This window comes from Triticum dicoccoides, chromosome 1A (genome assembly GCF_002162155.2).
Source record: "Triticum dicoccoides isolate Atlit2015 ecotype Zavitan chromosome 1A, WEW_v2.0, whole genome shotgun sequence".
Lineage (NCBI taxonomy): Eukaryota > Viridiplantae > Streptophyta > Magnoliopsida > Poales > Poaceae > Triticum > Triticum dicoccoides.
Window position 1 is genome coordinate 356,930,055 of NC_041380.1, and position 71,974 is coordinate 357,002,028.

The window sequence follows — 71,974 nt, forward strand, 5'->3', positions numbered from 1 at the left end:
TATTGCGAGCATTAGTAAGGTACACATCAATAACATGTATATCAAATATACCTTTCATTTTGCCAACCTTCTTATCCGTCAAATACTTGGGGCAGTTCTGCTTCTAGTGACCAGTCCCTTTGCAGTAGAAGCACTCAGTCTCAGACTTAGGTCTGGGCTTGGGTTTCTTCACTTGAGCAGCAACTTGCTTGCCGTTCTTCTTGAAGTTCCCTTTTTTCCCTTTGCCCTTCTTCTTGAAACTGGTGGTCTTGTTGACCATCAACACTTGATGCTCCTTCTTGATTTCTACCTCTGCAGCCTTTAGCATTGCGAAGAGCTCGAGAATTGGCTTATCCATCCCTTGCACATTATAGTTCACCACGGAGCTTTTGTAGCTTGGTGACAGTGATTGAAGAACTTTGTCAATGACAATATCAATTGGAAGATTAACTCCCAGTTGAGTCAAGTGATTGTGGTACCCAGACATTCTGAGTATGAGTTCATCGACAGAACTATTCTCCTCCATTTTGCAGCTGTAGAACTTATTGGAGACTTCATATCTCTCAATCTGTGCATTTGCTTGAAATATTAACTTCAACTCCTGGAACATCTCATATGCTCCATGACGTTCAAAACATCATTGAAGTCCCGGTTCTAAGCCGTAAAGCATGGCACACTGAACTATCGAGTAGTCATCAGCTTTGCTCTGCCAGGTGTTCATAACATCTGGAGTTGCTCCTGCAGGAGGTTTGGCACCTAGCGGTGCTTCCAGGATGTAATTCTTCTGTGCAACAATGAGGATAATCCTCAAGTTACGGACCCAGTCCATGTAGTTTCTACCAACATCTTTCAACTTAGCTTTCTCTAGGAACGTATTAAAATTCAATGGAACAACATCACGAGTCATTTATCTACAACAACATAGACATGCAAAACACTATCAGGTACTAAGTTCATGATAAATTAAAGTTCAATTAATCATATTACTTAAGAACTCCCACTTAGATAGACATCCCTCTAATCATCTAAGTGATCACGTGATCCATATCAACTAACCATGTCCGATCATCACGTGAGATGTAGTAGTTTTCTATGGTGAATATTTTGATCATATCTACTATATGGTTCACGCTCGAGCTTTCGGTCTCTAGTGTTCCGAGGCCATATCTGCATATGCTAGGCTCGTCAAGTTTAACCCGAGTATTCTGCATGTGCAAAACTGGCTTGCACCAGTTGTATGTGAACGTAGAGCTTATCACACCCGATCATCACGTGGTGTCTCGGCACGACGAACTGTAGCAACGGTGCATACTCAGGGAGAGCACTTGTACCTTGAAATTTAGTGAGAGATCATCTTATAATGCTACCGCCAAACTAAGCAAAATAAGATACATAAAGGATAAACATCACATGCAATCAAATAAGTGATATGATATGGTCATCATCATCTTGTGCCTTTGATCTCCATCTCCAAAGCACCATCATGATCACCATAGTCACCGGCTTAACACCTTGATCTCCATCGAAGCATCGTTGTTGTCTCCCCAACTATTGCTTCTACGACTATCGCTACCGCTTAGTGATAAAGTAAATCAATTACATGGCGATTGCATTTCATACAATAAAGCGACAACCATATGGCTCCTGCTAGTTGCTGATAACTGTTTACAAAACATGATCATCTCATACAACAAATTATATATAATCACGTCTTGACCATATCACATCACAACATTGAAGTAAATATGCCCTAGAGGCAATATAAAGTTATTATTTATTTCCTTATATCATGATAAATGTTTATTATTCATGCTAGAATTGTATTAACCGGAAACATAATACATGTGTGAATACATAGACAAACAGAGTGTCACTAGTATGCCTCTACTTGACTAGCTCGTTGATCAAAGATGGTTATGTTTCCTAACCATAGACATGAGTTGTCATTTGATTAACGGGATCACATCATTAGAAGAATGATGTGATTGACTTGACCCATTCTGTTAGCATAGCACTTGATCGTTTAGTTTGTTGCTATTGCTTTCTTCATGACTTATACATGTTCCTATGACTATGAGATTATGCAACTCCCGTTTACCGGAGGAACACTTTGTGTGCTACCAAACGTCACAACGTAACTGGGTGATTATAAAGGTGCTCTACAGGTGTCTCCGAAGGTACTTGTTGGGTTGGCGTATTTCGAGATTAGGATTTGTCACTCCGATTGTCGGAGAGGTATCTGTGGGCCCTCTCGGTAATGCACATCACTTAAGCCTTGCAAGCATTGGAACAAATGAGTTACTTGCAGGATGATGTATTACGGAACGAGTAAAGAGACTTGCCGGTAACGAGATTGAACTAGGTATTGAGATACCGACGATCGAATCTCGGGCAAGTAACATACCGATGACAAAGGGAACAATGTATGTTGTTATGCGGTCTGACCGATAAAGATCTTTGTAGAATATGTGGGAGCCAATATGAGCATCCAGGTTCCGCTATTGGTTATTGACCGGAGACGTGTCTCGGTCATGTCTACATTGTTCTCGAACCTGTAGGGTCCGCACGCTTAAGGTTTCGATGACAGTTATATTATGAGTTTATGAGTTTTGATGTACCGAAGGAGTTCGGAGTCCTGGATGAGATCGGGGACATGACGAGGAGTCTCGAAATGGTCGAGACGTAAATATCGATATATTGGACGACTATATTCGGACATCGGAAAGGTTCCGAGTGATTCGGGTATTTTTCGGAGTACCGGAGAGTTACGGGAATTCGCCGGGGAGTATATGGGCCTTATTGGGCCATATGGGAATAGAGGAGAGAGGCCAAAAGGAAGGAGGCGCGCGCCCCCCCTCTGGTACGAATTGGACAAGGGGTGCAGCCCACTTTTCCTTGTTCCTCTCCCCCTCTTTCTTTCTCTCCTACTCCAACAAGGGAAGGAGGAGTCCTACTCCCGGTGGGAGTAGGACTCCCCCCTTGGCGCGCCCTCCTCCTAGGCCGGCCGCCTCCCTCCCTTGCTCCTTTATATACGGGGGCAGGGGGCACCCCATAGACACAACAATTGATCATTGATCTCTTAGCCGTGTGCGGTGCCCCCCTCCATCATAATCCTCGATAATATTGTAGTGGTGCTTAGGCGAAGCCCTGCGACGGTAGAACATCAAGATCGTCACCACGTCGTTGTGCTAATGGAACTCTTCCCCGACATTCTGCTGGATCGGAGTCCGGGGATCGTCATCGAGCTGAACGTGTGCTAGAACTCGGAGGTGCCGTAGTTTCGGTGCTTGATCGGTCGGGCCGTGAAGACGTATGACTACATCAACCGCGTTGTTATAACGCTTCCGCTTCCGGTCTACGAGGTACGTAGACAACACTCTCCCCTCTCATTGCTATGCATCACCATGATCTTGCGTGTGCGTAGGAATTTTTTTGAAATTACTACGTTCCCCAACAGTGGCATCCAAGCCAGGTTTTATGCGTTGATGTTATATGCATGAGTAGAACACAAGTGAGTTGTGGGTGATATAAGTCATACTGCTTACTAGCATGTCATACTTTGGTTCGGCGGTATTGTTGGATGAAGCGGCCCGGATCGATATTACGCGTATGCTTACGCGAGACTGGTTCTACCGACGTGCTTTGCACATAGGTGGCTGGCGGGTGTCAGTTTCTCCAACTTTAGTTGAACCGAGTGTGGCTACGCCCGGTCCTTGCGAAGGTTAAAACAGCACCAACTTGATAAACTATCGTTGTGGTTTTGATGCGTAGGTAAGAACGGTTCTTACTAAGCCTGTAGCAGCCACGTAAAACTTGTAACAACAAAGTAGAGGACGTCTAACTTGTTTTTGCAGGGCATGTTGTGATGTGATATGGTCAAGACATGATGCTAAATTTTATTGTATGAGATGATCATGTTTTATAACCGAGTTATCGGCAACTGGCAGGAGCCATATGGTTGTCGCTTTATTGTATGCAATGCAATCGCCCTGTAATGCTTTACTTTATCACTAAGCGGTAGCGATAGTCGTGGAAGCATAAGATTGGCGAGACGACAACGATGCTACGATGGAGATCAAGGTGTCGCGCCGGTGATGATGATGATCACGAAGGTGCTTCGGAGATGGAGATCACAAGCACAAGATGATGATGGCCATATCATATCACTTATATTGATTGCATGTGATGTTTATCTTTTATGCATCTTATCTTGCTTTGATTGACGGTAGCATTATAAGATGACCTCTCACTAAATTTCAAGATAAAAGTGTTCTCTCTGAGTATGCACCATTGCCAAAGTTCGTCGTGCCCAGACACCACGTGATGATCGGGTGTGATAAGCTCTACGTCCATCTACAACGGGTGCAAGCCAGTTTTTGCACACGCAGAATACTCAGGTTAAACTTGACGAGCCTAGCATATGCAGATATGGCCTCGGAACACTGAGAGCGAAAGGTCGAGCGTGAATCATATAGTAGATATGATCAACATATTGATGTTCACCATTGAAAGCTACTCCATTTCACGTGATGATCGGTTATGGTTTAGTTGATTTGGATCACGTGATCACTTAGAAGATTAAAGGGATGTCTTTCTAAGTGGGATTTCTTAAGTAATATGATTAATTGAACTTTAATTTATCATGAACTTAGTCCTGATAGTATTAGCATATCTATGTTGTAGATCAATAGCTCGCGTTTAGCTCCCTATTTTATTTTTGATATGTTCCTAGAGAAAATTAAGTTGAAAGATGTTAGTAGCAATGATGCGGATTGGATCCGTGATCTGAGGATTATCCTCATTGCTGCATAGAAGAATTATGTACTTAATGCACCACTAGGTGACAGACCTATTGCAGGAGCAGATGCAGACATTATGAACGTTTGGCTAGCTCAATATGATGACTACTTGATAGTTTAGTGCACCATGCTTAAACGGCTTAGAATCGGGACTTCAAAGATGTTTTGAACGTCATGGATCATATGGATGTTCCAGGAGTTGAAGTTAATATTTCAAGCAAATACCCGAGTTGAGAGTTATGAAGTCTCCAACAAGTTCTATAGCTAAAAGATGGAGGAGAATAGCTCAAGCAGTGAGCATGTGTTCAGATTGTCTGGGTACTACAATCGCTTGAATCAAGTGGGAGTTAATCTTCCAGATAAAATAGTGAATGACAGAATTCTCTAGTCACCATCACCAAGTTAATAGAACTTCGTGATGAACTATAGTATGCAAGGGATGATGAAAACGATTCCCGAGCTTTTCATGATGATGAAATCGATGAAGGTAGAAATCAATGAAGAGCATCAAGTGTTGATGATTAACAAGACCACTAGTTTTAAAAAAAAGGCAAAGGGAAAGAAAGGGAACTTCAAGAAGAACGGCAAGCAAGTTGTTGCTCAAGTGAAGAAGCCCAAGTCTGGTCCTAATCCTGAGACTAGGTGCTTCTACTGCAAATGGACTGGTCACTGGAAGCGGAACTGCCCCAAGTATTTGGCGGATAAGAAGGATGGCAAAGTGAACAAAGGTATATTTGATATACAGATTATTGATGTGTATTTTATTAGTGTTCGTAGCAACCCCTCGGTATTTGATACTGGTTCAGTTGCTAAGAGTAGTAACTCGAAATGGGAGTTGCAGAATGAACAAAGACTAGTTAAGGGTGAAGTGACGATGTGTGTTGGAAGTGGTTCCAAGATTGATATGATCATCATCACACACTCCCTATACTTTCGGGATTAGTGTTGAACCTAAATAAGTGTTATTTGGTGTTTGCGTTGAGCATGAATATGATTTGATCATGTTTATTGCAATACGGTTATTCATTTAAGTAAGAGAATAAATTGTTGTTCTGTTTACATGAATAAAACTTTCTATGGTCATACACCCAATGAAAATGGTTTGTTGGATCTCGATTGTGGTGATACACATTCTCATAATATTGAAGCCAAAAGATGCAAAGTTAATAATGACTAGTCGTCAACCCGTGCAAAATGCACGGTCTAGTTTTGTAACATTTTTGTCAATTTCTCACCTTTTATTTCACTTCATATTTTATGCATATGTAATGTAAGCAAATTATCAATGGTGTAGCACACATATTAATCTTTTCTACAGAAGCCATGAAAGTAACTTGGATCATTTGAAAACGCAAATACATTTGAGTGTCTTAGTGAGTCAATGTAATTTCAACCATAAATATGTTCTGTTATCAAAAACTCGACAACTAATTAGGCTTTCATAGAAATGACTCAATGGATAGATAGCTAAATATTTATTTGGAATATCACTAAAAATCAACATTATTAAATATTTAGAGACAAAATGCCATCACATGAGGGAGTAATCCAATTAATATTGAGTCAACTTGCGTCTGCAAAAAAGTAGTACTGTTAGCATAAAAAGAAGTCTAACGTGAGCTTACGTATAAGTTTAGTATCCATAAGCACTGCATTGAATTTGCTAGATGGCAGCAGGAAATACATGCTTAAGGTTTTTACTATATGCATCCAAAAGAAGCACCTCCCAACACATTATATTTAGCGTTGAAGTTTAGAAGTCTGGTACTGCATAACTTACTTGTTGATGAGAAAAAGAAGGTAAAAACATACTATAGGTAATTTAAATGTATAAGCGTTATAGAAATAATAGGTATGAAAGGAAAGAGATGGACAATGTAGTGAGAGGAAAACATGAATAAAACCGAGATTTGTAGTAGTGACATGACTATCTTGCATTAACTTTTCTGCCAGATTATCCATTAGAACGAAATACATAGTACATGTGCGTAGTTGATCCAACATCCACTAAAGACATGAACAAAAAAACTATATAAATCAGACATGAAGGTAGTGTCTTCGAATAGTCATTATGCAATGCAACTTGGTCAGAAACATTATTGCTAAAATTTTCTCCTAGAATCTAAATTTCTCTTAAGATCACCAGAGGATGGTAAACGCTCCACACATCTTGGCATTTCCAAGAAGCTTCAAATCAGAAAATCTCTCTACCGTGTCACTGTGCAAACATAAGAAAAAAATTTCATTGTTTTTTTTCTTGTTGAAACAACCAAACTCGGGTACATAACATTACCTAAATACATGGCCACATTCAGATTTTTGGTTGGCTTAGTAAAAGCAATAAAATGTATTTCTCTCATCATGAAAAGATATCATTCTCACAAAAAGAGAATGCCATCATTATAGAGACCTCTTACCCTGGCCATAGCAACAAAATTAGTACATTATATTGAGAAGTAGACTGATTTATATTAATCACCTGAAGACATCACAACACCATTATTAATGTTCAAGCGGTCTTCAATTCGGAAGATATAAAGAATTTGAAACTATCTTATTCAGGAATTACGTAGTCGTAAAAAGTGTATATGAATAGAAAATATATGAGTTCTTCTGTGTTGATGATAACATCAACAGAGTATAACTTCCCTTACCCTAGCAATGCTATTACTCCTAGTTGATAGCACCGAGTATTTCACGCACAATCTATTTAACATAAAATTGAGTATTTGTCACACGCAATTGACAGAAAACCAAAAGTGTAGCAGCAACAACGCTCAACTCATTAGTAGTTCTCACATGCCTTTGCTTTTGCAAACCAATTGCCTGCAAAAAAAATAGTTATCCAGAATTAGAACAGAACCCTCAATGTTTCAGTAGTTGACAGAGAACTTCATCGTCAGTGTTCCAGTCTAACTATCTGCACTATCCGCTGACTAAAAAGGGGTTAGAAGAAAATTCATGCGAAGTCAATTCTCTAAGTCAGGACATGACAGCTTGGCAAGGAACTTCCTTGAACAGGAGGTTGTGGCGGACCAGTAAATCAAGCAACACCATGAGCTGTAAATAGACTGGGGCAGGCCATTGACGATGTTAACTCTCCCATTGAGGGTCTTGGACATTCTTTTTCGATACAAAAAATTATTACTAACTTGACCAGTGACGACGTTGACACTGACATTAGGCTCCTTCATGCTCTTGTCTTCTGTTTAGATAGCAGATATAATTTATAAGCTCGCCTGATGAGCATAGTTATACTCCGATCGATGTCCATTATGTCCATAGGTTGTACATGAGAGGATTATGCTTCCCAACCAATCTCCATGAGTCATCCATAGGTTGTACGTGAGAAGAGCCGAGATTGCATCCCTGGAGAGCACAACACTATCCAAGCACACATACAAAACAGACTGAACCCAAAACCAATGTTAATGTTGATTCAGAGTATAAACCTGCAAGAAAAGGATTAGAACAAAATATTGTGTGAAATGAACCTGATAAAGATGAGGACAACGGTTTTGAGTCAATAAGCTCCTTTAGCATAGCGGATCCATGCCCCAACTTGGTCTTGAGAGAGACATGGGTTAGCTCTCCATGGGGTTGGAAGTAGCAGGAGGGAGAGACATGCCGCAAGATTGTTTGAGGTTGTATTTTAACAGGAAGAGGAATAGACAGTGGAGAAGCAGTGATCTCTTTCGGGTCTCGAAGAAGTACAGGGCGTCAAGGCAATCAACAATAGTGTGCAATCTTTCCGATAATACTGCCGCTTAATGATGTTGTATCTTTTTCCTAGCCTACTTTTGTTTTTACTCTTATTGTCTAATTCTGCACATACCATTTATTAGTTCTGTTCTGTGAGCATGATAATAATTGGCAAAAGGGCAGCAGGTCCTGGACCACATATATAACAATTAAGTGAGTCAATTACCATAACTTAGACAAAACTGTACGTTTGATATGCAGCACTCCCAGCTACACTTTGATAGAAAAATATATGTGAAAATGATTTAGCGGATCTGGCAGACAAACTGAAGCAATGTACAACACATAGTTTCAGAACATGTGACCCTCCCAATAATAGTACACTGGATTTTGTCGAGCATAATAGATCGCTAGTTCACTACCTCTTGAGGAAAGGAGCGTATACACAATATTATTAGTTGAGGGTCTCTCCCACGTAATAATTTAATAAATCTGTTACCATGATTTTTTAAAACAAATTTATTTCAAGATAAAAGAAAACTATTTGACAGCTTGCATGGAAGTTATATTTACCTCAGACTATGAGTATCTTCAATCAAACATTTATGTATATACTGACTAAAAAAGTAGTATATTGATTCCATATATTGCCTTACAAAAAATGTTGTATATGCTACATCACAAAAACGGTATACTTACTTCAATACAAATATATGTTATATACCCTTTTGATTTGATTTCGTAGGCTACATACTGCCATGCACAAAGATCAGTGTGCATACTACATGGTTATAGATGTAAAGGGCAGCCCGGTGCATGTAGCTCCTGCTTGCGCAAGGTCCGTGGAAGGGTCCGACCACTTTGGGTCTTCTGTATATACTTGAAATTAGTACCTTATATACTACTTTTGATGGTAGCACATACCACAATGAAGATAAAAAATGACTTCGGCTATTCAAATCAGTTAAAAAATGTGGTATCAAGTCCATGGGCAAAATGTGGTATATATTCCATTATCACAAAGTCAGTATATGTAATATCACAAATATATTGTTCTGGTATATACTGATTATTGACACCATACTCCGTTCAAGGCTCCCCATGTTCACGGCAATAAGAAGTAAAAGGGCCGTATATTTTAAGAGTCGGCCAGATAAGCTAACATTTTAGGTACCTTTCTATATACTAAATAGATACATTCTCTTGAAACGTGCATGCATATGAGCATATCTGAAAAGGCGCAAATGTCATGTTTGGTTTAGCACACACAGTTTAGTAGTGCACCATAAGGAAAATCACAAACGTGTCTAGAACTGAAAGTAAATATAAGAAGCAGCATGACGATATTGTTGGAGTCTTGAAGATTATTAATCCAAGTACTATAGAAAACAAATCTCACTGAAGTTATGTGGTAGTCTTAGCTGTAGTTGAAGGCATAAAACTGATTGAGCAAACTATCAAATACATGCAGATCCATATGGCTGATGGCATGAGTTCCACAGGAGCCTGAAACCCTGACTGGCGTTGATGATGAACATCCAGCCCATCCAGCACAGGGTCTGCATCAACAGTTAAAATCATTAGCCTGATTGGTAAGAAGAAAAAGTTCTTCAAACAACACTAATCCTATGGCGCACACACCAGATTATCTAATTTCCTTATTGGAAACTCCATCAAGTCTATTCAACATTGCTTAGGCTCAAATTTCAGATTAGTAAACATCAAATGTTATGTAATGTCAAGCAGCTTTGAAGCTGCACTAATGATGACATCCTAAAGTGGTCCTCAAAAATCAGGAGTGGACATCTACACTCATAGTCATAGGTGCGGTAGTATTTCTCCAGTGAGTTAACCCGCCTTTGCCAAAAGATGCTAATTATCCATGTGACCATGTCTCTGCAGAATAAACACATGAAGCATCAATGTTGAGTGATAAATACTTGGGACAGGGAATGAATTGCTCCTTCTTGTGGGAATTAACACATACATTTTCTTGGCAAACAAAGCTCAAGTTCTGCATATTAAACTGTAGTACACTGGGCAAAAAACAACAACAATGCATTTGGTATTAGGTAATTTAAAATATGGTAAGGTTCAATAGGTAAAAGCAGAACTCTAGTACTTCACACCAAGCTTCACCATTCATCACCGAAAATCCACAGAACTATATCGTAGTAAGCTAAACAGCAATTGAGCCCATGAACCATTTTTTAAAACTAACTAAACCACCAATTACAACAAAATTGTATTGTACTCTGCCAAATTCAATCCAATCGAGCACTCTCAACTATTAGTCCTAACTGAAGCACCTGTTAATAAAGTAACTAAACCATCATGATTGGAAAAAACAAAAGTATCTAAATCACCATTGCAGAGCCAAAGGATAGTAGTATTGAGCCAGTTCCTCGGCAACCCAAGTTCGTGTGTGAGAGGAGATTGTACCTACTAACATGGCAATCAAGTGGCACTCCACCTAGCACACCCACGAATCCATTCCACCCAAGTTCCATGAGAGAACTTCAGAGAAGAAATTTATCTTGCCGGGCAGCCACTTAGAACACGGCAGAATTTGCTATGCGGAGCGCGATCTTCTCCTGCTACTTCGGCGCCTCGGCGGTCCATCGTTTGAAGGGGCACAATAGGACACCATTGCTGTCGTTTATAAGCATGGCCGCAGGATAGTAGAGCGTCGTGTGTTATAGTAACTACGGACACGACGTTCGATGGGAGAGGAACAGGAGATGGGCACAGATCGACGACAGTACACAGTACGCCTCACCCACGTTCCCTCGACCAGCCGCGTCGCTACCACGCAATCGGAAGCAGGCGCCGCCGCATGCTGGTCCAAGAGAGAGGACCGAGGAGAGAGATGGTTCACACTGGCGGTGGAGACGGCGGTGGGATGCAACGGATTGTGGATGCGGTGGGCAGCGGTGGCGGATGGGGCAGGAAGCAACGACAATAGTTGGGGCACAGGGCGGCGCCGCGATCCATGGCAGCTGATGTACGGGATGGTGGGGGTCAGGAGAATAGGGATAAGGGAAGAAGGCTTCTGTTTTTCTGAAAAAAGGACCGTGGGCCTTTAGAGTTTTTTTTACTGAATTAAGCATATAATTAATCAAAAGTCAGATATGTCGATTAATCTACACCGTAATAATTTGGTCCCACCAGATTAACGGCCCGTAAAATCTAATTAACGTCGGAAATTTTAGGAAGTCTAGAATTAGTATAGGTATAGATAGATAGATAGATAGATAGTGCAACTTATCTGTGGCACTGCCGTTTAGGTCATATTGGTGTAAAGTGCATGAAGAAAATCCATGTTGATGAGCTTTTGGAATCACTTGATTATGAATCATTTTGATGCTTGCGAACCATGCCTCATGGGCAAGATGACTAAGACTCTGTTCTCCGGAACAATGGAGCGAGCAACTGACATATTGGAAATAATACATACTGATGTATGCAGTCCAATGAGTGTTGAGGCTCGCGGCGGGTATCGTTATTTTCTGACCTTCACAGATGATTTGAGCAGATATGGGTATATCTACTTGATGAAACATAAGTCTGAAACAATTTAAAAGTTCAAAAAATTTCAGAGTGAAGTGGAGAATCATCGTAACAAAAATAAAAGTTTCTACGATATGATCGCATAAGTAAAATATTTGAGTTACGAGTTTGGCCTTCAGTTAAAACAATGTGAAATAGTTTCACTACTCACGCCACCTGGAACATCACAGTGTAATGATGTGTCCGAACGTCGTAGCCGTACTTTATTAGATATGGTGCGATCTATGATGTCTCTTACCGATTTACCACTATCGTTTTGGGGTTATGCATTAGAGACAGCTACATTCACGTTAAATAGGGCACCATCTAAATCCGTTGAGACGACACCGTATGAACTATGGTTTGCCAAGAAACCTAAGCTGTCGTTTCTTAAAGTTTGAGGTTGCAATGCTTATGTGAAAAAGTTTCAACCTGATAAGCTCAAACCCAAATCGGAGAAATGCATCTTCATAGGATACCCAAAAGAAAAATGTTGGGTACACCTTCTATCACAGATCCGAAGGCAAGATATTCATTGCTGAGAATGGATCCTTTCTAGAGAAGGAGTTTCTCTCGAAATAAGTGAGTGGAAAAAAAGTAGAACTTGATGAGGTAACTGTACCTGCTCCCTTATTGGAAAGTAGTTCATCACAGAAATCTATTCATGTGACTACTACACCAATTAGTGAGGAAGCTAATGATGATGATCATGTAACTTTAGATCAAGTTACTACCGAACATCGTAGGTAAACCAGAGTGAGATCCGCACCAGAGTGGTACGGTAATCCTGTTCTGAAGGTCATGTTACTTGACCATGATGAGGCTACGAACTATGAGGAAGCGATGATGAGCTCAGATTCCGTGAAATGGCTTGAGGCCATGAAATCTGAGATGAGATCCATGTATGAGAACAAAGTATGGACTTTGATTGACTTTCCCATTGATCGGCGAGCCATTGAGATTAAATGGATCTTCAAGAGGAAGATGGACGCTGATAGTAGTGTTACTATCTACAAAGCTAGAATTGCCACAAAAAAGTTTTCGACAAGTTCAAGGTGTTGACTACGATGAGAGTTTCTCACTCGTATCTATGCTTAATTTTGTCCGAATCATGTTAGCAATTGTCGCATTTTATGAAATCTGGCAAATGGATAAACAAAACTACATTCCTTAATGGATTTATTAAAGAAGAGTTGTATATGATGCAACCAGAAGGTTTTGTCAATCCTAAAGGTACTAACAAAATATGCAAGCTCCAGCGATCCATTTATGGACTGGTGCAAGCATCTCGGAGTTGGAATATACGCTTTGATAAATTGATCAAAGCATATAGTTTTATACAGACTTGCGGTGAAGCCTGTACTTACAAGAAAGTGAGTGGGAGCACTACATCATTTCTGATAAGTATATGTGAATGACATATTGTTAATCGGAGATAATGTAGAATTATTCTGCAAAGCATAAAGGAATGTTTGAAAGGAGTTTTTCAAAGAAAGACCTCGATGAAGCTGCTTACATATTGAGCATCAAGATCTATAGAGATAGATTAAGACGCTTGATAAGTTTTTCAATGAGTACATACCTTGACAAAATTTTGAGGTAGTTCAAAATGGAACAGTCAAAAAGGAGTTCTTGCCTGTGTTACAAGGTGTGAAGTTGAGTAAGACTCAAAACCCGACCACGGCAGAAGATAGAGAGAGAATGAAAGTCATTCCCTATGCCTCAGCCATAGGTTCTGTAAAGTATGCCATGCTGTGTACCAGACCTATTGTATACCCTGCCCTGAGTTTGGCAAGGGAGTACAATAGTGATCTAGGATTAGATCACTAGACATTGGTCAAAATTATCCTTAGTGAAATAAGGATATGTTTATCGATTATGGAGGTGACAAAAGGTTCGTCGTAAAGGGTTACGTCGATGCAAGTTTTGACATTAATCCAGATGACTCTAAGTCTCAATCTGGATACATATTGAAAGTGGAAGCAATTAGCTAGAGTAGCTCCGTGCAGAGCATTGTTGACATAGAAATTTACAAAATACGTACGGATCTGAATGTGACAGACCCGTTGACTAAACTTCTCTCACAAGTAAAACATGATCACACCTTAGTACTCTTTGGGTGTTAATCACATAGCGATGTGAACTAGATTATTGAATCTAGTAAACCCTTTGGGTGTTGGTCACATATCGATATGAACTATGGGTGTTAATCACATGGTGATGTGAACTATTGGTATTAAATCACATGGCGATGTGAACTAGATTATTGACTCTAGTGCAAGTGGAAGACTGAAGGAAATATGCCCTAGAGGCAATAATAAAGTTATTATTTATTTCCTTATATCATGAAATGTTTATTATTCATGCTAGAATTGTATTAACCAGAAACATAATACATGTGTGAATACATAGGCAAACAGAGTGTCACTAGTATGCCTCTACTTGACTAGATCGTTGATCAAAGATGGTTATGTTTCCTAACCATAGACATGAGTTGCCATTTGATTAACGGGATCACATCATTAGAAGAATGATGTGATTGACTTGACCCATTCCGTTAGCATAGCACTTGATTGTTTAGTTTGTTGCTATTGCTTTCTTCATGACTTATACATGTTCCTATGACTATGAGATTATGCAACTCCCATTTACCGGAGGAACACTTTATGTGCTACCAAACGTCACAACGTAACTGGGTGATTATAAAGGTGCTCTACAGGTGTCTCTGAAGGTACTTGTTGGGTTGGCGTATTTCGAGATTAGGATTTGTCACTCCGATTGTCGGAGAGGTATCTGTGGGCCCTCTCGGTAATGCACATCACTTAAGCCTTGCAAGCATTGCACCAAATGAGTTAGTTGCAGGATGATGTATTACAGAATGAGTAAAGAGACTTGCCGGTAACGAGATTGAACTAGGTATTGAGATACCGATGATCGAATCTCGGGCAAATAACATACCGATGACAAAGGGAACAACGTATGTTGTTATGTGGTCTGACCGATAAAGATCTTCGTAGAATATGTGGGAGCCAATATGAGCATCCAGGTTCCGCTATTGGTTATTGACCGGAGACGTGTCTCGGTCATGTCTACATTGTTCTCGAACCCATAGGGTCCGCACGCTTAAGGTTTCGATGACAGTTATATTATGAGTTTATGAGTTTTGATGTACCGAAGGAGTTCGGAGTCCTGGATGAGATCGGGGACATGACGAGGAGTCTCGAAATGGTCGAGACGTAAAGATCGATATATTGGACGACTATATTCGGACATCGGAAAGGTTCTGAGTGATTCGGGTATTTTTCGGAGTACCGGAGAGTTACGGGAATTCGCCGGGGAGTATATGGGCCTTCTTGGGTCATACGGGAATAGAGAAGAGAGGCCAAAAGGAAGGAGGCGCGCGCTCCCCCCCCTCTGGTCCGAATTGGACAAGGGGTGCAGTCCACTTTTCCTTGTTCCTCTCCCCCTCCTTTCTTCTCTCCTACTCCAACAAGGGAAGGAGGAGTCCTACTCCCGGTGGGAGTAGGACTCCCCCCTTGGCGCGCCCTTCTCCTAGGCCGGCCGCCTCCCTCCCTTGCTCCTTTATATACGGGGGCAGGGGGCACCCCATAGACACAACAATTGATCATTGATCCCTTAGCCATGTGCGGTGCCCCCCTCCACCATAATCCTCGATAATATTGTAGTGGTGCTTAGGCGAAGCCCTGCGACGGTAGAACATCAAGATCGTCACCACGCCGTTGTGCTGACGGAACTCTTCCCCGACATTCTGCTGGATCGGAGTCCGGGGATCGTCATCGAGCTGAACGTGTGCTAGAACTCGGAGGTGTCGTAGCTTCGGTGCTTGATCGGTCGGGCCGTGAAGACGTACGACTACATCAACCGCGTTGTTATAACGCTTCCGCTTCCGGTCTACGAGGGTACGTAGACAACACTCTCTCCTCTCGTTGCTATGCATCACCATGATCTTGCGTGTGCGTAGGAATTTTTTTGAAATTACTACGTTCCCCAACAAACATGCCCTGCAAAAACAAGTTAGACGTCCTCTACTTTGTTGTTGCAAGTTTTACGTGGCTACTACGGGCTTCTAACAAGAACCGTTCTTACATACAGCATAAAAACCACAACGTGGTATAGTGATTGCTTTTTGATCTTCAGAAAGAACCATGTTCATTGAATCTTATTCAACTAAAGTTGGAGAAACAGACACCCGCCAGCCACCTGTGTGCAAAGCACGTCGGTATAACCAGTCTCATGAACGCGGTCATGTAATGTCGGTCCGGGCCGCTTCATCCAACAATACCGCTGAATCAGGAAACAACTAGTGAAGACAAGCAATATGTATATACCCACGCCCATAACTCCTTTGTGTTCTACTCGTGCATATAACATCTACGCATAGACCTGGCTCGGATATCACTGTTGGAGAACGTATTATTTCAAAATTTTGTCTATGATCATGCAAGATCTATTTAGAAGAAGCATAAAAACGAGCGGGGCGAGTGTGTCCATGTGCCCTTGTAGATCGAAAGCGGAAGCATTAAGTAACGCGGTTGATGTAGTCGAACGTCTTCGCGATCCAACCGATCAAGTATCGAACGCACGACACCTCTGCGATCTACACACGTTCAGCTCGGTGACGTCCCTCGAACTCTAGATCCAGCTGAGTCCATGGGAGAGTTTCGGTAGCACGACGGCGTATTGAGGGTGATGATGAAGTTACTGACGCAGGGCTTCGCCTAAGCACTACGACAATATGACCAAGGTGGAAATCTGTGGAGGGGGCACCGCACACGGCTAAGAAATCAACTTGTGTGTCTATGGGGTGCCCCCTCCCCCGTATATAAAGTAGTGGAGGAGGGGGCCGGCCGGCCTCATAGGGCGTGCCCCAAGGGGGGGAATCCTACTCCTACTAGGAGTAGGTTCCCCCCTTTCCTAGTCCAATTAGGAGGGGAAGGAAAGGGAAGAGGGGAAGAAGGAAAGGGGGGCCGACCCCCTCCCCAATTCGGATTGGGATTGGGGGGCGCGCCCCTCCTCTTGGCCGCCTCCTCCTCTCTTCCACTAAAGCCCATGAAGGCCCATTAACCCTCCTGGGGGTCCGGTAACCCCCCGGTACTCCGAAAAATGCCCAAACCTATCTGAAACCTTTCCGGTGTCCAAACATAACTTTCCAATATATCAATCTTTATGTCTCGAGACTCCGCGTCATGTCCGTGATCACATCCGAGACTCCGAACAACCTTCGGTACATCAAATCACATAACTCACAATACATATCGTCATCGAACATTAAGCGTGCGGACCCTACGGGTTCGAGAACTATGTAGACATTACTGAGACTCATCTCCGGTCAATAACCAATAGCGGAACCTGGATGCTCATATTGGTTTCTTGATACGTCTCCATCGTATCGACTTTTCCAAACACCTTTGCCTGTGTTTTGGGTTCTAACTTGCATGATTTGAATGGAACTAACTGGACTGACACTGTTTTCATCAGAATTGTCGTGGTGTTATTTATGTGCAAAAACAAAAGTTCTTGGAATGACCTGAAACTTCATGGAACGTCTTTTTGGAAATAATAAAAAATCCTTGCAAAAGATGAAGACCAGGGGCCCACACCCTAGCCACGAGGGCGGGGGGCATGCCTGCCCCCCTGGGCGCGCCCCCTACCTCGTGGGACCCCTGGAGCTCCTCCGACCTCAACTCCAACTCTATATTTCGGGGAGGGAAAAAAAGGAAAAAAGGATTCATCGCGTTTTACGATACGGAGCCACCGCCAAGCCCTAAAACTTCTCGGGAGGGCTGATCTGGAGTCTGTTTGGGGCTCCATAGAGGGGAATCCGTCGCCATCGTCATCATCAACCATCCCCCATCACCAATTTCATGATGCTCACCGCCGTGCGTGAGTAATTCCATCGTAGGCTTGCTGGACGGTGATGGGTTGGATGAGATTTATCATGTAATCGAGTTAGTTTTGTTAGGGTTTGATCCCTAGTATCCACTATGTTCTGAGATCGATGTTGCTATGACTTTGCTATGCTTAATGCTTGTCACTAGGGCCCGAGTGCCAGAATTTTAGATCTGAACCTATTATGTTTTCATCAATATATGAGAGTTCTTGATCCTATCTTGCAAGTCTATAGTCACCTACTATGTGTTATGATCCGCCAACCCCGAAGTGACAATAATCGGGACCACTCCCGGTGATGACTGTAGTTTGAGGAGTTCATGTATTCACTATGTGTTAATGCTTTAGTCCGGTACTCTATTAAAAGGATGCCTTAATATCCCTTAGTTTCCATTAGGACCCCGCTGCCACGGGAGGGTAGGACAAAAGATGTCATGCAAGTTCTTTTCCATAAGCATGTATGACTATATTCGGAATACATGCCTACATTACATTGATGAATTGGACCTAGTTCTGTGTCACCCTATGTTATGACTGTTACATGATGAACCGCATCCGGCATAATTCTCTATCACCGATCCATTGCCTACGAGCTTCCCATATATTGTTCTTTGATTATTTACTTTTCAGTTGCTATTGTTACAGCCACTATAAAATACCAAAAACATTACTTTTGCTACCATTACCTTTTGCTACCGTTACCACTATTATCATATTACTTTGCTACTAAACACTTTGCTGCAGATATTAAGTTTCAAGGTGTGGTTGAATTGACAACTCAGCTGCTAATACTTGAGAATATTCTTTGGCTCCCCTTATGTCGAATCAATAAATTTGGGTTGAATACTCTACCCTTGAAAACTGTTGCGATCCCCTATACTTGTGGGTTATCAAGACTATTTTCTGGCGCCGTTGCCGGGGAGCATAGCTCTATTCTTTGAGTCACTTGGGATTTATATCTGCTTATCATTATGAAAAACTTGAGAGATCCAAAAACCAAGATTTATCCCTCAACTATGAGGGGAGGTAAGGAACTGCCATCTAGCTCTCCACTTGATTCACCTTCTGTTTTGAGTAAGCTTGCGACACCTAAACCTGCTTCTGCTATTCGTTCTGATATGTCACATGTTATTGATGATGCCACTTCTGCTATGCATGATACTTATGATGAAACTACTTCTATGCTTGATACTACTGTGCCACTTGGTGAATTTCTTGATGAACAACTTGCTAGGGTTAGAGAGAATGAAATTATTGAAACTGATAATATTGACAAAAGTGATGATGAAGACTCCCCCCCTAATAAATATGAATCGCCTGTTATTCCTGAGGGTTATGTTTTGGAAAAAGAAGCTGCTCTAGCTATTTTAGCTTGCAAAGATAGATACGAGCTCAAGAGGTTATTAGCTAAATGGAAGCAGCAATCTCTTAATACTAGAATGAAACCTGACCCTGCTTTTGCTACTTCACCTATCTGTGTTACTGATAAGGATTATGCATTCTCTGTTGATCCTGATATAATTACTTTGGTTGAATCTGATCCTTTTCATGGCTATGAATCTGAAACTGTTGTGGCACATCTTACTAAATTAAATGATATAGCCACCCTGTTCACTAATGATGAGATAACTCGTTACTTTTATATCCTTAAAATATTTCCATTCTCATTAAAGGGTGATGCTAAGATATGGTTTAATTCTCTGGATCCTGGTTGTGTGCGTAGTCCCCAGGATATGATTTATTACTTCTCTGCTAAATATTTCCCTGCTCATAAGAAATAAGCTGCTTTGAGGGATATATATATAATTTTGTGCAAATTGAAGAAGAGAGTCTCCCACAAGCTTGGGGGAGGCTTCTACAATTACTTAATGCTTTGCGTGATCATCCTCTTAAGAAAAATGAAATACTTGATATCTTTTATAATGGACTAACCGATACTTCCAGAGATTACCTGGATAGTTGTGCTGGTTCTGTTTTCAGGGAAAGAACACCAGATGAAGCTGAAATTCTATTGAATAATATGTTGACAAATGAAAATAATTGGACACTTCCTGAGCCTATTCCTAAACCAACTCCGAAGAAGAGAGGTATTCTATTTCTCAGTCCTGAAGATATGCAAGAGGCAAAGAAATCCATGAAAGAGAAGGGTATTAAAGCTGAAGATGCTAAGAATTTACCTCCTATTGAAGAAATACATGGTCTTAATTTACCGCCTGTTGAGGAAATATATGGTTTTAATCCATCACCTATTGAAGAAACACATGGTCTTGATAACCTGACACAGGTAGTAAACGTAAATTCTCTCTATAGATATGATAAAGCTGAAATCCCATTTACTAAGTTTGCTAGCCCATGCTTAGATGAGTTTGATAAATTTATGGTTAAGCAAGAAGACTTCAATGCTTATTTTGGTAGAGAATTGAAATACAATTCAAATATGCTTGAACACTTGGGTGATTATATGGCTAATGTCAAAGGTGAACTTAAACTTATTAGTAAACATGCTTCTATGGTTACCACTCAAGTAGAACAAGTACTTAAGGCTCAAAATGATTTGCTCAATGAATTGAATAGTAAGAATAATGATTATGTTGTTAGAGTGGCTACTAGAACTGGTAGAATGACTCAGGAACCTCTGTATCATGAAGGCCACCCTAAGAGAATTGAGCAAGATTCTCAGAGAAATAATATAGATCCACCTAGTCCTTCTAAAAGGAAGAAAAAGAAAAATGATAGGACTTTGCATGCTTCTAGTGAGCCTATTGCCGAAACACCTGAGAATCCAAATGATATTTGTATTTCTGATGCTGAAACACAATCTGGTAATGAACATGAAACTAGTGATAATGTTAATGATAATGTTCATGATGATGCTCAACCTAGTAATGATAATGATATAGAAATTGAACCTGTTGTTGATCTTGATAACCCACAATCAAAGAATCAACGTTATGATAAGGAAGACTTTGTTGCTAGGAAACACGGAAAGGAAAGAGAGCCTTGGGTTCAGAAACCCATACCTTTTCCTCCCAAACCATCCAAGAAAAAGGATGATGAGGATTTTGAGTGCTTTGCTGAAATGATTAGACTTATCTTTTTGCGTATGCGATTAATTGATATGCTTAAAACGAATCCTTATGCTAAGTACATGAAAAAAATTGTCACTAATAAAAGAAAGATACCGGAAGCTGAAATTTCCACCATGCTTGCTAGTTATACTTTTAAGGATGGAATACCAAAGAAACTTGGAGATCCAGGAGTGCCCACTATACCATGCTCCATTAAAAGAAACTATGTTAAAACTGCTTTATGTGATCTTGGAGCCGGTGTTAGTGTTATGCCTCTCTCTTTATATCGTAAACTTGATTTGAATAAGTTGACACCTACTAAAATATCTTTACAAATGGCTGATAAATCAACTGCTATACCTGTCGGTATTTGTGAGGATGTGCCTGTGGTAGTTGCAAACGTTACTATTTTAACGAACTTTGTTATTATTCTTGGAAGACCCTTTTTGAATACTGCAGGGGCTGTTATTGGTTGCAACAAAGGCAATGTCACTTTTCATGTTAATGTTAATGAGCATACAGTACACTTTCCGAGGAAACAACCTCAAGTTCATAGTATCAACTCTATTGGAAAAATTCCATCGATTATTTTTGGAGGTTTTGAATTTCCTCTTCCTACTGTCAAGAAGAAATATGATATTCTTATTGTTGGGGATGTGCATATCCCCGTTGAGGTAACCTAGTGTTATTCGAAAATTCTCCGGTTCCATGTTATTCGGAATGAGTTTGTTAACAAGACTTGATCAACCTTGTTAATGGATTCCTTTTGATGATCATGAGATGAGTGAAGTTAGAAAACACAACTCTCTGTACCCTCCTTTTACTTTCTGTTATTTATATTAAATAAAATAAAAATAAGTATTTTCCGTCTGTTATCTGATTTATCCATGCAATATAAAAATACCCCGAAAATAAAAGTTCTCCAAATGCCCTGAAATTTAAAAATGATTTTTTCTGGAATATTTGAGAATATTTGGCACTGAGAACACAACACGGGGGGCATCCACCTGGCCACGAGGATGGAGGGTGCGCCCTACCCCCCGGGCACGCCCCCCTGCCTTGTGGGCCCACGGTGGCCCTCCTCCACTTATTCCTACACCCACACACTCCTTCTTCCTCCCACAAACACGATTATCCAGTTCAAACCCGAGTCCAAGCTCATTTTGCCGCCATTTCCAATCTCCTTGCTCAAAGAACCTCTCACAAAACTGCTTTGGGGGGATTGTTCCTTGGTATGTGACTCCTCATTGGTCCAATTAGTTTTTGTTCTAGTGCTTTATTCATTGCAAATTTATGCTGCCTAGGTGACCATGTTCTTGAGCTTGCATGTCAAATTTATATGGTTCCAAGTAGTTTTGATGCATGATATTGGCTCTAGGCACTTGTAGGAGTAGTTGCTATCAATATTGTTGAGTTTGGTTCACTTTTATTTTTGAAGTTACTAAAAATTTCAGAAATTTTTCAAAGGAAGAAATATGTTTAGAAAAATGTACCAAGGTGGCTCTTCAAGGAAACAAGAGCCCAGGCTTGCAATGCGTGATGCTGATGATGAGCCACCAAGGGACGCTCCAGTGCGGCCCTGTGAATGGCCTTCAGAAGACTTTATGGATCGAGCGGAAATCAAGGAAGAATTTAACGCATATTTGCGTAACGTTGATCTTGTGAGCTTCAAGGAGGAAAAGTGCCGTCAGTACCACTATCTCACTAGTTCCTTTGTGAGGAGGTTTGAATTTTCATCTTCACGAAATTCTCCAACTGTCCTGTTTGATCTTTATGAAAAATCTTATACGATGGACTTAGAGGATTTTACCACTGCTTGCAAACTTCCACAATAGGGTAGTGTTAGGGAACCTCACAAATCTGAATTTAGAGATTTTCTTGCTAGTATAACTGTGGGGGAATCTAGAGATATAACACAAGCTACCATAGGGAGCATTCACTTTCCCGCTCTACATTATTTTGCTCTCTTCATAGGTAGATGCATTAATGGTAAAGATGAGGCATGTCACATGTGTGTCCCTGACCTCAGTATTCTTAGGAGTGCTGTGTTAGGAGATAAATCTTATAATTTGGGAGCCATTGTTGCACGTAGGTTGCATCTTAATAGATTTAATGGAGATTTCTTTGGTGGAATTTATGCAACCCGTATAGCTAATTTTCTGGGTATAACCATACGTGAGGACGATATTGATTTGCATCCTGCTTATTTGGATTATGAGGCTATGGTTCGTCACCAGTTTGTTGAGAGGAACGATCAGTTCCTCCAGTACCGACTAATCCTTGACAGACGACGCACCTATCACGTCGCTCTCCCTGCTTCTACTTTCTTTGACTTTCAGACAAAAAGAAGATATTTTATAACCAGAGAGGAGGCGGAAGAGTATAAGAGGAGAGCTGAGATAGCTTGCCTCCAAGCTGCAGCCAGCGATGCAATGACTGCTGCGTCGCAGTATGACCCCAACTATTACTATGGATATCCGCCAGGCCAACCGTGGCCATAGACCAACTTAGGCCAAAAGCCTAAGCTTGGAGGAGTACGTATTTCTCACCGACATTACATTCATGTTCACACACTCATTGCTAAATGTGGTGCTCATACTTTTTCATTGTATCATCCATGCTAGTTTATTTCCTTTTTATGCTTTCTTCTTGTGTGTTTAATAAACCTTAAGAAAAACAAAAAAAATAGTTGTAGCTTTTTAGCTAGTTTTAATTTCCATGCTTGTAGTAGTAATTAAAAAGAAAACCCAAAAATATTTCGTGTTCTTCTTTTGCTTGTTGGGAGCTTTCCCGTGTAAATAGTTTTATTTCTTTTCTTTTCTTTGGGGGTCGATAGGAGAAGACATGATTAAATTGTTGAAGTGGCTCTTATATGCATTATCGTTGATCTGGCAAAAGAGCCCATATTGCTTTGTCTTCTCCTGTTTATTGAATGCTTGCAGATTCTAGCTTAGTCCAATGCACGCGCACTATTATTATTACTCACATCGTTCGGTCGTGCAAGTGAAAGGCAATTATGACGATATATGATGGACTGACTGAGATGAGAAAAGCTGGTATGAACTCGACCTATCTTGTTTTTGTAAATATGATTAGTTCATCGTTCCTGATTCAGCCTATTATGAATAAACATGTTTGCAATGACAACTAGAGATGATAGTTTTCTTGTGCCATGCTTAATTAGCTAGGAGCTTATAATGGTTTACCTTGCATGCTAACATGCTATTAAAATGGTTGTAATGTGGTATGGTAGGGTGGTATCCTCCTCTGAATGATTTAAGTGACTTGACTTGGCACATGTTCACGCATGTAGTTGAAACAAAATCAACATAGCCTTCATGATATTTATGTTCATGGTGGATTATATCCTACTCATGCTTGCATTCGGTGTTGATTAATTTTAATGCATGTTCATGACTATTGTCGCTCTCTAGATGGTCGCTTCCCAGTCTGTTGCTAGCCTTCACCTGTACTAAGCGGGAATACTGCTTATGCATCCAACTCCTTAAACCCCAAAGTTATTCCATATGAGTCCACCATACCTACCTATATACGGTATCTACTTGCCGTTCCAAGTAAATTTGTATGTGCCAAACTCTAAACCTTCAAATAAATATCCTGTTTTGTATGCTCGAATAGCTCATGTATCAACTAGGGTTGTCCGTATCTTCCATGTTGGGCGGGTTATTCTCAAGAGGAGTGGACTCCGCTCCTCACTCACGAGAAAATGGCTGGTCACCGGGATGCCCAGTCCCATGCTTTATGCAAACTAAATTAAAATAATTGCAAACAAAACTCCCCCTGGGACTCTTGTTAGTTAGAGGCACTCGTTGTTTCGAGCAAGCCATGGATTGATGCTTGTTGGTGGAGGGGGAGTATAAACTTTACCATTATGTTTGGGAACCGCCTATAATGTGTGTAGCATGGAAGATATCGCCATCTCTTGGTTGTTATGTTGACAATGAAAGTATACCGCTCAAAATATTATTCACCTCTATTTCAAAACCGAGCTCTGGCACCTCTACAAATCCCTGCTTCGCTCTGTGAAGGGCCTATCTATTTACTTTTATGTTGAGTCATCATCCTCTTATTAAAAAGCACCAGTTGGAGAGCACCACTGTCATTTGCATTCATTATTGTTAATTTACATTGAGTATGACTTGACTGGATCTCTTTTACCATGAATTACAATGTCTAGTCAGTCCTTGATCTTTAAAGGTGTTCTGCATTTATGTTTTGCGGTCTCAGAAAGGGCTAGCGAGATACCATCTTGTTATATCATATTATGATTGTTTTGAGAAAGTGTTGTCATTCGAGATTTATTATTATTGCTCGCTAGTTGATTCTGCCATTGATATGAGTAAACATGAGACCTAAGCGTTATTGTGAATATGGTTAGTTCATAATCTTTGCTGAAAACTTGAATGCTGGCTTTACATAATTACAACAACAAGAGCAAACAGATTTTGTAAAAGTTTTTCTTTATCACTTTCAGTTTGTCAACTGAATTGCTTGAGGACAAGCAAAGGTTTAAGCTTGGGGGAGTTGATACGTCTCCATCGTATCTACTTTTCCAAACACTTTTGCCCTTGTTTTGGACTCTAACTTGCATGATTTGAATGGAACTAACCCGGACTGACGCTGTTTTCAGCAGAATTGCCATGGTGTTATTTATGTGCAGAAACAAAAGTTCTCGGAATGACCTGAAACTTCACGGAACGTCTTTTTGGAAATAATAAAAAATCCTTGCAAAAGATGAAGACCAGGGGGCCCACACCCTAGCCACGAGGGTGGGGGGCGCGCCCCTACCTCGTGGCCCCCCTGGAGCTCCTCCGACCTCAACTCCAACTCTATATATTTGCTTTCGGGGAGAAAAAGTAGGAAAAAAGGATTCATCGCGTTTTACGATACGGAGCCGCCGCCAAGCCCTAAAACCTCTCGGGAGGGCTGATCTGGAGTCCGTTTGGGGCTCCAGAGCGGGGAATCCGTCGCCATCGTCATCATCAACCATCCTCCATCACCAATTTCATGATGCTCACCGCCGTGCGTGAGTAATTCCATCGTAGGCTTGCTGGACGGTGATGGGTTGGATGAGATTTATCATGTAATCGAGTTAGTTTTGTTAGGGTTTGATTGAAGGAAATATGCCCTAGAGGCAATAATAAAGTTATTATTTATTTCCTTATATCATGATAAATGTTTATTATTCATGCTAGAGTTGTATTAACCGGAAACATAATACATGTGTGAATACATAGACAAACCGAGTGTCACTAGTATGCCTCTACTTGACTAGCTCGTTAATCAAAGATGGTTATGTTTCCTAACCATGAACAATGAGTTGTTATTTGATTAACGGGATCACATCATTAAGTGAATGATCTGATTGACATGACCCATTCCATTAGCTTAGCACCCGATCGTTTAGTATGTTGCTATTGCTTTCTTCATGACATATACATGTTCCTATGACTATGAGATTATGCAACTCCCGTTTGCCGGAGGAACACTTTGTGTGATACCAAACGTCACAAGTAACTGAGTGATTATAAAGGAGCTCTACATGTGTCTCCAAAGGTACATGTTGGGTTGGCGTATTTCGAGATTAGGATTTGTCACTCCGATTGTCGGAGAGGTATCTCTGGGCCCTCTCGGTAATGCACATCACTTAAGCCTTGCAAGCATTGCAACTAATGAGTTAGTTGCGGGATGATGTATTACAGAACGAGTAAAGAGACTTGCCGGTGACGAGATTGAACTAGGTATGGGATACCGACGATCGAATCTCGGGCAAGTAACATACCGATGACAAAGATCTTCGTAGAATATGTAGGAGCCAATATGAGCATCCAGGTTCCGCTATTGGTTATTGACCGGAGACATGTCTCGGTCATGTCTACATTGTTCTCGAACCGTAGGGTCCGCACGCTTAAGGTTTCGATGACAGTTATATTATGAGTTTATGAGTTTTGATGTACCGAAGGAGTTCGGAGTCCCGGATGAGATCGGGGACATGACGAGGAGTCTCGAAATGGTCGAGACGTAAAGATCGATATATTGGACGACTATATTCGGACATCGGAAAGGTTCCGAGTGATTCGGGTATTTTTCGGAGTACCGGGTAGTTACGGGAGAAGCAATGGGCCTTGATGGGCTTTAGTGGGAAGAGGAGAAAGGGCCAAGGGGCTGCTGCCCCCCCTCCCCTCTAGTCCGAATTGGACTAGGGAAAAGGGGGCCGGCCACCTTTCCTTCTCCTCCACTTCCTTCTCCCTTCCTCCCCTCTTGGTGGACTCCTACTAGGACTTGGAGTCCTAGCAGGACTCCACATCCTGGCCGCACCAATTGCCTTGGCCGGCCTCCTTCTCCTCCTCCATCCTTTATATACTGAGGCAAGGGGCACCCGATGAACACAAGTTGATCTTCATGATCGTTCCTTAGCCGTGTGCGGTGCCCCCCTTCACCATATTCCACCTTGGTCATATTGTAGCGGTGCTTAGGCGAAGCCCTGCGACAGTAGTACATCAAGATCGTCACCACACCGTCGTGCTGACGGAACTCTTCCCCGACACTTTGCTAGATCGGAGTCCGGGGATCGTCATCGAGCTGAACGTGTGCCAAGAACTCGAAGGTGCCGGAGTAACGGTGCTTGGATCGGTCGGACCGTGAAGACGTACGATTACATCAACCTAACGCTTCCGTTGTCGATCTACAAGGGTACGTAGATCACACTCTCCCCTTTCGTTGCTATGCATCACCATGATCTTGCGTGTGCATAGGAAAATTTTGAAATTACTACGTTCCCCAACAGTGGCATCCGAGCCTAGGTTTTTATGGTTTGATGTTATATGCACGAGTAGAACACAAGTGAGTGGTGGGCGATATAAGTCATACTGCTTACCAGCAATGTCATACTTTGGTTCGGCGGTATTGTTGGATGAAGCGGCCCGGACCGACATTACGCGTACGCTTACGCGAGACCGGTTCTCCCGACGTGCTTTGCACAAAGGTGGCTAGCGGGTGACAGTTTCTCCAACTTTAGTTGAACCGAGTGTGGCTACGCCCGGTCCTTGCGAAGGTTAAAACAGCACCAACTTGACAAACTATCATTGTGGTTTTGATGCGTAGGTAAGATTGGTTCTTGCTTAAGCCCGTAGCAGCCACGTAAAACTTGCAACAACAAAGTAGAGGACGTCTAACTTGTTTTTGCAGGGCATGTTGTGATGTGATATGGTCAAAACGTGATGAGATATAAGTTGTTGTATGAGATGATCATGTTTTGTTAAAGTTATCAGCAACTGGCAAAAGCCTTATGGTTGTCTCTTTATTGCATAAGATGCAAGCGCCAAATAATTGCTTTACTTTATCGCTATGTGATAGCAATAGTTGCAAGAGCAATAGTTGGCGAGACGACCGTGTGACGACACATTGATATAGATCAAGATGATGGAGATCATGGTGTCATGCCGGTGATGATAGAGATCATGACAGTACTTTGGAGATGGAGATCAAAGGCGCAAGATGATGATGGCCATATCATGTCACATATTTTGATTGCATATGATGTTTATCTTTTATACATCTTATTTTGCTTAGTTTGACGGTAGCATTTTAAGATGATCTCTCACTAATTATCAAGAAGTGTTCTCTCTAAGTATGCACCGTTGCGAAAGTTCTTCGTGCTGAGACACCACGTGATGATCGGATGTGATAGGCTCTACGTTCAAATACAACGGGTGCAAAACAGTTGCACACGCGGAATACTCAGGTTATACTTGACGAGCCAAGCATATACAGATATGGCCTCGGAACACGGAGACCGAAAGGTCGAGCGTGAATCATATAGTAGATATGATCAACATAGTGATGTTCACCAATGAAACTACTCCATCTCACGTGATGATCGGACATGGTTTAGTTGATTTGGATCACGTGATCACTTAGAGGATTAGAGGGATGTCTATCTAAGTGGGAGTTCTTAAGTAATATGATTAAATTGAACTTAAATTTATCATGAACTTAGTCCTGGTAGTATTTTGCAAATCATGTTGTAGATCAATAGCTCGCGTTGTTGCTTCCATGTGTTTATTTTGATATGTTCCTAGAGAAAATTGTGTTGAAAGATGTTAGTAGCAAAGATGCGGATTGGATCCGTGATCTGAGGTTTATCCTCATTGCTGCACAGAAGAATTATGTCCTTGATGCACCGCTAGGTGACGGACCTATTGCAGGAGCAGATGCAGACGTTATGAACGTTTGGCTAGCTCAATATGATGACTACTTGATAGTTTAGTGCACCATGCTTAATGACTTAGAATCGGGACTTCAAAGACGTTTTGAACGTCATGGAGCATATGAGATGTTCCAAGAGTTGAAATTAATATTTCAAGCAAATACCCGAGTTGAGAGATATGAAGTCTCCAACAAGTTCTATAGCTAAAAGATGGAGGAGAATCGCTGAACTAGTGATCATGTGCCCAGATTGTCTGAGTACTACAATCGCTTGAATCAAGTGGGAGTTAATCTTCCAGATAAGATAGTGATTGACAGAATTCTCTAGTCACCATCACCAAGTTAGTAGAACTTCATGATGAACTATGATATGCAAGGGATAATGGAAACGATTCCCAAGCTCTTCGTAATGCGGAAATTGACGAAGGTAGAAATCGAGAAAAAACATCAAGTGTTGATGGTAGACAAGACCACTAGGTTCAAGAAAAGGGCAGAGGGAAGAAGGGGAACTTCAAAAAGAACAGCAAGCAAGTTGCTGCTCAAGTGAAGAAGCCCAAGTCTGATCCTAAGCCTGAGACTAAGTGCTTCTACTGCAAAGGGACTGGTCACTGGAAGCGGAACTACCCCAAGTGATTGGCAGATAAGAAGGATGGCAAAGTGAACATAAGTATATTTGATATACATGTTATTGATGTGTACTTTACTAGTGTTTATAGCAACCCCTCAGTATTTGATACTAGTTCAGTTGCTAAGATTAGTAACTCGAAACGGGAGTTGCAGAATAAACAGAGACTAGTTAAGGGTGAAGTGACGATGTGTGTTGGAAGTGGTTCCAAGATTGATATGATCATCATCGCACACTCCCTATAAATTCGGGATTAGTGTTGAACCTAAATAAGTGTTATTTGGTGTTTACGTTGAGCATAAATATGATTTGATCATGTTTATTGTAATATGGTTATTGATTTAAGTAAGAGAATAAATTGTTGTTCTGTTTACATGAATAAAACCTTATATGGTTACACACCCAATGAAAATAGTTCGTTGGATCTCGATCGTAGTGATACACATAATCATAATATTGAAACCAAAAGATGCAAAGTTAATAATGATAGTGCAACTTATTTGTAGCACTGCCGTTTAGGTCATATTGGTGTAAAGCGCATGAAGAAACTCCATGCTGATGGGCTTTTGGAATCACTTGATTATCAATCAGTTGATGCTTGCGAACCATGCCTCGTGGGCAAGATGACTAAGACTCTGTTCTTCGGAACAATGGAGCGAGCAACAGATTTGTTGGAAGTCATACATACTGATGTATGTGGTCCGATGAATATTGAGGCTCGCGATAGGTATCATTATTTTCTGATCTTCACAGATGATTTGAGCAGATATGAGTATATCTACTTGATGAAACAAATGTCTGAAACATTTGAAAAGTTCAAAGAATTTCAGAGTGAAGTGGAGAATCATCGTAACAAAAATGAAAGTTTCTACGATATGATCGCAGAAGTAAAATATTTGAGTTACGAGTTTGGTCTTCAATTAAAACAATGTGGAATAGTTTCACAAACTCATGCCACCTGGAACACCGCAGCATAATGGTGTGTCCGAATGTCATAATCGTACTTTATTAGATATGGTGCGATCTATGATGTCTCTTACCGATCTACCACTATCATTTTGGAGTTATGCATTAGAGACAGATGCATTCACGTTAAATAGGGCACCATCTAAGTCCGTTGAGACAACAAAATCTGAACTGTGGTTTGGCAAGAAACCAAAGTTGTCGTTTCTTAAAGTTTGGGGTTATGATGCTTATATGAAAACGTTTCATCCTAATAAGCTCAAACCCAAATCGGAGAAATATGTCTTCATAGAATACCCAAAGGAGACTGTTGGGTACACCTTCTATCACAAATCCGAAGGCAAGACTTTTGTTGCTAAATTCGGAGTTTTTCTAGAGAAGGAGTTTCTCTCGAAAGAAGTGAGTGGGAGGAAAGTAGAACTTGATGAGGTAACTGTACCTGCTCCCTTATTGGAAAGTAGTTCATCATAGAAATCAGTTCCTGTGACTACTACACCAATTAGTGAGGAAGCTAATGATGATGATCATGTAACTTCAGATCAAGTTACTACCAAATCTCGTAGGTAAACCAGAGTGAGATCCGCACCAGAGTGGTACGGTAATCCTGTTCTGGAAGTCATGTTACTAGACCATGACGAACTTGCGAACTATGAGGAAGCGATGATGAGCCCAGATTCCGCGAAATGGTTTGAGGCCATGAAATCTGAGATATGATCCATGTATGAGAACAAAGTATGGACTTTGATGGATTTGCCCGATGATCGGCAAGCCATAGAAAATAAATGGATCTTCAAGAGGAAGACGGACGCTGATAGTAGTGTTACTATCTACAAAGCTAGAATTGTCGCAAAAGGTTTCCAACAAAGTTCAAGGTGTTGACTACGATGAGAGTTTCTCACTCGTATCTATGCTTAAGTCTGTCCGAATCATGTTAGCAATTGCCGCATTTTATGAAATCTGGCAAATGGATAAACAAAACTGCATTCCTTAATAGATTTATTAAAGAAGATTTGTATATGATACAACTAGAAGGTTTTGTCAATCCTAAAGGTGCTAACAAAATATGCAAGCTCCAGCGATCCATCTATGGACTGGTGCAAGCATCTCGGAGTTGGAATATACGCTTTGATAAGTTGATCAAAGCATATAAGTTTTATACAGACTTGCGGTGAACCCTGTATTTACAAGAAAGTGAGTGGGAGCACTACATCATTTCTGATAAGTATATGTGTATGACATATTGTTGATCAGAAATAATGTAGAATTATTCTGCAAAGCATAAAGGAGTGTTTGAAAGGAGTTTTTCAAAGAAAGACCTCGGTAAAGCTGCTTACATATTAAGTATCAAGATCTATAGAGATAGATCAAGACGCTTGATAAGTTTTTCAATGAGTACATACCTTGACAAGATTTTGAAATAGTTCAAAATGGAACAGTCAAAGAAAAAGTTTCTTGCCTGTGTTACAAGGTGTGAAGTTGAGTAAGACTCAAAGCCCGACCACGGCAGAAGATAGAAAGAGAATGAAAGTCATTCCCTATGCCTCAGCCATAGGTTCTATAAAGTATGCCATGCTGTGTACCAGATCTATTGTATACCCTACACTGTGTTAAGCAAGGGAGTACAATAGTGATCTAAGAGTAGCTCACTGGACAACGGTCAAAATTATCCTTAGTGGAATAAGGAAACATTTCTCAATTATGGAGGTGACAAAAAGGTTTGTCGTAAAAAGTTATGTCGATGCAAGTTTTGACACAGATCTGGATGACTCTAAGTCTCGATCTAGATACATATTGAAAGTGGGAGCAATAAGCTAGAGTAGCTCCGTGCAGAGCATTGTTGACATAGAAATTCGCAAAATACTTACGGATCTGAATGTGACAGACCCGTTGACTAAAATTATCTCACAAGCAAAACATGATCACACCTTAGTATTCTTTGGGTGTTAATCACATAGCGATGTGAACTAGATTATTGACTCTAGTAAACCCTTTGGGTGTTTATCACATATCGATGTGAACTATGGTTGTTAATCACATGGTGATGTGAACTATTGCTGTTAAATCACATGGCGATGTGAACTAGATTATTGACTCTAGTGCAAGTGGGAGACTGAAGGAAATATGCCCTAGAGGCAATAATAAAGTTATTATTTATTTCCTTATATCATGATAAATGTTTATTATTCATGCTAGAATTGTATTAACCGGAAACATAATACATGTGTGAATACATAGACAAACCGAGTGTCACTAGTATGCCTCTACTTGACTAGCTCGTTAATCAAAGATGGTTATGTTTCCTAACCATGAACAATGAGTTGTTATTTGATTAACAGGATCACATCATTAAGTGAATGATCTGATTGACATGACCCATTCCATTAGCTTAGCACCCGATCGTTTAGTATGTTGCTATTGCTTTCTTCATGACATATACATGTTTCTATGACTATGAGATTATGCAACTCCCGTTTGCCGGAGGAACACTTTGTGTGATACCAAACGTCACAAGTAACTGAGTGATTATAAAGGAGCTCTACAGGTGTCTCCAAAGGTACATGTTGGGTTGGCGTATTTCGAGATTAGGATTTGTCACTCCGATTGTCGGAGAGGTATCTCTGGGCCCTCTCGGTAATGCATATCACTTAAGCCTTGCAAGCATTGCAAATAATGAGTTAGTTGCGGGATGATGTATTACAGAACGAGTAAAGAGACTTGCCGGTGACGAGATTGAACTAGGTATGGGATACCGACGATCGAATCTCGGGCAAGTAACATACCGATGACAAAGGGAACAATGTATGTTGTTATGCGGTCTGACCGATAAAGATCTTCGTAGAATATGTAGGAGCCAATATGAGCATCCAGGTTCCGCTATTGGTTATTGACCGGAGACATGTCTCGATCATGTCTACATTGTTCTCGAACCGTAGGGTCCGCACGCTTAAGGTTTCGATGACAGTTATATTATGAGTTTATGAGTTTTGATGTACCGAAGGAGTTCGGAGTCCCGGATGAGATCGGGGACATGACGAGGAGTCTCGAAATGGTCGAGACGTAAAGATCGATATATTGGACGACTATATTCGGACATCGAAAAGGTTCCGAGTGATTCGGGTATTTTTCGGAGTACCGGGTAGTTACGGGAGAAGCAATGGGCCTTGATGGGCTTTAGTGGGAAGAGGAGAAAGGGCCAAGGGGCTGCTGCGCCCCCCCTCCCCTCTAGTCCGAATTGGACTAGGGAAAAGGGGGCCGGCCACCTTTCCTTCTCCTCCACTTCCTTCTCCCTTCCTCCCCTCTTGGTGGACTCCTACTAGGACTTGGAGTCCTAGCAGGACTCCACATCCTGGCCGCACCAATTGCCTTGGCCGGCCTCCTCCTCCTCCTCCATCCTTTATATACTGAGGCAAGGGGCACCCCATGAACACAAGTTGATCTTCGTGATCGTTCCTTAGCCGTGTGCGGTGCCCCCCTTCACCATATTCCACCTCGGTCATATTGTAGCGGTGCTTAGGCGAAGCCCTGCGACAGTAGTACATCAAGATCGTCACCACACCGTCGTGCTGACGGAACTCTTCCCCGACACTTTGCTGGATCGGAGTCCGGGGATCGTCATCGAGCTGAACGTGTGCCAAGAACTCGGAGGTGCCGGAGTAACGGTGCTTGGATCGGTCGGACCGTGAAGACGTACGATTACATCAACCTAACGCTTCCGTTGTCGATCTACAAGGGTACGTAGATCACACTCTCCCCTTTCGTTGCTATGCATCACCATGATCTTGCGTGTGCATAGGAAAATTTTGAAATTACTACGTTCCCCAACATTGATCCCTAGTATCCACTATGTTTTGAGATTGATGTTGCTATGACTTTGCTATGCTTAATGCTTGTCACTAGGGCCCGAGTGCCAGGATTTCAGATCTGAACCTATTATGTTTTCATCAATATATGAGAGTTATTGATCCTATCTTGCAAGTCTATAGTCACCTACTATGTGTTATGATCCAGCAACCCTGAAGTGACAATAATCGGGACCACTCCCGGTGATGACCGTAGTTTGAGGAGTTCATGTATTCACTATGTGTTAATGCTTTGGTCCGGTACTCTATTAAAAGGAGGCCTTAATATCCCTTAGTTTCCATTAGGACCCTGCTGCCACGAGAGGGTAGGACAAAAGATGTCATGCAAGTTCTTTTCCATAAGCACGTATGACTATATTCGGAATACATGCCTACATTACATTGATGAATTGGAGCTAGTTCTGTGTCACCCTATGTTATGACTGTTACATGATGAACCGCATCCGGCATAATTCTCTATCACCGATCCATTGCCTACGAGCTTCCCATATATTGTTCTTTGCTTATTTACTTTTCCGTTGCTATTGTTACAACCACTACAAAATACCAAAAACATTACTTTTGCTATCATTACCTTTTGCTACCATTACCACTACTATCATATTACTTTGCTACTAAACACTTTGCTGCAGATATTAAGTTTCCAGGTGTGGTTGAATTGACAACTCAGCTGCTAATACTTGAGAATATTCTTTGGCTCCCCTTGTGTCGAATCAATAAATTTGGGTTGAATACTCTATCCTCGAAAACTGTTGCGATCCCCTATACTTGTGGGTTATCATTCCTACATATTCTACGAAGATCTTTATCGGTCAAACCGCATAACAACATACGTTGTTCCCTTTGTCATCGGTATGTTACTTGTCCGAGATTCGATCATCGGTATCATCATACCTAGTTCAATCTTGTTGCAAGTCTCTTTACTCGTTCCGTAATGCATCATCCTGTAACTAACTCATTAGTCACACTGCTTGCAAGGCTCATAGTGATGTGCATTATCGAGAGGGCCCATAGATACCTCTCCGACAATTGGAGTGAAAAATCCTAATCTCGATCTATGCCAACTCAACAAACACCATCGGAGACACCTGTAGAGCATCTTTATAATCACCCAGTTACGTTGTGATGTTTGATAGCACACTAAGTGTTCCTTCGATATTTGGGAGTTGCATAATCTCATAGTCATAGGAGCATGTATAAGTTATGGAGAAAGCAATAGCAATAAACTAAACGATCATAATGCTAAGCTAACGAATGGTTCTAGTCCATCACATCATTCTCTAATGATGTGATCCCATTCATCAAATGACAACACATGTCTATGGCTAGGAAACTTAACCATTTTTATTAACAAGCTAGTCTAGTAGAGGCATACTAGGGACACTCTGTTTGTCTATGTATTCACACATGTACTAAGTTTCTGGTTAATACATTTCTAGCATGAATAATAAACATTTATCATGATATAAGGAAATACAAATAACAACTTTATTATGGCATCTAGGGCATATTTCCTTCAAGAACATGATGAACTTGAAAGTCATCATGTGGCCCTCTCAGCCGAACACGAGAAGCTGTCCTATGAATTTCTTCAGAGGAAGCAAGAACTCAGAAGCTGAGAGCGTCTCATGATGATCTTTGAAAATATAATGATTCATTATTCGCCCAACAAATCAGCATAACTCAAGAAGAATTCGTTGCTCCATGCTTAAAATGCCTTGAATGTGAAAATGCTAATTCTTGAGCTGAATGTTCGAATGCTTCAACGGCTGCTATATCTTAAAATGTCTCTGTGGTTTCAATCCCCTCACCTAAGGAGACCACAAGTGCTGCTGACGAAAATGCAGGTCTGAATGAATTGTACGTCACAGGCATGTACAAAAGTCTCAAAGGACACCAAAATCTATGTGACGTGCTCAAGAAGCAGATTCTGAACGGGAACCCTAGGAAAGAGGGCATTGCTTTTGAGAGAAAGCTTAATGCCAATGGATCATATTGGAAAAATGAGCAGTAGCCCAAAACCACATGGGTTGTTGCAAAAGGACCTCCAGTTGATCCATCCACCTTATCTGGTTATAATTGTGATACTTCATATCCATTTGACTCCAACTATAAACTGTTCAAAATCAGAATGCCTCCAAAGATCAGAATTTTCATGTGGCAGGCTATGAGGGGTCGTTTGCCTGCCACTGATCAGATCAAGAAACAACAAGGCACATACTCGATATTCTGCTCCCTTTGTGGGAGCTTAGAGGACACTGACCACATCCTTTTCTGTTGTCCGCTGGCTTCCTTGCTCTGGAGCTGTCTCAGGGACTGGTTGGGTGTCTCCTGGGCCCCTGCTAACTTTTCTGCGCTCCGTCCTCTTGCGGCCACCTTGTATGGTCAGTCCAAGAGGCTGTTCTGGTTTGGTTTCTTGGCCATGTGTTGGACCCTGTGGACTACTAGAAACAAGTTTACTATTGAACAAGTGTTCCCTAGTTCGACGGTTAACATGATCTTCAAATTATCCATGTTTTTACAGCACTGGAAATCTCTGATTAAGGAGGCTGACAAGGCGGTAACGGAGGCCCTCATCGATAGTGTGCGTGCGACGACTATCTCTATCTCCAGGAGTGATCGGGCCAGGGCGTCCTAGATGTTATTGCTTCTGATGAGCTTTCCTCCTTCTAGTTCGATTGTCCTTTTGGGTTATTTCCTGGCCCGCGCGCCTTGATGTTGGCTATGGCTGTTCACTTCTGTTTGTGGACTGATACTCTGTCTGTGCTGGTTGCTTCGTTGTGACTTTCGTTGCCTGGTGGCTTTATCAATTTAAAGTTGGGCCTCGGTCTTTTCTCTAAAAAGGATATAGTAGCTTTGTTGTCATTTAATAAATATCACAAGAAAAATATGATGTCAACATTGTCTACAATTTTTAACAAGAGAATGGTGATGTTTACCGATTTCTCATAATTAATAGTGTACGGTTTGGAAAGGTTTTTAAGTTGTTGTAATTCTTGATTTTACCATGTAGGCGTGTATTTATGCCCAACACACAATCACGTACAAGGGATTATGGACTCAGGAAGTGACCTGCATCAATATTATTTCGTTTACTTGTGTAAAGTAGTGAACTAAATAGTACTCTTGTAAATATATAGTTTAACGTCATGTTAGTTCCCAGACAAAGATGGGCATCATATGGTGCACCTTTATTTGTTGAACTACTTCTGTTCAAGCACTCTTTTGATGCTATGAATGAATTATGACAATTTGCCATCCCACACCATCTACTAGCTTGTACTATTGTTTTTCTAAATAGAATTTGTTCTTTCTGCTAAATATTTGCATCTTCTTTATTCCAGATGTGAGTACAAGAATGAAAAATTGGTTCCTAATGATCCCATGCCATTCTATTCCTTATGAGAAATCTTGAGGGGTTGCTAATCTTCTGACATGGTCAATTGCGGGTAGGTTGATTTCAACCTGGATTTACATGGGGTGTTGAATGTGTATGTGCTATATGTGTTAATCTATTATGACATACAAGGGTGTACAAGGGAGTTTTGCTCAGGAAAAACCTAGCCATACAATATATTTGTACGTCTTATTCTCTTCCTTCACCTTAGATCTAACGCATCACGTGGGAGTAGCGTATCACTCCATGGACTGGAGCAATGGATATTTCCCCTATGCAAGGAGTTCAAACTGGACGCGGACAACCGAACGCATCCTTGTGCATCGTCAATGATGGGCTCGCAGTAGAGTCTTGCCTAGCTCGAAAGCAACGGGAACTTTTAACAAAAACAGGAGACTTTTTCCTCCGTTCGGTTACATGTGTCCGCCAACCAACCTCAAGCGTAAGCTGCATCGCACCGTGCTGCTCTCCCTGCGGACACGACGGGTTGATCATTAATTGTGAGGTTTCGTGGGCGGCCGGAAATGCGCCGAAACGCTCCAAAACCCGAGTTCCCAATCATCTCGATCGTACGCCAAGAGGGAGGCATCGCGTGTCACGTCGACCTTACCTGATTGCAACGTTGATTCTGCTTTTCCGACTGGCGCCTTCCATGACGACGAGGGCAGCAGTGGACTTTTATGGGTCGAGTAGGTAGGAGCTGCTTTCCTTCGGTACACATCATGACTCGTACTTTGTGTAAGAACACGATCGATCGCCCAAGATACCTACGTATTGTACTCCCGCTCGTAGTTGGGTCTGAAATTGATTGTTTTTTCCTTGCTGTGGCGTGCGCTACGTTTTTTGACTGCACGGGTATGTTCTCCCCATTAGTGCAGCCTGAGGGGACAATTGAGTTTTCTAAAAAAAAAGAAAGGGGATAATTGAGCATACATATTAGGTCACTGTTTTTTTTTTGAAACGGAGTCGCTCTGTTAGTTTGACTACAACACAACATGGCATCATTGATAAACACAGTGGGCGTTCGCCGGCTGTTTCGACAAATTTGGTCAGCGGTTCGTACATATACCAATAGTAGTTTTCTCAGCAACGAAGCGAAGATAGTCGTAAGAGCCAGGTAATAAGACAATCTTAAACTTAATCAAATGAATGAGATCAACAAGGGGATGTAGCTCAAATGGTAGAGCGCTCGCTTTGCATGCGAGAGGCACGGGGTTCGATCCCCCGCATCTCCAATTTCACATTTTTTTTTCCTGCGCGATCTTCTAGTACTACCACCAATGGTCGCAGCAGATTGCGTCGCGCTCCACTCCGGCTATTTTTCCAAGGCTCAGCAAGCCGCCGCCCAGATGCCGCCTGCACGAGCCAACCCAACCCAACCGCGGAAGGCCGATGTTGATCCGTTTGTCCTGCAGTCTCCTCCTAGGAAAGCGTCAAGTCCTTGGACCGATTTGATCTCCATTTTGTGGCCAGGCTCCCGTCCAAGACCCCCGTTTTACCACCCCGATGATACGCACGAAGACGGACGGGGTCTCCCCAAAGCCGCTGTCGTTTCGTCGTGTCCAATTATCCAGTGGGTCGATCGATCACACCGAGGACGCCTGATTGCGTCGCGCGCGCCCATGTCTGATCTGTCTCCGTGTCATCCCAGCCTGTGCCACAACGAGGCGATAACAGGGGGCTGTTAGCGCCTCCTCACGTGCGCCTGTCTGTTCTTGGCATGAAGTGCGGATGCTGCGCTCTTGTTTAATTAGCCATTAACTGGCCTAATGGTCTGCTGCTCCACTTGGAGAGTTAACAACGGAGCAGCTGGTGTTGTAAAGAAGCTTCCTAGATCATTTTTAATTGGTGGCACCGTGTAAGCCCCAGATCAACTGGATGAAGAGACAATGCGGCTCAGAGGTGGTGGTGCCGGACTGCAATTTACTCAGTCAAACACATGATCAGCAGCTATTATATGCATTATTTGCAGCAGCAACATTGCTATGGCATGTATTTTTTTACTGCTATGTACTGTGGCGTGGAGCGGTGAGTGGAGTTTTCACAGTGAGTGGCAGCTGGGACACAGGAGGGGCCACAGTGTGGTGCGATTGGGAACCTGATGCTCCAGATCCGCCGCGACACATCCCGATGCGGTGACAGCTAATCGCCGGGGCCCACGTGGCCCAGCGGGCCGCTTACGCATTTTACCGAAACCCCCCTCATTCTTTCTGAGCTACCAGTTCAGCCCTCTACATCAGACGACTTTTCTTCGCGACCCTCCCCGTATTTCCGCTCCTATATACGAACGCGCACCACACCCGCAGTTATTCTCGGCCCGCTCCCCTCTCTCTAGGCTCTGCTTCTCTGTCTGGCTTGCGGAGATGGCGGTGGCGGCGGCGACGGCGGATGTGGTGGAGGAGCTCACGAGGGTGTACCGGGAGCTGCCGCCGCGGCCGGCGGTGGAGGAGGTGGAGGCGGCGGCGGCGGTGCTCGCCTCGGCCGACGCGGAGGAGGAGGCGCGCCTGGCGGACGTCGCGCGGGAGGAGGCGGCGCGGCTGCGGGAGGCGGAGGGGGTGCCCGGGGAGCTCCTCGCCGTGCTGCGCGAGGCCAGGCGCGCCGCGGTGCGGCTGCGCGCGCTGCAGCAGCGCAAGGAGGCCGCGCACGTCGTCGAGCTCGAGAGACGCTTCAAGGTGCTCGACGGCCTCATCCAGAGGGCGTCGCGGGTCGTGTCCCCTTCCGGCGAAGGTAGCAGAAGCGGCGGCGGCGGTGTGGAGATGGCGGTGGTAGTGGAGGAGATGGATGCTAGGCGTAGCGACGTCGCGGCGGCGGCCGCGGTCGGGGAGATAGAGCGCGGAAACAGGGGTGTTGGCTTCGGCTTGGACACCAAGGCCGTCTCGTCTCTGCTTCGCAATGGTTCTACAGGTGATTTTTTCGCCGTTACTTTCATGCTTCGGCTTCGCCATGGTTCTGTTAGGATCACGATTGTACTTATTACTGGACCGGTGTTGTTTCTATGGAGCTGTGTGGATTTTGTTCCGTGTTCATATTAATTGTTGGAATCAGGAAATCTTGGTTTATACTCCTGTAGTAGTGGTAGTTCAGGTAGTTCCATTACGCTGCACTGCTCTTTTTTTTATGGAAAGTTGACTACAGAAACTAGTACTAGTAGTTTGATTAATGTATAGTAAGGCACAAGCCACTTTATTTCTCTCTGCCTCTTTTAATTTTCTACATCTATTTTGCCATGGGTACTGCTATCATCTATGGTGCCCACAAATTTATCTGTGCATTCCTTTTCAGTAGTTTTCTGTTATTATTAGTAACTGGAACTATGGGGCATGGCCCCTGCGAGTTGCGATGTTTCTGTGTGTTGGTGTATAAATTATGAGATTCTTCAATTTTTAGGTACTTGCTATTGTTTGTTTGGAGTGGAATTCTTCGCAGGTTTCATATCCCAAACATTTTTCTAGAGAATGAAAGCGATCCCCCAAAATATCCATATTTTTCATGTTATGATAATTACTACTCCAAAGGAACTTCACTCCCCATTTTTGTTGTAATTTGCATTTAGGATCCTAATATCTTGAATGCAGAAGCTTAGCCATTTGACTTCTGAGCTGTTTTTTTACACCTAATAGATTCCTTTGGCATCACATGCAAGTTCTATTAGTCAACTCTTTTGCCTAACTAATTTTTTAAAGGAATACACTAACCTACTGCAGTTTATTAAAACAAAGATGTACACAAAGAAAATTAGAAAAAGTTAGATAACCAATCCTTTAGCCCGACGTAAGTATTTCTCTTGGTTCTACGAAACACTAAAATTATTTCCTGATTTCCTCCTTGATAGTGTATCTGCAGCAATATAGGCTTGGGGGCACCCCATTGGAAAATAAAAACCATTGGGACACAGTCAGATGTTCCCTGAAACTATTTTTTTTGCTAGGCGCATTCAATGGGGAACTGGGGATCATCTCTCTGTCTGCGACGGTTCTTGTGTGTGTGTGTGTGTGGCGTGCTGATCGTGGGTCCACACCATTCCCCAATGGTGGTAGCTGGATCCACTATGAACAGATGTACCGTTGGCTTCTCGTACCAATTTACTGTGAAACTTTTCTACATCCAAAGTTAATTCACTTGTTTTAAACTTTTAAGTGATATAGGATTATAGGTAGGCATATATCATTGTGATATTAAGCATGGCCAAAAACCGGTTGCCTCGATTGGATGCCCATCTTGATAACACCACTTGAGTAGAAATACCATTAAAAGGATTCGATGCACTTAAATACCACCAAAGTCTTATACATTTAACGTATTTGTCATGCCGTCAAATGCTGATAGCATTCCATGTGGCGAGTGCAAAAAAAAAAGAAAAAGAAAAAAAAAACATTGCCATGCCAAACCAAACCAAGTCCCTTGCCTCTCTCACCCTACGCCAACCGTTGTCCATAGCACTAGAGCCAGGGGAGCAGGAGGAGGCGGATGTGGCTGCAGAGAAAGTTGAGTAGATAATTAGAAGGCCAATCACTTCTCTCAAAAAGGAAAAGAGAAAAAAGAAGGCCACTTGCTAGTGGTCTGTGCGTAGATTGAGAAATACCCCTTACCCATTCTCGAAGAAGACTGTATCACATTATTCATATTGAATTCCAAATAATCTAACAGAGAGAAATTCAGGTGGTATCGGTGTTGAAATTCTTCAGTTGGTATTTTGCTAGAGCTTGCATTTATATTTCTAAGGCATAGATAGTCAATTTTCCCCGCTACACTGTATTAATTATTGTTTAAGGTGCTTTGTAGTATAGGCCTAAACCAATGCAGAGGCTGGGGGTCACTCCTCTATGAAAAAAGTATGTGTCTAAGCCATTTTTAGGCAAGTAAAGATCAATTTGTAACAGTGACATAAATGTGATTAATGTTTTGAGCTCTCGGTACTCATTGTAACTCATGCTTGTGAACATCCTGCAGGCAGTGATATGGTGGACCAGAAATTGAGCCTTATCCAAGTGGCAAGCCTCATAGAGTCATCTGCAAAGAGAGGGACTACGGAGCTCAATCTCCGAGGGAAGCTGGTAGACCAAATCGAGTGGCTCCCCGTTTCACTTGGGAAGTTGCAAGATGTTACTGAGCTTGATATATCTGAGAACAGGATCATGGCACTCCCATCAACAGTTGGTAGCCTTAGATACTTGACAAAGCTTGACATCCACTCAAACCAGTTGATCAATCTGCCTGATACATTTGGGGAACTATCTAGCTTAATTGATCTTGATTTGCATGCAAACCAGCTGAAGTCTCTTCCGGCATCATTTGGAAATCTCACAAGCCTAGCAAACCTTGACCTGAGCTCGAATCAGTTCAAGATACTGCCAGACTGTATAGGAAAATTAATGAACTTGAGAAGATTAATAGCTGAGACGAATGAGCTTGAGGAGCTACCCTATACTATAGGGTCTTGCATATCTCTTGTGGAACTTAGATTGGACTTCAATCAGTTAAAAGCCCTTCCAGAAGGTATTGGGAAGTTGGAAAAGCTAGAAATTCTCACATTGCACTATAACAGAATCAAAGGTCTGCCTACAACAATTGGTTCGCTTACCAGACTGAGAGAGCTGGATGTCAGTTTCAATGAAGTTGAAGGAATCCCTGAGAGCATTTGCTTTGCGACTAGCCTTGTAAAGTTAAATGTCAGCAGGAACTTTGCTGATTTAAGAGCACTACCAAGATCAATAGGAAATCTTGAGATGCTTGAGGAGTTGGACATCAGCAGCAACCAGATAAGAATGCTGCCAGATTCATTCGAGTTCCTTGCAAAGCTTCGTGTATTTCACGCCGATGAGACTCCGCTAGAAGTACCACCAAGAGAAGTTATCAAGTTAGGGGCTCAGGTGTGTATTTATTGTCGCTCTGCTATAAGTTAATAGTAACTTTACTCCTTAGATAACTGAATGATGTTTTCTTTTGCGTGTCAGGCGGTGGTCCAGTATGTGGCTGATATGGTTGCTTCAAGAGGAGCAAGCCAGAAGAAAACAGACGGGACAAGCTTCTGGGCCTGGTTCCGCTCACTGTTTGGTTGCTGCAAAAAAGATGAAGAACTGGGATTGGTTCCAGCTTAGCTGAAGCATTTCGTCTGTATGTATGTATCATCATGATTTGTTCATGTCCCAGGTCAGCAATGAAAGGAAGGTTGCCCTTCATGTTGATTCTTTGCATTCTTCCTACGTTTGTGGTTTGTGTGTGTATGTGTAGTTTTCTTGTAAAGGTTCACCACTAGTTCTTTCTTCAAGAACTAGTCATATTTACTTCTGTGTGTAACTCCACCTGTATTATGAGATAGCATATGACCCTCAATTACATTAAACATGTCTATCTGAAATTTGTATGCGATCTGTCTTAAGTACTAGTCCTGATGCACTCTTTTCCTTCCATATTAAGATGTTCAGTGTCTTACAAATAAGTACTGCATGATCGTGTCAACTGTTATCTATAAGCTGTAGATCCGTGAGTATTCTCTAAGGCAAGAGATGACAATGATGATATTCATGTAAATGATTATGATTCATAACATACCCTGGCTAATTTGCTGGATATTATTCACCATATTATCTTATCTACCATGTGACCTAAAATTGCTTATATTATTATTGTAGCTTGACTTTTTATATGTTTACGCTATCCCCATCCATGTTGCCTTGTGTTATTTGTTGTTGGTGGATGGATAATTGATATGAGGATTCAAGACTGATGGTTCCAGCCAAGCTCTCTATTACTTATCCGGAGAATAATCTTAACATGGCGTAGAGACTTTGTGTTGAGAGGCAGATATAGTGTCACATCAGCAATAAAAGAAGTCAGTGCTAATCCTTGGTGAAAGCGATCTAATCTTTGTTCAATATGACAATAAGCTGTTAAAATCATGTCCGTCACCTCCTCTCACACCTTTGTTTGCTGGGACAAACAATTATCAGGAAAAGATGGACCGAAACCATTCGATGACTTCTGCTCTTGCCCTCACTGAACCGACTTGGATCTCACTACGATTCAGATAAAATCTTTACCAAAATTGGGTTCCGTAGAGAACCACTGGAGGCCATAACCGCCACCAAAAAGGGTTTGCCAGCTGACAAAACTGTGTCTGTTACAGTTGCTATGCTGGCTTGGGACCAGTGTCATGATAAACTGCTATATGTTCGGTGGGCTATAGACTACAGTAAATAGACTATAGGCGTATTCATCTGTATCCATGCTCTTATTCCATGGTGCGTCTGCCTTGATATTTCCTCTAGGTTATTGCAAATGCACGTAAGTATATAGATATATCTAGTGCTTAACCTGCTACATGGAACGTTTTCCTGCCCGTTTGTGCTCACACTGTATTGTGTTTTGCCATCAAAGGTACCTGGGGCTGCTTCAGTTTGGCTGACCCTGACCGTGGCTGTGCTGTTAACTTTGTTGGAGTTTTTTTTTGCGGGGTAACTTTGTTGGAGTTAATCTTGTCATATACTCCATACAGTTGCATGCATAAGAAGGAAGAAGTCAAATTGAGTTGGATGTTTAGGGACATCATCAAACCTTAGCCAAGAAGAATAGGATGTCATGCTTATATCAGCCGTCATCCCTAACTATATATGAACTGTCATCTACTTAGGCATGAGTTGTGCAGCAGATGAACTAGATGGAGGTGCACAACTGTAGCAATGTTGGTTACTGTAGCACCACCCTAGAAGTCTCTGTCTAAGGGGAGGCACCCCGTATGTATAATTGTAAGCTTGAGGCACCCCGTATGTATAATTGTAAGCTTCTACTAGTACTTGAGATATCTAATAAAGCTTCTTATACTAGTAGTAAGAGCAACTCCAACGGGGCGACCCACTTCGTCCGCGGGCGTCCGTTTGGGTCGGCGCGGACACAAAAGTTGGCCCAACACGCCGATCCAAATGGATGCGCGTTCGCTTCTCGTCCGCCGGTGACCTATTCCAGACCCATTTTGAGCCGGATTTGCGTCGGCATGGACACGAGACGGACGCGCGCGCTCGCCTCTCCCCCTGCCCCCCTGGTCGGTGGCACATTGGCCTCTCCCGATCCAACAGCAAACCCTCGCCCGCCTCCTTCGTCGCCGACGCCGCCGCCCATTTTTTCCGGTGACTCTTCAGCTGCCGGCGCCGCACATCCCCTCTGCAACGCCGCCACCTCCCATGTCGCCCACCACCGCCGTCTTGCCACCGGGGAACCGAAAGCTTCCCACCCTCGCTCCCCCGACACAGTCGTGACCGCGACCAAGAAGCCGCCTCGCCGCCCCGGCCAGATCCTCACTGGCACGCTCGTCGGACGCCGGCAGGGCAGCTAGCTGGTTCGTGCGCGCCGCGACTCCCTTCGTCGTCCGTCTCCTTCATCGACGCCCGCAAGCTGTTTGACAGTTTGTCAAGGTACAAAATGGACTCCGCCGACGAGTTTTTTTTCACAATTTCCTTTGCGACTTCGACAATTCGTCGTCCGATGACGAGGAGGAGATATTGGCTGCCGTGTTGGCCATCACCACCTCAATAGCCAACGCCCGGCGTTCCCTGGCTTCATTCCAGGCCACCTTTCGGCGTTGAATCACAACCGAGAGAGCGGGCATTTCCTTCTTTGGAAGGACTACTCAACAAATCCGTTGTTCAAACATCAGAAATTCTGCCGCTGTTTCCGTATGAGTAAGCATCTTTTCAACCGTATTAGAGAGGGGATGGTCGGCTGTGCTGACTATTTCGAGTGCAAGTATGATGCCGTTGGAAAGATTGGTTTCTCCTCTTATCAAAAATGCACTGCCGCAATCCGAATGCTTGCATACGGAATGCCCGGTGATCTCGTTGACGAGTACGTCCGTATGAGCGAGTCTGCATGCCTAGATTCCATGTATAAGTTCTGCAAGGCTGTTATTGCTATGTTTGGCCCTGAGTACTTGAGAGAGCCGACTCCTGAAGATACAACCCGTTTGTTGGCGATGAATGCCAGCAGGGGCTTCCCAAGAATGCTTGGCAGCATAGACTGCATGCACTGGGAGTGGAAGAACTGCCCTTCTGCTTGGCAAGGATAGTATAAGGGCCATGTCAGGGCTTCCACTGTCATACTAGAGGCCGTGGCGTGTCAAGATCTCTGGATCTGGCACTCTTTCTTTGGCATGGCCGGATCACATAGTGATATCAACGTGCTTCACCGCTCGCCGGTGTTTGCTAGGCTTGCCAAAGGCAACAACCCACCGGTGAAATTCACTATCAATGGCCACAACTACGACAAAGGATACTACATGGGTGACGGTATCTATCCTCAGTGGACCATTATTGTGAAGACAATCCCCAACCTTATCGGAGAGAAGAGGAAAAGATTTTCCCAATAGCAAGAGAGTGCTAGGAAGGACGTCGAGCGTGTCTTTGGTGTTTTGCAATCTCGATGGGGCATCGTTCGATATCCTGCTAATACTTGAAGCATGCAGAAACTGTGGAAGGTGATGACTGCTTGTGTAATCATGCACAATATGACCGCAGAAGATGAGCGCCCGGAACGTCTGTACGATCAACGATTTCAGTTTCAAGGTGAGAATGTTGTGCCTGAGCATGGAGGAGCGGCAACGTTCGAACAGTTCACCCAATTTCATCATGACATGCGTGATTGGAAAATGCACATGCAATTGCAAAATGATTTGGTTGAGCATGTGTGGGCTCATGTTGGCAACCAATAGATGTATCTTTTTTATTTGGCTTGCAAAATTACGTGAGACATTTTTACTTTTATTCGGCTTGTAAAATTATGCTATTTTATTTGATTGAAACTATGTTATTTATTTGGTTGTGGACTATATGTTTGAATGCAAAAGTTGTGTGTGAAACAATGCAAAAAATGAGCTATTTGTTGAAATAGGCCGGCCAGCCGGCCACGCCGACACATATGAGTCTGCGTGTTGGGTGCACTGCCGACCCAAATCTAAAACAGGACGGACGACGGGTTGGCGGCCGACTCAAACAGACAAAAAATAGACAAAAGCGCCGTCCGTTTGGGTCGACGTGTTGGAGTTGCTCTAAGGTCTTTGCGTAGCTGGGTGTGAAGCACATCTCTTCAGAGAGAGTCTTCAACAACAACTAGAGAGCTAGGGCGTGTTTGGTTTCCTGGGCGCATCCAACTTGCATCGTATGAAGGAGCTTGGTTGGGGTTGGCCTGGTTGAGCTAAAGCAAGAAGAAGTTGAGATGTGTGTTTGGTGTACTTGCACGATACGGGCCAGGCTCATCTCAGATGTTGTTTGGTAGGCTGCATGAGGACAAGCAGTATGATAAATGTGGAATTTGATTCTAGGTGATTATACATGTATAGTTATTTTGATGACACATGCACTCCAGGTATCTTTGCTGGTTAAAATAAAAGAACATGATCAAACACAAATAAAAAAATCGTAACATTTTGAATCTTGCAAATTTCGTATGAAGATCCTTTGAATCAAAGACGCAACTAAACAGGGAAAGAAAACAAACGAAAACCATATACTTCTATGTGTATTCCATTGTCAACATTCATGAGGTCATATTAAACATACATGCACAGAACAGCTAGCCATTTGAAGGCACTTCTTTACTGTCCATCTGCTCTAGCTAACTGATATTTTGATCCGAACAACACCAATACAAAACAAAACTAGCATGTCTCTCTCTTGTTCTTCTTCCTCTAGCTAGCTGATCTCTTGTTCTTCCTCCTGACCAAATCAAAACAAAAAAATACACAAATTATTCAGTTAAGCTTAAGCAGGAGATTGAGCAGCAAGGGCACAAGTGGATCAGGTGGGCGGCAGCTCTCACAGTCAGATCAAGGAGGGAAGCAGTGCCATCTTTACAAGGCCAACGGCCGAACCAAGCAGGAGATCGAGCAGCAAGGGCACAGCTGGATCGGGCGGGCGGCAGCTCTCACAGCCAGATCCGGCGGGCGTCCGCGAGCGAGGGCGCGCTGTGTACGTGTCGCCGGAATCTCGTGTTTGCTGTGACGGCCAGATCGGGCGAAGACAAGCAGGCACGGCGAGATCCAGGCTGGGGGATGGGAGGGAGGACCGGAGCTTGGGACGGTGGGGAGGAGGAAGAGAGGAGAGCTTCCTTGGCACCGGTGACGAGATGCGGCGGCAAAGATGCATCAGGGACGGCGAGATCCACCAGCGTCGCACAGAGGAAAGAGCGTCGGGAGAGCAGGGGAAATGCGAGCCGCCAGACCGAGGGAGGAGAGACCTGCTCGAGAGTTTGCACGCGCGGGTGCAGGCTCGCGGAAACGGCCGATACCTGCGTGCGAGCTCAGCCTGGCTGGGGGGACTATTTTACGTCAGTCGGGCCTGGCCCAGAGAGACATGCAGCCTATCAAACATTGCAAAAATTGCATAATGGATGCGATGCAGGTGCGAGCCAAGGAACCAAACACGCTCCTAGTGATTCTGACAAATCCATCATGTCTTGTCTTTATGTAGAGCTCTTGTTTGTGTCCGGAGTGGGTTGTGGTTTGTTTGTGCACATGTATGTAGGCATTTGGTGACTGGTTTTATCCCCGTAGTGTCTTTGTGACTTTGTATCAACTAGGCGATGGCAATGCTCTACTCGGAGGAAAATGGGCGTCGTTAGTTTCCTAAGAGGATCTCTAGTACAACACCTATCCTATAACTCTTTAAACACTCTTTAAGGAGTTATTGGCAAAAGGAGAGTACCCCTTCGCTCATGCCTCTTGCGGCCTTTTAGCTAGGGTTTCCTTCCTTTCGCGGCGTCGCCGCCGGTACGCTTCGTCTCCTATGGTTCTTGGGTCTTGGAGGTGTGGTGGATCTCGACCCTTGCTGACGGGAGGGCACCATTTTTAGGCGTTTTTTTGTTTTCTTAGGGTTTATGCCATGTTCATGAAGACGAGGCGGAGGCGGCTTCTTGAAGATAGAATAAGGTCCTTCCCGCCTAGCCCCTCTCCCGGCGATGCATCTAGCGTCTTCGGAGGGCGCGTCGAGGTGTGTCTCTGATCGATCTCATGGGATCCGGTCGGCGTTTGTTTGTGGTAGATCCGCTTGGATCCAGTGTTCATTCGTGTAAGTCTGTAGGTTGGATCCTGCCGATCTAGGCTTCTCTTTATCGACGGCGGTTGCTATCTGGTGCACTGGTCCTATGAGGCCTTAACACGACGACTTCCCGACTGTCTACTACAACAATGTTTACACTGGTCTAGGATAGTTTCATTCAAATCATGCAAATTAGAGCCCAAAACAAGAGCAGAAGTGTTTGGAAAAGTAGATATGACAGAGATGTATCAACTCCACCAGGCTTAACTCATTGCTTGTCCTCAAGCAATTCAGTTGACAAACTGAAAGTGATAAAGAAAAACTTTTACGAACTCTTTTGTTCTTGTATCTGTATATAAGCTTAAATAACACCCTAGTTTTCAGCAAAGATCATAAACTAACCATGCAAATGATAACACTTAGAAACCACATTTACTCATATCAATGGCATAATCAACTAGCGAGCAATAATAACATATCTCAAGCCAACAATTTATCCAAACAATCATGCTATAATATGATAACATGGTATCTCGCTAGCCCTTTCTGAGACCGTAATTTCATTATATATTTTTTCACTTTGATTATAGGACTAGGCATCCTAATTACTAGCCTCTCGCATGCAATGAAAAGTGAATAAACACCATCGTGAGAATAACCTGCTTAGTATGGAAGATACTGACCGCACCCTGTCGCTCCATGAGCGGTACCGGCACATAAAACAGATGATTATTTGAAGTATTAGAGGTGGCACATGCAAATTTACTTAGGGCGGGAGAGTAGTACCGCATATAGGTAGATATGATGGACTCATCTGGAACAACTTTGGTTTAAGGATTTCGATGTAAAGTAGCATTCCCGCTTAGTACAAGCGAAAGCTAGCAAATAGATTGAGAAGTGACCAATTAGAGAGTGACAATGGTCATAATCATGCATTGTGAATAATTAACATTGAATACTAGCATGAGTAGGATATAAACACCATGAACATAAATATCGTGGAGGCTATATATGTTGGTTTTGAATCAACTACGTGTGTGAACATGTGTCAAGTCAAGCCACTTGAAACATTCAGAGGAAGATACCATACTAATATACTACATCATAACCATTTTAATGCATGTTGACATTCAAAATAAATCATTATCCACTCCTAGCTACTTAAGCATGGCATGAGCAACTATAATATCTAATTGTCATCACAAACATGTTTACTCATAATATGTTGAATCATGGATGCTGAGTTGAACATATTTACAAAGACAAAAACAAGGAGAGTTCATACCAACGTTTCTTTGCCATAGTCACTTCATCAAATCATCGTCATTATTGCCTTTCACATGCATGACCGAATGATGTGAAAATGATAATAGTGGAAGAGTGTCGTGGACTAAGCTGGGATCTGCAAACATTTTATTCAAAGGAGAAGACAATGTAATATTTGTTCTTTGTTAGATCTGCCACTCAACATTTTCATCATGATCTTCTCCTTATGAGGACTCAACAAAAGAAAATGAAATTCAAAGAAACACACTAAAATATTTTTGGAGTTTTAGTTTTTCTGAAGAAAGCAAACTAACGAAGGAAAAACAAAAAAAATAAGAAAAACTATTTACACGGGAAGTTCCCAACAAGCAAAAGAAGAAACGAGAAATATTTTTGGATTTTTTAATACTACAAACTAATAAACAAGAAAGAAAAACCGAAAAGAAGCAAGAAATATTTTTGGATTTTTCAAAGTTTTTCAAACACACAAGAAGAAAGCAAAATAAAACTAATATGTATATACAATGAAATAGGATGAACACTGACAGTTGGAATGAAATGTGTGAACATGACTGTAATGTCGGTGAGAAATATGTACTCCCTCAAGCTTAGGCTTTTGGCCTAGCTTGGTAATCACCACCGTAGTAGCCATCGGGTCCAATAGGATAGTGGCGAGGCGGTGGCACTCGAGCGTTCAAGGCTGGGCCTCGTTCTCCGTCGCGGCCAATTTGTTTCGGTAAGCAATGATGTCCGGTGGAATGACGACATAACCGTGCCTGGCATGAGAATCAAACAAGGAGGGTGCAGGCAACGGAATAATATCACAAGTATCCTCACTAAATACCAAGTTACAACAAATATGACGAGGAGGCTCAGGGTTACCAATAAAGTGGTGATCTATCATAGCCTGGTGATCCAGATAAACCTTAGGCAGCAAGTAATCATTGTGGCGTATATTAACATTAAAACGTCTTGCCAAGCGAGTAGCATAAATACCACCATGAACTTTACCCCTAGTCCTGTTAGTGTGCAGGAGGCGTGCAATGGTAGCTCCTAAGCTATATGTGTTGTCATTGATAAGTGCACGACATAAAATGGCGAGGTCAGGGGCACTCAGCGTGCCACCTTCCTCCCTAGCAGTCAAACTTTTCCCTATGAATAAAGCAAAGCAGTGCACAACAGGAAAATGCAAACTGGTAGCTTTGGCTCTCGACACGCCCCTACGCTCTATCATAGTTGAAGTACGGAGAAAGTTCTAGAACTCCTCCGGTCGCCGCTCTCTTAATTCCCCATCAGAGGGAATCAAACATATCTGATAGAACTCAGTAAGTGGTATCTCATGATGTTCAGCATATAAATCAAAGCATACCATGGAAATATCGAGAGTATGCAAGAAATAGAAATTTTGCACAAAGGAATTTGTAAGGGTGTGGTATTGATCACACTCATATGCGAGGAAGTCGGCCAACCCGGCATTTGCAATGAATTGCGTGAACTCTTGGTGAAACCCGGCTTCGTTCATGAAGGCATTGTGTAGCCACTCGCATGGCTGGACCTCCGTCCTACGAGGAATGTTAAGGTCATGGTCCTGGGCATCCCCGACTATCCCCTTGGCACTTCGGCTCGAAGAACCTCTCCGGAAGAAGTTCATTTTCCTAAAAACAAATTTTTGGACAAGAAAAAGATGTTAACAAAACTTCATAAGATTGATAGCAACTACACATATGGATGTCTAGAGGCTATATCAAGCATTCAAACTACTTGGAACTCAAATAATGCAACATGCAAACTCATTTTCAGTAGCACCAAGAACAACAAAATATGCAAAATATAATCCAGTAAACCAAAAACTAATTGGAGCAATGGAAGAGTCACATAGCAAGGAGCAACCCCTCAAATAGTTTCAGAAATGGAGCTCCGAGCAAAGAGATCGAAAATCTCAGGTTTGGAAGCAAGAACACGAGAGAGAGCAACCAGGAATTTTTTCTGGAGGTAAGGGATGAAGTGGGCTGAAGTACTAAGTGAGTGGGGTCCCGTGGACCCCACAAGCCATCTTGGCACGTCCAAGGGGTGGTTGCGCCTTGTTGCCCTGTGAGCAATAGGGGCACCCCCTGGGATGTATTCAGTGCCAAAAATTCTTAAATATTCCATCATGTTAAATTTTACGACATTCTGAGCACTATTATTTTTGGGCCATCTTTTAGTGCACGGATAATTCAGAAAACTGGATAATCATGGCATTTTTACTTTATTAAACTAGAAATGACAGAGAGCAAACTAAGATTACAAAAGGTTGTGCTTAATAAATTCATCGACCACATGTAAAAAAGAATCCACTAATAAGGCTGATCAAGTCTTATTAACAAACTATTTTCGAGTAACATGAAACCGAAGAATCTTCATATAACACTAGGTTACTGTTGGGAAACGTAGCATGATATTTCAAAAAATTTCCTACGGTCACACAAGATCTATCTAGGAGTTGCATAGAAACGAGGGGGAGAGTGTCTCTACGTACCCTTGTAGTCCGAAAGCGGAAGCGTTTGACAACACGGTTGATGTAGTCGAGAACTTCTTCTAGCTCCGGCCGATCAAGCACCGAATGTACGGCACCTCCGAGTGCTGCACACATTCAACTCGGTGATGTCCCTCGCCTTCTTGATCCAGCAAGGTGTTGAGGTAGTAGATGAGTTCCATCAGCACGACGGCGTGGCGACGGTGATGGTGAAGTGATCCGTGCAGGGCTTGGCCTAAGCACTGCGAAATTATGACCGGGGGTGTGAACTGTGGAGGGGGGGTGCCGCACACGGCTAACAATTGTTGGTGTGTGTTCTAGGCGCCCCCTCCCCACGTATATATAGGTGGGAGGGGGAGGGGAGCAGCCATGGGGCACCCCAAGTAGGAGGAATCCTACTTGGGGGCCTCCTCCAATTCGGCCTCCCCCCTTCCTTATTTCCGGATGAGGGGGGGGGGGAAGGGAAGAGGGAAGGGAGGATGGAAAGGGGGCGAGGGGAGGGGACCCCTTCTTCCTTCTCCTATTCGGCCTCCTGCCTAAGGGCGGGGGCACCCCTTGTGGGCTGGTGTGCTCCCCTCTTATGGCCCATATGGCCCATATCTTTCCCCCGGGGGTTCCGGTAACCCCCCAGTACTCTCATAATTACTTGATACACTCTGGAACACTTACGGTGTCCGAATACTATTATCCTATATATCAATCTTTACCTCTAGACCATTTCGAGACTCCTCGTCATGTCCATGATCTCATCTGGGACTCTGAACAACATTCGGTCACCAAATCACATAACTAATATAATACTAAATCGTCATCGAACGTTAAGTGTGCGGACACTACGGGTTCGAGAACTATGGAGACATGACCGAGACACCTCTCTGGTCAATAACCAATAGCTTAACCTGGATGCTCATATTGGCTCCTACATATTCTATGAAGGTATTTATCGGTCGAACTTTTATGACAACATACGTTATTCCCTTTGTCATCGGTATGTTACTTGCCCGAGATTCGATCATCGATATCTTCATACCTAGTTCAATCTCGTTTCCGGCAAGTCTCTTTACTAATTCCGTAATGCATCATCCTGTAACTAACTCATTAGTCACTTTGCTTGCAAGGCTTCTTATGATTTGCATTATGAGAGGGCTAGAGATACCTCTCTGATACTCGGAGTGACAAATCCTAATATCGATCTATGCCAACCCAACAAACACCTTCGGAGATACCTGTAGAGCATCTTTATAATCACCCAGTTATGTTATGATGTTTGATAGCACACAAGGCATTCCTCTGGTATCCGGGTGTTGCATAATCTCATAGTCGTAGGAATATGTATTTGACATGAAGAAAGCAATAGCAATAAAACTAAACGATCAATATGCTAAGCTAACGGACGGGTCTTGTCCATCACATCATTCTCCTAATGATGTGAACCCGTTCATCAAATGACAACACATGTCTATGGTTAGGAAACTTAACCATCTTTGATTAACAAGCTAGTCTAGTAGAGGCTTACTAGGGACACAATGTTTTGTCCATGTATCCACACATGTATCAAGTTTCCGGTTAATACAATTCTAGCATGAATAATAAACATTTATCATGATATAAGGAAAAATAAAATAACAACTTTACTATTGCCTCTAGGGCATATTTCCTTCAGTCTCCCACTTGCTCTAGAGTCAATAATCTAGTTCTCATTGCCATGTGATCTAACACCAATAGTTCACATCTTTATGTGATTAACACCCATAGTTCACATCGCCGTGTGACCAACACCCAAAGGGTTTACTAGAGTCAATAATCTAGTTCACATGGGTATGCGATTAACACCCAAAGAGTACTAAGGTGTGATCATGTTTTGCTTGTGAGAGAAGTTTAGTCAACGGGTCTGCCACATTCAGATCCGTATGTATTTTGCAAATTTCTGAGTCTATAATGCTCTGCATGGAGCTATTCTAGCTAACTGCTCCCACATTCAATACGTATCTAGATCGAGACTTAGAGTCATCTAGATTAGTGTCAAAGCTTGCATCGACGTAACTCTTTACGACGAACTCTTTATCACCTCCATAAACGAGAAACATTTCCTTAGTCCTCTTTAAGGTAACTAACGATAATTTTGACCGCTGTCTAGTGATCTAGTCCTGGATCACTATTGTACCCCCTTGCCAAACTCACGGGAAGGTACACAACAGGTTTGGTACACAGCATGGCATACTTTATAGAACCTATGGCTGAGGCATAGGGAATGACTTCCATCCTCTCTTTATTTTCTGCCGTGGTCGGGTTTTGAGTCTTTACTCAACTTCACACCTTACAATAGAGGCAAGAACTCCTTCGTTGACTTATCCATTTTGAACTTCTTTAAAATCTTGTCAAGGTATGTACTCACTGAAAGTCTTATCAAGTGTCTTGATCTATCTCTATAGATCTTGATGCCCAATATGTAAGGAGCTTCACAGAGGTCTTTCATTGAAAACTCCTTATTAAATTATCCTTTTATGCTATTCAGAAATTCTACATCATTTCCAATCAACAATATGTCATCCACATATAATATCAGAAATTCTATAGAGCTCCCACTCACTTTCTTGTAAATACAAGCTTCACCATAAGTCTGTATAAAACCATATGCTTCGATCACCTTATGAAAGTGTATATTCCAACTCCAAGATGCTTGCACCAGTCCATAGATGGATCGCTGGAGTTTGGACACTTTGTTAGCACCTTTAGGATCGACAAAAACTTTTGGTTGCATCATATACAAGTCTTCTTTAAGAAATCCATTAAGGAATGCAGTTTTAACATCCATTTGCCAGATTTCATAAAATGTGGCAATTGCTAACATGATTCGGACAGACTTAAGCATCGCTACGAGTGAGAAAATCTCATCGTAGTCAACACCTTGAACTTGTCGAAAACCTTTTGCGACAGTGAGAAAATCTCACCAGTGTCCATCTTCCTCTTGAAGATTCATTTACTCTCAATGGCTTGCCGATCATTGGGCAAGTCCACCATCGTTTCATCGCATATAAACTAGGGTTTAAGCTTCTGTCACTCTAGCAACCCATCATCTACTTATTACTTCCCAATGCCTACCCCTAGGCCCAAATAATGGTGAAGTATCTTGTAGTCTGTGTTGGGGAACGTAGCAGAATTTTAAAATTTCATCGCATCACCAAGATCAATCTATGGAGTCATCTAGCAATGAGGGAGAGAGGAGTGCATCTACATACCCTTGTAGATCACGAGCGGAAGCGTTCAAGAGAACGGGGTTGATGGAGTCGTACTCGACGTGATTCAAATCACCGATGACCTAGTGCCGAACGGACGGCACCTCCGCGTTCAACACACGTACGGTTGGGAGACGTCTCCTCCTTGATCCAGCAAGGGGGGAGGAGAGGTTGATGAAGATCCAGCAGCACGACGGCGTGGTGGTGGAAGCAACGGTGATCTCGGCAGGGCTTCGCCAAGCGCTGGGAGACGGAGGAGTGTCGCAGGAGGGAGAGGGAGAGGCCAGGGGCTTGGCTGTGGCTGCCCTCCCTCCCCCCCACTATATATAGGGTTCCTAGGGGGGCACCGGCCCTAGGAGATCCAATCTCCTGGGGGGGCGGTGGCCAAGGGGTGCCTTGCCCCCCAAGGCAAGGGTGGCGCCCCCACCCCTAGGGTTTCCAACCCTAGGCGCAGGGGGAGGCCCAAGGGGGGGCGCACCAGCCCACTAGGGGCTGGTTCCCCTCCCACTTCAGCCCACGGGGCCCTCCGGGATAGGTGGCCCCACCCGGTGGACCCCGGGACCCTTCCGGTGGTCCCGGTACAATACCGGTGACCCCGAAACCTTCCGGATGGCCGAAACTGGACTTCCTATATATAAATCTTTACCTCCGGACCATTCCGGAACTCCTCGTGATGTCCGGGATCTCATCCGGGACTCCGAACAACTTTCGGGTTACCGTGTGCTAATATCTCTACAACCCTAGCGTCACCGAACCTTAAGTGTGTAGACCCTACGGGTTCGAGAGACATGCAGACATGACCGAGAAGCCTCCCCGGTCAATAACCAACAGCGGAATCTGGATACCCATGTTGGTTCCCACATGTTCCACGATGATCTCATCGGATGAACCACGATGTTGAGGATTCAATCAATCCGTATACAATTCCCTTTGTCAATCGGTACGTTACTTGTCCGAGACTCGATCGTCGGTATCCCAATACCTTGTTCAGTCTTGTTACCGGCAAGTCACTTTACTCGTACTGTAATGCATGATCCCGTGATCAACCACTTGATCACATTGAGCTCATTATGATGATGCATTACCGAGTGGGCCCAGAGATACCTCTCCATCATACGGAGTGACAAATCCCAGTCTCGATTCGTGCCAACCCAACAGACACTTTCGGAGATACCTGTAATGTACCTTTATAGTCACCCAGTTACGTTGTGACGTTTGGCACACCCAAGGCACTCCTACAGGTATCCAGGAGTTGCACAATCTCATGGTCTAAGGAAATGATACTTGCCATTCAGAAAAGCTACAGCAAACGAACTACACGATCTTTGAGCTAAGCTTAGGATTGGGTCTTGTCCATCACATCATTCTCCTAATGATGTGATCCCGTTATCAATGACATCTAATGTCCATAGTCAGGAAACCATAACTATCCTTTGATCAACGAGCTAGTCAACTAGAGGCTCACTAGGGATGTGTTGTGGTCTATGTATTCACACATGTATTACGATTTCCGGATAACACAATTATAGCATGAACAATAGACAATTATCATGAACAAAGAAATATAATATTAACCATTTTATTATTGCCTCTAGGGCATATTTCCAACAGTCTCCCACTTGCACTAGAGTCAATATTCTAGTTACGTTGTGATGAATCGAACACCCATGCAGTTCTGGTGTTGATCATGTTTTGCTCTAGGGAGAGGTTTAGTCAACGGATCTGCTACATTCAGGTCCGTATGCACTTTACAAATCTCTATGTCTCCATTTTGAACACTTTCACGAATGGAGTTGAAGCGACGCTTGATATGCCTGGTCTTCCTGTGAAACCTGGGCTCCTTGGCAAGGGAATAGCTCCAGTGTTGTCACAAAAGAGAGTCATCGGGCCCGACGCATTAGGTATGACTCCTAGTTCGGTAATGAACTCCTTCACCCAGACTGCTTCTTGTGCTGCCTCCGAGGCTGCCATGTACTCCGCTTCACATGTAGATTCCGCCACAACGCTTTGCTTGCAACTGTACCAGCTTACTGCCCCACCATTCGAAATATACACATATCCGGTTTGTGACTTAGAGTCATCCAGATATGTGTCGAAGCTAGCATCGACGTAACCCTTTACGACGAGCTCTTCGTCACCTCCATAAACGAGAAACATTTCCTTAGTCCTTTTCAGGTACTTCAGGATATTCTTGACCGCTGTCCAGTGTTCCATGCCGGGATTACTTTGGTACCTTCCTACCAAACTTACGGCAAGGTTTACATCAGGTCTGGTACACAGCATAGCATACATGATAGACCCTATGGCCGAGGCATAGGGGACGACACTCATCTTTTCTCTATCTTCTGCTGTGGTCGGGCATTGAGCCGTGCTCAATCTCGTACCTTGCAATACAGGCAAGAACCCCTTCTTTGACTGATCCATTTTGAACTTCTTCAATATCTTGTCAAGGTACGTACTCTGTGAAAGACCAATGAGGCGTCTCGATCTATCTCTATAGATCTTGATGCCTAATATATAAGCAGCTTCTCCAAGGTCCTTCATTGAAAAACACTTGTTCAAGTAGGCCTTTATGCTTTCCAAGAATTCTATATCATTTCCCATCAATAGTATGTCATCCACATACAATATGAGAAATGCTACAGAGCTCCCACTCACTTTCTTGTAAATGCAGGCTTCTCCATAAGTCTGCATAAACCCAAACGCTTTGATCATCTCATCAAAGCGAATGTTCCAACTCCGAGATGCTTGCACCAGCCCATAAATCGAGCGTTGGAGATTGCACACCTTGTCAGCATTCTTAGGATCGACAAAACCTTCCGGCTGCATCATATACAATTCTTCCTTAAGGAAACCATTAAGGAATGCCGTTTTGACGTCCATTTGCCATATCTCATAATCATAGAATGCGGCAATTTCTAACATGATTCGGACGGACTTCAGCTTTGCTACGGGTGAGAAAGTCTCATCGTAGTCAACCCCTTGAACTTGTCGATAACCCTTAGCGACAAGCCGAGCTTTATAGATGGTCACATTACCATCCGCGTCTGTCTTCTTCTTAAAGATCCATTTATTTTCTATGGCTCACCGATCAACGGGCAAGTCAGTCAAAGTCCATACTTCGTACATGGATCCTATCTCGGATTTCATGGCTTCCAGCCATTTGTCGTAATCCGGGCCCGCCATCGCTTCTTCATAGTTCGAAGGTTCACCGTTGTCTAACAACATGATTTCCAAGACAGGGTTGCCGTACCACTTTGGTGCGGAACATGTACTTGTGGACCTACGAAGTTCAGTAGCAACTTGATCTGAAGTTTCAAGATCATCATCAACTTCCTCTCTAGTCGGTGCAGGCACCTCAGGAACATTTTCTTGAGCTGCGCCACTTACCGGTTCAAGAGGTAATACTTCATCAAGTTCTACCTTCCTCCCACTTATTTCTTTCGAGAGAAACTCTTTATCTAGAAAGGACCCATTCTTGGCAACAAAGATCTTGCCTTCGGATCTGAGGTAGAAGGTATACCCAGCAGTTTCTTTAGGGTATCCTATGAAGACGCATTTTTCCGACTTGGGTTCGAGCTTTTCAGGTTGAAGTTTCTTGACATAAGCATCGCATCCCCAAACTTTTAGAAACGTAGCTTAGGTTTCTTCCCAAACCATAATTCATACGGTGTCGTCTCAACGGATTTCGACGGATCCCTATTTAAAGTGAATGCGGCAGTCTCTAAAGCATAGCCCCAAAATGATAGCGGTAAATCGGTAAGAGACATCATAAGTCGCACCATATCTAATAGAGTGCGATTACGACGTTCGGACACACCATTACGCTGAGGTGTTCCAGGCGGCGTTAGTTGTGAAAATATTCCACATTTTCTTAAGTGTGTGCCAAATTCGTGACTCAAGTATTCTCCCCCACGATCTGATCACAAGAGCTTGATTTTCCTGTCACGTTGATTCTCAACCTCACTCTGAAATTCCTTGAACTTTTCAATGGTCTCAGACTTGTGTTTCATTAAGTAGACATACCCATATCTACTCAAGTCATCAGTGAGGGTGAGAACATAACGATAGCCACCGCGAGCCTCAACACTCATTGGACCGCACACATCAATATGTATGATTTCCAATAAGTTCGTTGCTCGCTCCATTGTTCCTAAGAACGGAGTCTTGGTCATTTTACCCATGAGGCATGGTTCACACGTATCAAATGATTCGTAATCAAGAGACTCTAAAAGTCCATCTGCATGGAGCTTCTTCATGCGTTTGACACCTATGTGACCAAGACGGCAGTGCCACAAGTATGTGGGACTATCATTATCAACCTTACATCTTTTGGTATTCACACTATGAATATGTGTAGCATTACGCTCGAGATTCATTAGGAATAAACCATTCACCATCGGAGCATGACCATGAAACATATCTCTCATATAAATAGAACAACCATTATTCTCGGATTTAAATGAGTAGCCATCTCGTATTAAACGAGATCCAGATACAATGTTCATGCTCAAAGCTGGCACTAAATAACAATTATTGAGGTTTAAAACTAATCCCGTAGGTAAATGTAGAGGTAGCGTGCCGACGGCGATCACATCGACCTTGGAACCATTCCCGACGCGCATCGTCACCTCGTCCTTCGCCAGTCTCCATTTATTCCACAGCTCCAGCTTTGAGTTACAAATGTGAGCAACCGCACCGGTATCAAATACCCAGGAGCTACTACGATTAATGGTAAGGTACACATCAATTACATGTATATCACATATACCTTTTGTGATGCCGGCCTTCTTGTCCGCTAAGTATTTGGGGCAGTTCCGCTTCCAGTGACCACTTCCCTTGCAATAAAAACACTCAGTCTCGGGCTTGGGTCCATTCTTTGGCTTCTTCCCGACAGCTTGCTTACCGGGCGCGGCAACTCCCTTGCCGTCCTTCTTGAAGTTCTTCTTACCCTTGCCTTTCTTGAACTTAGTGGTTTTATTCACCATCAACACTTGATGTTCCTTTTTGACTTCTACCTCTGCTGATTTCAGCATTGCAAATACTTCAGGAATGGTCTTTTCCATCCCCTGCACATTGAAGTTCATCACAAAGCTCTTGTAGCTCGGTGGAAGCGACTGAAGGATTCTGTCAATGATCGCGTCATCCGGGAGATTAACTCCCAGCTGAGTCAAGCGGTTATGCAACCCAGACATTTTGAGTATGTGCTCACTGACAGAACTATTTTCCTCCATCTTACAGCTGAAGAACTTGTCGGAGACTTCATATCTCTCGACCCGGGCATGAGCTTGAAAAACCATTTTCAGCTCTTCGAACATCTCATATGCTTTGTGTCTCTCAAAACGCTTTTGGAGCCCCGGTTCTAAGCTGTAAAGCATGCCGCACTGAACGAGGGAGTAATCATCAGCACGTCTCTGCCAAGTGTTCATAACGTCTTGGTTCTGTGGGACGGGTGCGTCACCTAGCGGTGCTTCTAGGACATAATCTTTCTTGGCAGCTATGAGGATGATCCTCAGGTTCCGGACCCAGTCCGTATAGTTGCTGCCATCGTCTTTCAGCTTGGTTTTCTCTAGGAACGCGTTGAAGTTGAGGACAACGTGGGCCATTTGATCTACAAGACATATTGTAAAGATTTTAGACTAAGTTCATGATAATTAAGTTCATCTAATCAAATTATTAAATGAATTCCCACTCAGATAGACATCCCTCCAGTCATCTAAGTATAACATGATCCGAGTTAACTAGGCCGTGTCCGATCATCACGTGAGACGGACTAGTCAACATCGGTGAACATCTTCATGTTGATCGTATCTTCTATACGACTCATGCTCGACCTTTCGGTCTTCTGTGTTCCGAGGCCATGTCTGTACATGCTAGGTTCGTCAAGTCAACCTAAGTATATTGCGTGTGTAAATCTGTCTTACACCCGTTGTATTCGAACATTAGAATCTATCACACCCGATCATCACATGGTGCTTCGAAACAACGAACCTTCGCAACGGTGCACAGTTAGGGGGAACACTTTCTTGAAATTATTACGAGGGATCATCTTATTTAAGCTACCGTCGTTCTAAGCAAATAAGATGTAAAACATGATAAACATCACATGCAATCAAATAGTGACATGATATGGCCAATATCATTTGCTCCTTTGATCTCCATCTTCGGGGCTCCATGATCATCGTTGTCACCGGCATGACACCATGATCTCCATCATCATGTCTTCTTGAAGTTGTCTCGTCATGTATTACTTCTACTACTATGGCTAACGCTTTAGCAATAAAGTAAAGTAATTACATGACATTTATGTTGACATGCAGGTCATAAATAAATAAAGACAACTCCTATGGCTCCTGCCGGTTGTCATACTCATCGACATGCAAGTCGTGATTCCTATTACAAGAACATGATCAATCTCATACATCACATATATCATTCATCACAACCTTTGTCCATATCACATCACAAAACACTTGCTGCAAAACAAGTTAGACGTCCTCTAATTGTTGTTGCAAGTTTTTACGTGGCTGCTATAGGTTTCTAGCAAGAACGTTTCTTACCTACGCCAAAACCACAACGTGAATTGCCAATTTCTATTTACCCTTCATAAGGACCCTGTTCATCGAATCTGATCCGATTAAAGTGGGAGAGACAGACACCCGCCAGCCACCTTATCCAACTAGTGCATGTCAGTCGGTGGAACCGGTCTCATGTAAGCGTACGTGTAAGGTTGGTCCGGGCCGCTTCATCCCACGATGCCGCCGAATCAAGATAAGACAAGTAACGGCAAGCAAATTGACAATATCGACGCCCACAACTACTTTGTGTTCTACTTGTGCATAGTAACTACGCATACACTTAGCTCATGATGCCACTGTTGGGGAACGTAGCAGAATTTTAAAATTTTCTACGCATCACCAAGATCAATCTATGGAGTCATCTAGCAACGAGGGAGAGAGGAGTGCATCTACATACCCTTGTAGATCACGAGCGGAAGCGTTCAAGAGAACGGGGGTTGATGGAGTCGTACTCGACGTGATTCAAATCACCGATGACCTAGTGCAGAATGGACGGCACCTCCGCGTTCAACACACGTACAGTTGGGAGACGTCTCCTCCTTCTTGATCTAGCAAGGGGGGAGGAGAGGTTGATGAAGATCCAGCAGCACGACGGCGTGGTGGTGGAAGCAACGGTGATCTCGGCAGGGCTTCGCCAAGCGCTGGGAGACGGAGGAGTGTCGCGGGAGGGAGAGGGAGAGGCCAGGGGCTTGGCTGCGGCTGCCCTCCCTCCCCCCACTATATATAGGGTGCCTAGGGGGGGCGCTGGCCCTAGGAGATCCAATCTCCTAGGGGGGCGGCCGCCAAGGGGTGCCTTGCCCCCCAAGGCAAGGGTGGCGCCCCCACCCCTAGGGTTTCCAACCCTAGGCGCAGGGGGAGGCCCAAGGGGGGGTGCACCAGCCCACCAGGGGCTGGTTCCCCTCCCACTACAGCCCATGGGGACCTCCGGGATAGGTGGCCCCACCCGGTGGACCCCCGGGACCCTTCCGGTGGTCCCGGTACAATACCGCTGACCCCGAAACCTTCCGGATGGCCGAAACTGGACTTCCTATATATAAATCTTTACCTCCGGACCATTCTGGAACTCCTCGTGACATCCGGGATCTCATCCGGGACTCCTAAAAACTTTCGGGTTATCGTGTGCTAATATCTCTACAACCCTAGCGTCATCGAACCTTAAGTGTGTAGACCCTACGGGTTCGGGAGACATGCAGACATGACCGAGAAGCCTCTCCGGTCAATAACCAACAGCGGGATCTGGATACCCATGTTGGCTCCCACATGTTCCACGATGATCTCATTGGATGAACCACGATGTCGAGGATTCAATCAATCCGTATACAATTCCCTTTGTCAATCGGTACGTTACTTGTCCGAGACTCGATCGTCGGTATCCCAATACCTTGTTCAGTCTCGTTACTGGCAAGTCACTTTACTCGTACCCTAATGCATGATCCCGTGATCAACCACTTGATCACATTGAGCTCATTATGATGATGCATTACCGAGTGGGCCTAGAGATACCTCTCCGTCATACGGAGTGACAAATCCCAGTCTCGATTCGAGCCAACCCAACAGACACTTTCGGAGATACCTGTAATGTACCTTTATAGTCACCCAGTTACATTGTGACGTTTGGCACACCGAAGGCACTCCTACGGTATCCGGGAGTTGCACAATCTCATGGTCTAAGGAAATGATACTTGACATTCAGAAAAGCTACAGCAAACGAACTACACGATCTTTGAGCTAAGCTTAGGATTGGGTCTTGTCCATCACATCATTCTCCTAATGATGTGATCCCGTTATCAATGACATCTAATGTACATAGTCAGGAAACCATGACTATCCTTTGATCAACGAGCTAGTCAACTAGAGGCTCACTAGGGACGTGTTGTGGTCTATGTATTCACACATGTATTACGATTTCCGGATAACACAATTATAGCATGAATAATAGACAATTATCATGAACAAAGAAATATAATAATAACCATTTTATTATTGCCTCTAGGGCATATTTCCAACAGTCTGCATTCACATAACACCACTAGAGGAGAGACAACATACATCTCATCAAAATATCGAAGGAATACCAAATTAACATGATTACTTATAACAAGACTTCTCCCATGTCCTCAGGAACAAACATAACTACTCATAAAGCATATTCATAATCATAACTAGAGTAGTATTAATTATCATTAAGGATCTGAAAATATAATCTTCCACCGGATAAACCAACTAGCATCAACTACAAGGAGTAATCAACACTACTAGCAATCCACAGGTACCAACCTGAGGTTTTGGGACCAAGATCGAATACAAGAGATGAACTAGGTTTGAGAGGAGATGGTGCTGGTGAAGATGTTGATGGAGATTGACCCTCCCTCGATGAGAGGCTCGATGTTGATGACGATGGCGACAATTTCCCCCTCCCAGAGGGATGTTTCCCCGGCAGAATAGCCCCACCGGAGCCCTAGATTGGTTCTGCCCAGGTTCCGCCTCGAGATGGCGGCGCTTTGTCCCGAAAGCTTCATCTTGATTTTTTCCAGGGTAAAAGACACCATATAGCCAAATATGGGCACCGAAGGACTGCCATGGTGCCCACAAGGTCGGGGGGCATGCCTAGGGGGTAAGGCACACCCTCCACCCTTGTGGCTGGCTGGTGGGGCCCCTCTGGTACTTTCTCCGCCCAATATTTTTTATATATTCCAAAAACATGCTCCGTGAAGTTTCGGGACTTTTGGAGTTGTATAGAGTAGGTCTCTAATATTTGCTCCTTTTTCAGTCCAGAATTCCAGCTGCCGGCATTTTCCCTCTTCATGTAAACCTTATAAAATAAGAGAGAATAGGCATAAGTATTGTGATATAATGTGTAATAAAAACCCATAATGCAATAAATATCAATATAAAAGCATGATGCAAAATGGATGTATCAGTCATCAATTTCTACTTACCTCTCACTCACTTCTTTTGAGAGAAACTCCTTCTCTAGAAATGTTCCATTCTCGGCAACAAAGATCTTGCCTTCAGATCTGTGGTAGAAGGTGTACCCAATTGTTTCCTTAGGGTATCCTATGAATATGCACATCTCTGATTTGGCTTCAAGCTTATCAGGCTGAAGCCTTTTGACATAAGTGTCGCAACCCCAAACTTTAAGAAACGACAACTTAGGTTTCTTGCCAAACCACAGTTCATACGGTGCCGTCTCAACAGATTTAGACGGTGCCGTATTTAACGTGAAATGCAGCTGTCTCTAATGCATAACCCAAAACCGATAGTTGTAAATTGGTAAGAGACATCATAGATCGCACCATATCTAATAAAGTACAGTTACGACGTTCGGACACACCATTACACCGTGGTGTTCCAGGTGGCGTGAGTTGTGAAACTATTCCACATTGTCTTAAATGAAGGCCAAACTCGTAACTCAAATATTCGCCTCCACAATCAGATTGTAGAAACCTTTTTTCTTGTTACGATGATTCTCCACTTCACTCTGAATTTCTTTGAACTTTTCAAATGTTTTAGACTTGTGTTTCATTAAGTAAATATACCCATATCTACTTAAATCATCTGTGAAGGTCAGAAAATAACGATACCCACCGCGTGCCTCAACACTTATCGGACTGCATACATCGGTATGTATTATTTCCAATAAGTTATTAGCTCGCTCCATTGTTCCGGAGAACGGAGTTTTAGTCATCTTGCCCATGAGGCATGGTTCACAAGTATCAAATGATTCATAATCAAGTGATTCCAAAAGTCCATCTGGATGGAGTTTCTTCATGCGCTTTACACCAATATGACCAAAAACGGCAGTGCCACAAGTATGTTGCACTATCATTATCAACTTTGCATTTTTGGTATCAATATTATGAATATGTGTATCACTACGATTGATATTCAATAAACCATTCAAATTGGGTGTATCACCATAGAAGGTTTTATTCATGTAAATAGAACAACAATTATTCTATGACTTAAATGAATAAACGTATTGCAATGGACATGATCTAATCATATTCATGCTCAGCGCAAACACCAAATAACATTTATTCAGGTTCAACACTAATCCAGAAGGTAGAGGGAGTGTGCGATGGTGATCATATCAACCTGGGAATCATTTCCAACACACTCGTCACCTCGTTTTTAACTAGTCTCTACAACTCCTATTTCGAGTTACTAATCTTAGCAACTGAACTGGTATCAAATACCCAGGGGCTACTATGAACACTAGTAAAGTACACATCAATAACATGTATATCAAATATACCTTTGTTCACTTTGCCATCCTTCTTATCTGCCAAGTATTTGGGGTAGTTCCACTTCCAGTGACCATTCCCTTTGCAGCAGAAGCACTGTTTCAGGCTTAGGTCTAGCTCCGGGATTCTTCACGAGAGTGGCAACTTGCTTGTTATTCTTCTTGAAGTTCCCTTTATTTTCCTTTGCCCTTTTTTTGAAACTAGTGGTCTTGTTAACCATCAACACTTGATGCTCTTTCTTGATTTCTACCTTACCGATTTCAGCATCGCGAAGAGCTCAGGAATCTTTTCCGTTATACCTTGCACATTATAGTTCATCACGAAGTTTTAGTAGCTTGGTGATAATGACTAGAGAACTCCGTCAATCACTATCTTATCTGGAAGATTAACTCCCACTTGATTCAAGTGATTTTAGTACCCAGACATTATGAGCACATGCTCACTGGTTGAGCTATTCTCCTCCATCTTGTAGGCAAAGTACTTGTCAGTGGTCTCATACCTCTCGACACGGGCATGCGTATGAAATACCAATTTTAGCTCTTGGAACACCTCATATGCTCTGTGGCATTCAAAATGTTTTTGAAGTCCCAGTTCTAAGCCATAAAGCATGGTGCACTAAACTATCAGTCATCATATCGAGCTTGCAAAACGTTCATAACGTCTGTATCTGCTCCTGCAATAGGTTTGTCACCCAGCAGTGCATCAAGGACATAATTTTTCTGTGCAACAACGGGGATAATCCTCAGATCACGGACCCAGTCCACATCCTTGCTACTATCATCTTTCAACTTTTCTCTAGGAACATATCAAAATATATAGGAGCTATATCGCGAGCTATTGATCTACAAAATAGATATGCAAACACTATCAGGACTAAGTTCATGATAAATTAAGTTCAATTAATCAAATTACTTAAGAACTCCCACTTATATAGACTTCCCTCAAGTCATCTAAATGATACGTGATCCAAATCAACTAAACCATGTCTCATCATCACGTGAGATGGAGTAGTCATCAATGGTGAACATCTCTATGTTGATAATATCTACTATATGATTCATGTTCGACCTTTCGGTCTCCAGTGTTCCGAGGCCATGTCTGTACATGCCAGGCTCGTCAAGTTTAACCCGAGTATTCCACATGTGCAAAACTGTCTTGCACCCGTTGTATGTGAACGTAGAGTCTATCACACCCGATCATCACATGGTGTCTCAACACGACGAACTGTCACAATGGTGCATACTCGGGGAGAACACTTATACCTTGAAATTTTAGTCAAGGGATCATCTTATAACGCTACCATCATACTAAGAAAAATAAGATGCATAAAAGATAAACATCACATGCAATCAAAACATGTGACATGATATGGCCATCATCATCTCGTGCTTTTGATCTCCATCTCTAAAGCATCGTCATGATCTCCATAGTCACTGGCTTGAGACCATGATCTCCATTGTTGCATCGTGGTTGTCTCGCCAACTATTGCTTCTACAACTATCGCTAACGCATAGTGATAAATTAAAGCAATTACATGTCGTTTGCATTTCATACAATAAAGGGGAATCATAAGGCTCCTATCGGTTGCCGATAACTTTTGCAAAACATGATCATCTCATACAATAACGTATATCACATCATGTCTTGACCATATCACATCACAACATGCCGTGCAAAAACAAGTTAGATGTCCTCTACTTTGTGATGTCGCTTGAAGCTACGTCGGTATTTCCCCAAAGAGGAAGGGATGATGCAGCACAACGGTGGTAGGTATTTCCCCAGAGATGAAATCAAGGTTATCGAACCAGTAGGAGAACCAAGCGACACAACGTAAACAACACCTGCACACAAATAACAAATACTCGCAACCCGACATGTAAAAGGGGTTGTCAATCCCTTTCAGGTAACGGCGCCAGAAATTGGCAAACGGATGTGAGAGAGTTGTAAATATTGATAGATCAAACCCAAATAAAATAAATTGCAGCAAGGTATTTTTGGTTTAGTAGATCTGAAAATAAAAGGCAAATAAAATAGATTGCAAAGGCAAATAATATGGGAAAGAGACCCGATGGCCGTAGGTTTCACTAGTGGCTTCTCTCGAGAAAAATAACAAATGATGGGTAAACAAATTACTATTGGGCAATTGATAGAACTTCAAATAATCATGATGATATCCGGGCAATGATCATTACATAAGCATCACGTCCAAGATTGGTAGACCGACATCTGCCTGCATCTACTACTATTACTCCACACATCGACCGCTATCCAGCATGCATCTAGTGTATTAAGTTCATGGAGAAACAGAGTAATGCAATAAGAACGATGACATGATGTAGACAAGATCTATCTATGTAGAGATATACCCCATCATTTTATCCTTAGTAGCAACGATACATACGTGTCGGTTCCCTTTCTGTCACTGGGATCAAGCACCGTAAGATCGAACCCACTACAAAGCACCTCTTCCCATTGCAAGATAAATAGATCAAGTTGGCCAAACAAAACCCAAATATCAAAGAAAAAATACGAGGCGATAAGCAATCATGCATATAAGAGATCAAGGAAACTCAAATAACTTTCATGGATATAAAAAGATAGACCTGATCATAAACTCAAAGTTCATCCGATCCCAACAAACACAACACAAAAAGAGTTACATCATATGGATCTCCAAGAGACCATTGTATTGAGAACCAAACGAGAGGGATGAAGCCATCTAGCTACTAACTACGGACCCGAAGGTCTACAAAGAACTACTCACACATCATCGGAGAGGCACCAATGGAAGTGGTGAACCCCTCCGTGATGGTGTCTAGATTGGATCTGGTGGTTCTGGACTCTACGACAGCTGAAATTGATTTTTGTCGACTCCCCCAGGGTTTCTGGAATATTGGGGTATTTATAGAGCAAAGAGACGGTCCGAGGGACACCCGAGGTGGGCACAACCCACCAGGGCACGCCTGGACCTCTAGGCGCGCCTTGGAGGGTTGTGCTCCCCTCGAAGCACCCCCCAGGCGCAGCCTTGGCCCATTAGGTGTCTTCTGGTCCATAAAAAATCTCCGTAAAGTTTTGTTGCATTTGGACTCCGTTTGGTATTGATTTTCTGCGATGTAAACAAACATGCAAGAAAACAACAACTGGCACTTGGCACTATGTCAATAGGTTAGTACCAAAAAATGATATAAAATGACTATGAAATGATTATAAAACATCCAAGATTGATAATATAACATCATGGAGCAATAAAAAATTATAGATACATTGGAGACGTATCACTTTGTTGTTGCAAGTTTTACGTGGCTGCTACGGGCTTCTAGCAAGAACCGTTCTTACCTACGCATCAAAACCACAACGGTGTTTCGTCAAGTTTTCTGTTTTAACCTTCTTCAAGGACCGGCCGAAGTCAAATTCGATTCAACTAAAGTAGGAGAAACAGACACCCGCCGGCCACCTTTATGCAAAACTAGTTGCATGTCTATCGGTGGAACCTGTCTCATGAACATGGTCATGTAAGGTTGGTCTGCGCGCTTCATCCCACAATACCGCCGAATCAAAATAAGACATTGGTGGCAAGCAGTATGACTATCACCGCCCACAAATCATTGTGTTCTACTCGTGCATATCATCTACGCATAGACTTGGCTTAGATGCCACTGTTGGGAAACGTAGCATGCAATTTAAAAAAATTCCTACGCTCACAGAAGATCTATCTAGGATATGCATAGCAACGAGGGGGAGAGTGTGTCTACGTACCCTCCTAGGCCGAAAGCGGAAGCGTTTGACAATGCGGTTAATGTAGTCGAACTTCTTCTAGCTCCGACCGATCAAGCACCGAACGTACGGCACCTCCAAGTTCTACACACGTTCAACTCGTTGACGTCCCTCGCCTTCTTGATCCAGCAAGGTGTCGAGGTAGTAGATGAGTTCCGTCAGCACGACGATGTGGTGATGGTGGTGAAGTGATCCGCGCAGGGCTTCGCCTAAGCACTGCGAAACTATGACCGGGGGTGTAAACTATGGAGGGG

General features: G+C 42.9%; 1 protein-coding gene, 2 long non-coding RNA genes and 1 other non-coding gene across 4 annotated transcripts; 2 read left to right on the plus strand and 2 right to left on the minus strand.

Moving 5' to 3' along the window:
• Positions 1 to 7,314: 7,314 nt before the first annotated feature.
• LOC119272872 lies at positions 7,315 to 11,497 on the minus strand. Its single transcript, XR_005134801.1, has 2 exons — positions 8,273 to 11,497; positions 7,315 to 8,188 (listed from the first exon to the last, which is right to left on the minus strand). It is a non-coding gene; the product is annotated as an uncharacterized LOC119272872 (long non-coding RNA).
• Positions 11,498 to 39,243: 27,746 nt separating this feature from the next.
• Positions 39,244 to 39,316, plus strand: TRNAA-UGC. Its single transcript has one exon. It is a non-coding gene; the product is annotated as a tRNA-Ala (tRNA).
• Positions 39,317 to 40,416: 1,100 nt separating this feature from the next.
• Positions 40,417 to 44,477, plus strand: LOC119272878 (plant intracellular Ras-group-related LRR protein 5-like). Its single transcript, XM_037554238.1, has 3 exons — positions 40,417 to 40,985; positions 43,032 to 43,951; positions 44,036 to 44,477. The coding sequence occupies exons 1-3, from the start codon at positions 40,445 to 40,447 to the stop codon at positions 44,177 to 44,179; spliced, it is 1,605 nt and encodes a 534-aa protein (XP_037410135.1). The 5' UTR covers positions 40,417 to 40,444; the 3' UTR covers positions 44,180 to 44,477.
• Positions 44,478 to 48,557: 4,080 nt separating this feature from the next.
• Positions 48,558 to 49,359, minus strand: LOC119289375. The gene is made up of 2 exons (XR_005141503.1): positions 48,888 to 49,359; positions 48,558 to 48,784 (listed from the first exon to the last, which is right to left on the minus strand). It is a non-coding gene; the product is annotated as an uncharacterized LOC119289375 (long non-coding RNA).
• Between the last annotated feature and the right edge of the window lie 22,615 nt (positions 49,360 to 71,974).

What these genes read in the sequence shown, in the direction of transcription:
- LOC119272878 (XM_037554238.1), top strand. Translation starts at nt 40,445, where the DNA reads ATGGCGGTGGCGGCGGCGACGGCGGATGTGGTGGAGGAGCTCACGAGG. An exon ending in GCTTCGCAATGGTTCTACAG is followed by an intron (nt 40,986 to 43,031) that starts GTGATTTTTTCG and finishes AACATCCTGCAG; the next exon opens with GCAGTGATATGGTGGACCAG. An exon ending in TTATCAAGTTAGGGGCTCAG is followed by an intron (nt 43,952 to 44,035) that starts GTGTGTATTTAT and finishes TTTGCGTGTCAG; the next exon opens with GCGGTGGTCCAGTATGTGGC.